Raw genomic sequence first — 72,089 nt, forward strand, 5'->3', positions numbered from 1 at the left:
GTGTGAAGCTGGCAGAGAAGGAACTATCATACCTGTTTTACAGAGGAGGAGACAGAGGCTAACAGAGTCAAGTGTCATCTGACTTCATGTTTTGGCCTTAAACCTATGTATCTGAATTTTGCATAAGAAAACCCATTGTTTCAGAGTAAAGTATAAAAGTTCAAATATAAAAGTTCAAATATAGAGCCCAGGTTAATACTGGGTGTTGTCTCAGTCTGCTTGGGCTACCATAACAAAATAGCACAGACTGGGTGGCTTAAACAACAGAAATTCTAGGGAATAATTAAACTCAAGGTGTGGTCTTGAGAGCTCAAGGTATTAGGAGACTAAGGTGGTTTATGTATGGTCTTCTGCAAAGTGCTCCAGAAAGAAGTGGTGACACAAGTGACTGAGTTTGAGGTGAATGTGTAGTGAGGTCAGAGTCAAGAATGACAATGAGAGACTAAAGGCAGTATTAAAATTTGGAAGTGGAAATGGTAGGATTCTGCACACAAGCGGACCTTGAAAATACAGCACAGCTTCTACCCCAGATGACTGCAGAAAAGTGGGAGCCTCTGCGAGAGTGGAGAGCGGAGTGTCCTTCTCTGCAAGGACAGCAGAGGACCTAGAGTGTGGGGAATATCTTTGAATAATAAAAGTGTTTGTTTACCATCAAACAAGGAATGACAGCCAACAGTAGGTCTTAAGAAGGAGGCGAATAGTGGGAACTTGGGCTTGAGGAGGAGAGTGGGGAAAGGGATGGATGATTAGAGGGTTTTGCAATGCTGATAATATCCAAGGATGGTAGTGGGGTGGCTGGAACTCGGATGCAAGTTGGGTTAACGTTGGTGCCGCGAACCTGGCTGTTCTCCATGCATAGGGCCCTTTGCAGTTCTTTGTCCTTCTGTGGGCAAAAGTAAAGTCGACGGGGACACAGGGAACTCTGGGACTTTTGTTCCCTCCTAAGGGAGTAATTTTCCACTCTAATCTAAAGAAGCAACTCTCCTGATAGGAATATCCACTGAGGGATTAAGTGTTAATCTGAAATTTTAATGCCATAAATACTTTAAACATTAAGCATTTCTCAACTGTTTGCCTTTGCTACACTCTATAAACTGAGGTCAGATAAAAATGTGCATCTGTGAAAATGGTTTTCTGAAGAGTGTTTATCAATTATAATTTAAATTTATATAATGAAACTTTTCCCCTGAAAATATACATATTGTGGTTTTGTAACAAGGAGGAAGAATTCTGTTGGTGTGAATAGAGGGCCTATTTGGTCTAAGTTGGCAAAGCAGAAAGGAACATTCTTCTTTGCTAAAGGATTAGGGAAGACTTAAAATAGTCATCAAAATTGTCAGATCAGGAATGTTTTTTGTTTTTGTTTTGCTTTTTTTGCGATACACGGGCCCCTCACTGCCGTGGCCTCTCCCGCCGTGGAGCACAGGCTCCTGGACGCACAGGCCCAGCAGCCACGGCCCATGGGCCCAGCCGCTCCGCGGCATGCAGGGTCCTCCCGGACCGGGGCTCAAACCCGCATCCCCCGCATCAGTAATTGGACTCTCAACCACTGCGCCACCAGGGAAGCCCCTGATCAGCAATGTTTTTCTGCAATATACAAAACATTCATTAGCTTACTCACCATGATTTTGACGTTGTCTTCTCTCTGTCATTCAGACCTACTCCTATATCACCAGGTGATGATGAGCAAGAAATTATTTGGGGAAAGCCCCAATTCTCTCACAACTGATAAGTGATTACTCTCCAGGGAAACAGAGCTGAGGGTTCTTGAGCTAATGATCAAACCCCTGAGTCCACATCTAGTTTGTTCATTCTGACCCCTGGGGGTCGGCTTCTGCAAATGCACCTACACGCTGGAACAGTATACACGTGACTACACTTCGGCCGGCACTGCCTTTAAAAAGAACTTTCATTGAACTGGAGCAAGGATGTGGAGCCATTTATTACCAAACTGAAGAGAAAACAGGTATTAAAAGGCACCTAAATGCAAAAGTGAGCTCATTGAAAAAATAAAACCAAACAAAGGACTCTGGAGTTTACTGGCAATTATGATTCCCCAGAAAAGGATGTATTAATTTATAGGGTGGTTAGGGAAGGCTCTATGATGAGGTGACTACGTCTCAGCTTTTCAAAACAGAAAAAAATGATAACCCAATGGCCAGTAAGGTGTTACCTGATTGGCCTAAGATGTCACCTGTCACTAGAGTATTTTATTCAATACTTGACACAAAGTGCATTGGGATAATCCATTTGCTCTCTACATGTGGCTGGAGAGCAGGCAGGCGGTGAATATGTGTGAGATGTAGAGGAGGATTCTTGGAGAAGACGGGCTTTGAGCTGAGCTTTAGGGAATGAGTAAGGTTTTGACAGAAAGACAAGGGAAAGAATGACATTCCAGGCTGAGGGAAAGACTTGAACAAAAGCCCAGAGGTACTGGAGTACTTACTGTGCTTATTGCAGTTAGGTACAACAGACTGTGTTAGCTTTTTATTACCGTAGGAAGAGGGAATAGGGCATCGTTCTCAGTCCGGAAAACACACAGCACCTGAGGTATCTCAAAAGGAGAAAATTTAATGCAGAAAATTGGTTCCATGGCCAATGGAAGAGCTAAGAGGTCTCACCACCTCTGTTGTCTCACCAACAGAGACAGCTCTAAGTTTATCAACAGCAGGAAGCTGCTACCTCCAATCGGGCTGGAGGGACAAAGAGTGATGTTATCAGAGCCTGGGATCTGGTACCATCTTGTGGGAGCAGCAACCAGAGTAGACCTCCCTACAGATGCTAGGTCCATGGAAGACCATGTCCCACGGCAGCTGGCGATACAGTCAGATGAAGATCTGAGCCGAGAGAGAGGGAGAGATACCCTGGCTTCTTCCCAGCTCCTGCCAGGACTCCTGCTGGCCAACTCAACCGGAAGCTGAAGGGCAAGGGAGCTTGGGAAATGTAGTTTCCTGTGACAGAGCAAAGGGAGAAGGGCGGGGAGTGGATCTGAGAGTGGACGGGCAAATTATCCCCAAGGGGGTGAGGGGAGCAAAAGAGGAAGGGCAAGGCAGTTCTGATTATAGGAGATTATAGGCTGAAAGGGAGGGGCGGATAAGAAACAAATCATGGCAGCCTTTGGTGGGCTAAGGAGTTCGGGCTTTATTTTTTTCTCCAAAAGGAGCCACAGCAGGATTAAAAAAATGAATTTCTTTGAGTTTTTAAAATTATAAAAATAATATACATTCATTATAAAAATATTCTAACAGCACAGGAATGTGTAATATAAGAGTAAAACGTAAAGGTTCTTGAGTTCCTTTCTGAGTGCCTTGCTTCCCACCCACCACCCCACTCCCCAGAGGTTAGGAGTTGGGGATACTACACAGACACTCTTGAGGTGTATACAAATACTACCGCCACACACACACCACTACTACTAGTACTACTGCTACTTATAGATATAGGCATAATGTGCCTCATTCATGTATTTTAATATGTATGTATTTTATGTACATATGAATACATAAATGGAGCATACTTATATTGCATATTTGTATGCAATATTATAATGCATGTTTATATTGATATTGAAATGCTTAAATGGACTCATATTCAACGTTCTCTTCTGTCATTTTGTTTTTTCCACTCAAAATAAATCTTGGGCGTTTTCTGTGTCAGTAAAGGCAATGTATACATCTACCCTTGGTTTTATTAATGACTGTATAGTATTCTACAGCATGGAATTTATTTAACCAGTGCCTTATTAACAGGCATTTAGACTGTTTCCAGTATTTTGTTCTTAAGAACAATGTTGCAATGAACATCTTTATACATACTCTTGTATTTTTCTCCAAGTCTGTAGAAATACAGTTGCTGGATAAAGGGGAAGGTACATTTCTAATTGAAAATATAAGATCAAATTACCCCCACTAGCAGTGAATCAAAGAGTTTCTCCCACCTTCTCAATGCTGATTGTTATAAATGAAGTCTTAGCTGATCTGATAACTTATGTTGATATTTAATTTTGTTTAAAATTTATATTTATTGAATTATAAAGAAATTAAATATTTTCCCTATATTTATTAGTCATTTGTATGCCCTTAGTGCATTTTTCTATTGAAAGGTCAACTCCTTTCTTACTGATTTTTAAGAGCTTTGTGTATTTTATAGAAATTAGGCCTTAGACTTTCACTTTTGTTGCAAATATTTCTATTTGTCTGTTGGCTTCATGATTTTTCCACCAAACATTTGCTTCTAACTTTCCCCCCATTTGCTTTTAATTATAGTCAGTAGTTTTTTAATGCCGTCAGAATTTTTTTTCATCCTAGAAAAGCATCTCCCAGTACTGTAAAAATATTCATCCATATTTCTTTCTATTACTTTCATTTTTTATATTTAAATTGCTGACCTATCTAGAATCTATTTTGATATAAGGGGTGAGTTACAGATTTTATTTTACTTTTTTCCACATAGCTGCTGAATTGTTCTAAAAATAGTTATTAATAATAACATTTTTTCCTAACTAATTTGAAATGCCACCTTTATCATACACTAAATTTCCATATATATTTGGGTCAATTTCAGGAAAAATTTTTCTCTGCCTCTTTCTACATGAATCCCATATTTTACTTAAAGTAGCTTTATTTTTTTTAAATTTTCGTATCTGGTAGGGCTAGTCATCCCTCATTCCTTTCATTTTTCAGCTTATTACACACGTATTGTTACATATGCGTTCTCATGCAAGGTTTTCTGAATAGAAGACAGCCATTCATGATGATGATGATGATGACAGTGCATTTATTGCATGCTTATTAAGTGCCAGGTCTTGTTCCAAGTGCTTTACTATTATTGATTAATCTCTGCTATGTTGTGAATACTAATATTATTATCATTTCCATTATGGACATGAGAAACCGAGAGGGTGAGGCCCTTATGCCCTCCTCAGTATTTCTTAGTTTAAAAATTTCAAGACAAGGATTCATCTTCATCAACTTTCTGTGCCAGGATACCTCGTGTGTCATTAGCCAAGCTATGGACTGGCTCATATTCAACCATCTTCGGGTGAGGTCACAGTCTCTTGGAGCAAAGCAGAGCTCCTTAGCTTGGACTGTGGTGGGACAGGCATCATGGCTGATATATTTGGTACATCCTCTGAATTACATCATTTGGGGAGTGCTTTCTCTTTTTGTTTGTTTTGATTTTATTTGTATTTTATTGTCTGCTCTTGGAAAAGAAATCCATGTCTACTTAGGGATTTTGAATATGAGCAAATAAACTTCAATAAAACTTCTTGGGGGCAGAATCAACCTGCCTTATAGGAGACATAGGTGAATTCATATGGGATCAGGGTGTTTTGCCATGAACCAACTATTTAACAGGTTCACTAGAACTGCTGGGCAGTCAAACTTATTAGCGAGCTTTATCTGGTTGGCCTATCCAAGACTAAACTCTCAGGTTTAATAGTGGATATGATATTAGGTTGCAGCATTAGTAGTTGAAGCATTAGAGGAAAATGAGAAAATATAATGGATATGACACATGCTACAAATAGATGGCATTCACACCCAGAGTATTAAGAGCCTTTATAACCATCGTCTAAAAGAAAAGGTTTTTCTATAATTCTGCCAGAGAGAAACCTCACTGTTTGCTTTGAGAGAACATTCCATTAATTCTGTGGTGCATAAAGGGAGTTGGAGTTTTGCGTTTGTGAAAGTCTCAAATATTTATGCATGACATTTGTGGATATTAAGGTGTTAGTATTACCTGTGTTTTTACGGAAGCTATCTAAAGAATGATCCAAGTGTTGAGGGAATCTAAAAACACCTGGATCTTTTAAGCTCACAGAGTTAAACAGTTTTCTACTAGAGTCTCTGGCTTACTTTTGAAAGCTTCCTCTGCTCTTCTGACTTATCGTGGTTTGTTCTTTTAGAGGATGAAAATCTCCCCATGAAAAGAGATCAAAGTGCTGGAGTATCAGAGGGCTTGAGTGTTGTTTTTAACCAGGACAGCAAACTGGAGAAAATGATGTATAATAGTGTGTAGAAGATCTCATATTGGAATGATTGTTTAATATTTGCATTTTATTCAAATTCTTAGCAGCTCCGGGAATTAAACACGGAAGGAAAGCTGTAGGAAAATCATCAACTGAATACCCATGCTGATGGCTGACACTTGTCATGCTCTGCCTTGTGTCCAAGTTATTTGTGCCCTTTATCCCCTCATTAGACTCTAAAAAGATCCTCGAGAGTTGTATCTAAGTCATCTTCTTAACCCCCCCAGCGACATAATGTATTCACTAATCATTGTGCTGAAATGGAATTTCATTTAAAGACAAAAGTTTCACAATTTTAAGGAAACTAGGATTCCATGAGCATAAGCATCTGAAAAAAAGCACAAATTAAGGACAACATTATCTGGAGAAAGGGCTATCTTTTTTTCATGTGGGATCTTCCCGGACCGGGGCACGAACCCGCGTTCCCTGCATCGGCAGGCAGACTCTCAACCACTGCACCATCAGGGAAGCCTGAGAAAGGGCTATCTTAGTGTGGCAAGCTCTTACTGCATTAAAATGAATTATAGTTATTCCATGATCAAACTTTTCTAGATGAGGAATGCCTCAGCCAAAACACTCTAGGACAGCTTTGGAGACAATGAATATGAAGTATAACCTGAGGGCAGGCTACCATCTAAATATGCTGGGTAGAAGGAAAACTGATAGAACCCCAAATTAAAAGTCTCATATTGCTTTTTATCCGCCACTCTTCTCTTTCTCTTTTCTAAATTCTTAGAGAACTCGCCTCCCGCAGGAAAAGTTATTTTTTCAGCCCCTTTCCTCACACTCGCTAGTCACTGGTTTCAGATTTTCGGAAGACTGTGGTGTCTTAAAACCTGCTGATACTAAAGGCATCTGGCAAAGAGAAGTTAATAACGTTAAATTAAGGCACTTAAAAGCACCCATGGAAAGAAGAAAAGGACCTTTTGAGTTTGGCAAAGCTGTAAAATAGTAATCAATATATCATTTTTTAAGATGACGCTGTTTCTAGTAGGTAATAATTTTCCTTTTGTTTGCAGTTCGTTTGCCACAGTATCCCTTGAAATTGATAGGGTCAGATCATCTCGTTTTAGAAATTACAACAGGGAGAAGTGAAAGCAGAGAGCAAGTAACTCATTGGTACAGCATCACTCTTGTCCTAAATTATCAATAAGATGTGAGACTTTTGCTCAGCCTTTGCAGTAAAGAACCAAGCCCAAGATGAGACCAACAGAACAGAAGCATAATATGTTAGTACCAGAGTCGTCGTTCTAGAATAGAAAGAGATTAATGTTAGTCTAAAATCTAATGTGAGGTTGGCCTTAGGGAAGACTCTGTTGGTTCCTGGAGTTGCTGTCAGAACTGGAGTGGTTTATTGAGGCACCTCGTGTGTGCTTTTTTTCTTAAGGGCCAGTAAACAGAACAGATTTTCATCTAGTGTCATTACACAGAGGTCACACCTGAAAACAAGATAGGTAAGCTGATTTAGTAAATTGTTGACTCTTCTGATCTTAAGTTTCAATGATAGGAGCATTGATTTTCCTGGTATTATCTCCAATTTGCATTTATCTATCTATCTATTTATTTTTATTGAAGTATAGTTGATTTCCAATGTTGTGCCGGTCTCTGCTGTACAGCAAAGTGTCTCAGTTATACACATACAAACATTCTCTTTGATTTACCATTTTTAAATATAAAAGTTTTATTGAGATATAATTCACATACCATACAATTCACCCATTTAAAGTATAGCAACAGAGTTGTGTAACCATCATTGCAACCAATTTTAGTACATTTTCATCGCCTCAAAAAGAAACCCCATAACCACGGATAGTCACTCCCCTACCACGCCCTGCCCCAGGCCTGGGTAACCACCAATCTACTTTCTGTCTCTATAGATTTGCCAAATCTGGACATTTAACATAAACAAAATCATACAATATGTGCCTTTTGTGACTGGCTTGTTTCACATAAACTTGGTATGATGTTTTCAAGGTTCATCCATGCTGTAGCATAAGAGTACTTTATTCTTTCCGTTGCTGAATAGTATTCAGTTGTACACCACGTTTTAATCCATTCATCAAGTGGTGAATTCTGTGTTTCTAATTTTTGCCTGTTATGAATAATGCTGTTATGAACATTTTGTACTAGTTTTTATGTGGACATAGTTTTCATTTCTCTTGATATATAACTAAGAGTGGAATTGCTGGGTCATATAGGAACTTGATGTTTAATCTTTTGAGGAACCATCAGACTGTTTTGCAAAGCAGCTGTGCCATTTTACATTCCCACCAGTAGTGTACGAGGGTTTCAATTCCTCCACATCCTCAGCAACGCTCATTATTCTCTTTTTTTTTGCGGTACGCGGGCCTCTCACTGTTGTGGCCTCTCCTGTTGCGGAGCACAGGCTCCGGACGCGCAGGCTCAGCGGCCATGGCTCACGGGCCCAGCCGCTCCGCGGCATGTGGGATCTTCCCGGACCGGGGCACTAACCGTGTCCCCTGCATCGGCAGGCGGACTCTCAACCACTGTGCCACCAGGGAAGCCCTCATTATTCTCTTTTTGATTAACTGTCCTAGTGGGTAGGAAATGGTATTTCATTGAGTGTTTGATTTACATTTCCCTGATGGCTAATGATGTTGAGCATCTTTTCATGTGCTTATTGACTATTTCATATTTTCTTTAGAGAGCTATCTATTCATATCCTTTGCTCATTCTTAAATTGGACTCTTAATTCTAGTCCGTTGATCTACGTGACTATTCTTATGTCAGTATCACATGGTATTGATTACCGTACCTCTGTAATTAAGTTTTGAAATTGAGAAATGTTAAGTCTTCCAGCCTTGTTTTTCTTTTGGAATTGTTTTAGCTATTCTGAATCCCTTGCATTTCCATAATTAGAATCAGCTTGTCAATTTCTACAACAGAGCCAGCTGGGATTTTCCTGAACATTGTCTTGATTCTGTAGAACAGTTTGGGGAGTATTGCCACCTTAACAATGTTATCTTCTGATCCATGAGCATGGATGCTTCTCCATTTATTTAGGTATTCTTTAATATCTTTTAATAATTTTTTTTTTTTTTTTGCGGTACGCGGGCCTCTCACTGTTGTGGCCTCTCCCGTTGCGGAGCACAGGCTCCGGACGCACAGGCTCAGTGGCCGTGGCTCACGGACCCAGCCGCTCCACGGCATGTGGGATCCTCCCGGACCGGGGCACGAACCCATGTCCCCTGCATCGGCAGGCAGACTCTCAATCACTGCGCCACCAGGGAAGCCCTTAATAATGTTTTTATAGTTTTCAGAGTATAAGTTTTGCACTACTTGTTAAATTTATTCCTAAGTGCTTATTCCTTTGGATGTTATTATAAATCAAATTTTTTCTTTATTTCTTTTTCAGGTTGTTTATTGCAAATGTATAGAAATACATTTGAATTTTGTACATTTAATTTACTTTTGCTGTAAGGTAAACTTATGCTGGTAGCACAAATAGCTGCAAGATTTATTTTTTGTTCTAAGTAGACTGTGCTAATGAAATAACACATTATAGCCCAAGTAGTGTCTTTGTTTTATCCTAACGACTGAAATATGTCATCAAAAAGCAGATGCACCATGCAGTCATTTAAACATATCGTATTCATCCCATAGATGGTTTCTGACGCTCAAGTACCCCTGGAATAGGTGAATGGCATCATCTATTTCTACAGGTACTTAATTTTCTCCAGCAACAGCTGATAATTAACTAAGGGCTGGCGTCCTAATTCTCTTACTTCAAGTCTTGACTCTGATGTTAATTCCCCACAAGGCCCTTCCTGACCCATCTATATATGGTTGTCCTGCTGCATTTACTTGGTAACAAATCACCTTGCTTATTTCCTTAATGACACATTACAATCTGTAATTACCTCATTTGTTTACTTTTTATCTCTACCATACGATGCAGGTCCATGAGAACAGGGACCTGCCCTGTATTTGTTCACTGCAGAATCCCCAATGACTAACTCATACTAATTTTTGTTGCACAAGTGAATAAATGGACTTTAAAAGCATAACACAGACAACTGTAAATGGACTGTAAAAGCATAACACAGACAACTACTAAACACACAAAGCAACAAACAAGTGACGCTACATCACACTTGTATACGCTTTTGATGGACACCCAAAAGGATTGTAGAGATGTGTAGAGATGTAGAGATGTGATGGGTCAGAAAGACTCGCTCATTAGCTGAATGCCTCGCCTCCTTATATGAGCCTCACAGCTTGGGTTCCAAGTTGCTTTCCTACAAAAAAAAAAATCAGTTAATACATACCATAGATCTTTAGAGTTACCCATCAGTAATTGAACTCATGGATGTTAGATCTGCTGGTGTCTGTGGTGTATTTTGTGGTTGTCTAAGGAAAGTTCATGAGATAATTTTTAAAAATCTGAATGCATTTAGATCGTAGTAATTCTAGTTGTCACAATATCAGCCGTTTGATTATTTAGTCCAATTAATTAGACATTCTGAAATCTTTGATTCTGTTCTGCAGTTTTTCTATCCAAAACTGTGTAAATTCAAAGTATTCTCGAGTCAATTGACATACTTGGTAAAAGCAAAATTTCCAAAAATTCAAAATATGCCCTACATATTTCACTGAGATAAATATAAAATTTTAAGAGAGTTCCAGGAAATCTGAGAAAAAGGGAATGCAGCTTTTAGTTATGAATCAATAGCATATTTCACTTGTGATTCGCAGAAACAGAGGATTGAACTTAGAGGGCAGGGCTGCTGAGAAAATGATGAGCCTTTATTGAATTTTGCAGGTGAGCTGATGGTGGCTCTTGCTTGCACAAATCCTATGTTAATTTGGGTTGCTGGCTCTATTTTCCTTCTAAGAAGAGCAAAGGCTGGGAAGGGTAACAATCATTCATCAGTGATAAACATTTGAAGAACTTGAGCTCTTGTGTTTTAGAATATTTGAAAAGCCAAGTTGCTGCAAGAAAGTTTTTCCTACATACTACTTTATCCAGATTCATTAGGCGATGTGATTTTTTTCCTAAATGTGAGCCAGGAAAAGATACAGGCAGGAGACCTAATTACTCTGTCTCTGAAGGAATTGTCTGTTATTAATTCTGAATTCTGAAGATTTTCCATGGATCCTGGCACATACGTGTTTGATAATCACGTTGACAGAGAAAGGACATTATCGTGAAAGTCAATTGGATACATTCAGGCTTGACCTCATGGCATCCTGAGTGGTGAGGATGACTTCAGGTGGAAATGGGGCTATTGTTTTGGAGGCCTTGCTTAATAAGGGGTCTGGAGTAAGTGCTGTTCTGGCTAACAATTCTTTCTCTTGTCTCTCCACAACTAGTCACTGTTATAGTTGTGCTCCTGACCTATTAGAGTCATGCTGTGTCTTCCATATCTTAGAATGATACCCTCTTTCCCTGTGTGATTTGCTTGCTTTTCATTTGTTCTGTTGATGTTGGACATGGGGGAGGACCCTGAAACCAAGATACTGAGCTGATGCCTTAAGATGTCAAGAGTTCCCAAAGAAGAAATAACATGGACCTCCCAAGATAAGCATCCCTAAATTAGAGGAAAAGGTTAAAGAGGCAGGCTGATTTCTTCCAGATAACAGCCCTGGTTGTTATGAAGGTGGGAAGGGGAGGAAACAGGAAGAGGACGGTGAAGTGCTACAGTGGGAGGAGTTACTTATGTAAGTCTCCTGGTTCACATTATATCCCTTCGAGCCAAGTAGGAATCGTCCTCAACCTTGCTCCTGTGGCACTTTGGGAATCAAGGTATCAATAATTTCCTAAAATTATGCAAGATCTGATAGGTTGGGTTTGTCTTTGTAACTCTACCCAAGAGCTCTATAAGATCATAGCTATTGAAAAAGGTCCTGGAACTGACACCAAATATGCATGGCTCTTTTCCAGGCCATTTTTATCTAATCTGAACATGAGAGCATTGGGAATTCGAATTCAAATAACTAATGATAATCAGTGAGCTATCTCCTCCTGTTGCCTGAGGAATCCCCACCGCCCATTCTGATATACACTATAGGACTTCTTCCACTTCCCTTTGGTAAGCCAGAACTGGCAAATGCTTCAAAAGATGCCAAAAGCTACCTGGGAGAATCTTTCTCATAGAACCAGCCAGTAAAGAAAGTCTTGATACTACATAACCTTAAGCAAATAAGCCCAGTCACTGCTCCTAGAGCTACAGCTGAGAAGCCCTGGACTTGACACTTTAATAGATGGCGTGGGCAAGGGGTCAGGGGGAGAATTCCCAGGCTGCAGCACCTGCTTCTTGAGAAGGTGCATGTGCAAGTTTCTTTAGAAAAGGTTTCCAGGGAAACAATATAACTTCCATTCTTTTTTTCTTAAATATACTGAGCACTAAACGTGCCTGCTGGTGCTTGGAGTTCTCGTTTGAAGTCAGAAGCTGCCGAAGAAGAGTGTTTGCATGAAACACACCCACATAGTCAGAAATCGTTCTTTATGCTTCCTTCACTAAATGTCAGCTGCATACTTAGCTGGAGAGAAGTAAATGACCTGGGTTCATCTGTGCGGTGAAAGATAGAGAAGATTAACTTGACTTGGTTGAATTGCCTTTCCTCCCTGTTATTGTGATGGCTACTAATTAATGATAGTGATGTTTGCATTCAGCAGTTGTGTCCTACCAGTTAGATCCTATATTAGGCTATGTAGAAAATGTGAATACAATAGAATGTCTTTATGTATGTTTTTTAATATGCAAAGATATATTCAAGCAAGAAAATCGGAAAACTTGACCAAAATGTTTCTATACCTACATATCTCCATTCATGGCCAAAGACTTTCAGAAACTTAGCCTGTTACCCTGCCCTTGTTTCCAGTGTAGTAGGGATAAATCTTGGCATCCACGTTTTCACCATGTCACCCCCACATCCCTAATCATAACTGATTGGCCCTGAGGTGGACACCTGACCAAAGCTGAGCCAGTCGTAACGTTTTTGTTTTTGTTTTTTGCGGTACGCGGGCCTCTCACTGTTGTGGCCTCTCCTGTTGCGGAGCACAGGTTCCAGATGCGCAGGCCCCGCGGCCATGGCCCACGGGCCCAGCCGCTCCGCGGCATGTGGGATCCTCCCGGACCGGGGCACGAACCCGTGTCCCCTGCATCGGCAGGCGGACTCTCAACCACTGCACCACCAGGGAAGCCCCAGTCGTAACCTTTAATGCAATTTAATTGGACCTCAAAGATGCTGGAGGTTTAAACTAGACCATCAAACCAGAGGAGAGCTGAGAGGCAGCCCTGCTTAGTTACTGCTCAACCAACCGGAGGAAAGCTGGTTTGCAGGGAGAGAGAGTTTTGTGGGTTTTTTTGGCTCTAGAGTGAACTTCAAAATCGGTCCAGAAAGTGAGCCTTCCTAAATTATATTTTATTAGGCAATATAGATAAATCTCAAAAGCATTATGCTATGTGGAAGAAGCCAGGCACAGAAGACCACATACTCTATGTTTCCATTTATATGAAATTCTAGAAAGACAAAACTAGTGATAGAAACATTTCAGTGGAGAGATGGGAGGTATTGACTACGAAGAAGCATGAGAGAACATTCGAATGATGGAACGGTTCTGTATTTTGATTGTGGTGGTAGATACATGGGTATATACATTTGTCAAAACTCATCAAATTGCACATTTAACGTGGTAAATTTTATTTTATGTAAATTAATCTTCAATAAAGCTGGTGGAAAAAGGTAAATAGGAATTAGTAGCCTTGCCAGTTGATTCCAGTTGGTCTGACTTGCTTTAGGCTCAGAAGAACCCAGGGACTAAGTTCCATTGATTAGAATAACTCATCAGAGAAAGATGCTATTTAGATTTCCTTGGTATCTGATGTTGGCATAGAATAGAAATTATTTCTCCTTTGAAGTCCTACTCGGAAGACACCATACTTAGAAAGTTGTTAAGATTTCCATCACTGTAAATACTCCTGAGGAGTATTTACTCCAAGGATGATGCCAATTGAACTTTTCATTTTGATTTCTCAAGATTCTTCAGCCTTCCTTGAAAAGGAGCAGAGAAAGGGCAGCTTTCATTTATTGAGCAATAACAGTAATGTAGAGCCAGACACTCTACTTAATGCTTCACTTTCATTATTTCATTTCATCTGCACAGTAATCCTGCAAATGAGGTACTGCTGTCCTCCCAGTTTACAGAGGAGAGGGCTGACATTTAGAGAGATTAGACAGTTTTTTCAAGTGACAATCAGTGCTTGAATTTGGAATGGTCTAATGCCAAAGCCACTTAACTACTCTCTTTACTGCCGCACCTACTCCAGACTTCCCCTGCAAAATCTGGCACAGACTCTTGAAAGGATTACCGCCAAGGTACTGGCTAATCGTCCAGTATTTCCACTAGGAGCTCTCAAGGCTCAGACTCCTTTCAGTCTCCATAGATTAAAGGAGTCAAAAACATCTACCCAATGAAACCTGCAGAATATTCTCTGTCACCGTGAAGAATGATTGCCTAGGGCTTCCCTGGTGGCGCAGTGGTTGGGAGTCGGCCTGCCGGTGCAGGGGACACGGGTTCGTGCCCCGGTCCGGGAGGATCCCACATGCCGCGGAGCAGCTGGGCCCGTGGGCCATGGCCGCTGAGTCTGCGCGTCCGGAGCCTGTGCTCCGCAACGGGAGAGGCCACAACGGTGAGAGGCCCGCGTACCGCAAAAAAAAAAAAAAAAAAAAAAGATTGTCTAAGCAATTGGAGGTGCTTCCAATAATTATCTTCTCTGGTTTCCAGAACCATGAGTTGGAGAGAGGTCAGGGGTTTGGCAGTGGTTTGTGGACATGGGATTTCCCCAGTGGAAGCCCTCAGTAGCCACAGGCCGGTTGTTTTGTAGCACAGGTGCTTGGTGATGATGCAAAGGCAAGCTGCTGGGTGGGAGGCCCGACTGGTCCCTAACAGCTGGTGTTATACATCTGGCGATGGGAGGTGCTGTTCAGCCACAGACCTTGCACGTGGCTGGAAACGGTGGAGGTGATGGTGGGTGCATCTCTGCAGACAGTAGGGACCGATTTTACCTCTTCAGTGTAATCAAAAGAATTCTGAGTTTCATTCTCTGAGTATAAAACTTCTCCGATGACTGGCCATCTGCTGTGAAACACAGAGGAGTGCTTCTGAGGTGCTGCAAGGGGATTTTATGTTCCTTGGCAGGTCCCCATCCCCATTACATCCTCCCAAGTTAGATCAACCCGTGCATGGTGAACTCAGACTCAGAGCCCAGCTCCCAGAAGAGAAAATTCTTACCAAAGCAGCAGGTAGTGAGATTTAAGCTGCACTAATAAGCAAACATGTAGGAAAAAAAAATCTGACATTCATGAGAAGTGAAAATGAGGCAGTTTGCACCTCCAAGGGGAGCCTTAACCATGAGCTAGAGAGCTCAGCATGGCCACACGGGCTGCACAGGTTTGAAGAGCTGAGAAGAACTGAGCCGGGCAAAGCATTGCTTAATGATTGAAGAGAGCAGCGCTGGAGGCCCCCCTCCAAAAGCACTGACAGCCTTAGCGTAAACAGATCACAATCAGGCAGGGTCCTGTAAGACAGGAGACTTCGCCATTGTCGTCTTGATGCCAAGAAATTCCAACAACAGCTTTGATGTCAGTGCTTGATAATTATTGACTTTACGTGATTATTTTCCCTCTGAGAAACAAAATTTTCTGAGCTTTTAATGAGGCTCCATGTAAGCTAAAGGATAAGATTATCATGCAGACTGCATTTTTTCCCCAAAACTGAAAGACTTAATTTTTTATCCCTTGTTAAGAAATTCAACTAATAGAAAGTCAAATTCCCCAAAATGCAAGAGAAAAAATGAATGCAAGGTAAAAAAAAAAAATCACTACTAACTGTTTGGTGTGAGTATATCCCCCAGCCTTTAATGCATGTGCAAACCTACATGTTAGCTTGAACGTAACTTTGATGTAACACTGTCCTGTAACCACCTTGTTTCACTCCTCAGCAGGTCATAGATGTACCTGGATGTCAATAGATTTTGATCTGCCTTTTCAAGGGCTTCACTGCAGTCCAGCATATGGATATGATTTAATCAGTGTGCTATTGAGGAGGGGCTTTTCAGTTGTTTCCAATTTTTGGTTATTACAAAGAGTGCAGGCAACTGTTTTTATCCATAAGTCTTTGCGTACTTGTCCAAGAATTTCTTTTTTTTTTTTTTTTTGCGGTACGTGGGCCTCTCACTGTTGTGGCCTCTCCCGTTGCGGAGCACAGGCTCCGGACGCGCAGGCTCAGCGGCCATGGCTCACGGGCCTAGCTGCTCCGTGGCATGTGGGATCTTCCTGGACCGGGGCACGAACCCACGTCCCCTGCATCGGCAGGCGGACTCTCAACCACTGCGCCACCAGGGAAGCCCTGTCCAAGAATTTCTGAAGGATAAATTCTTGGATGTGGACTTGCTGGCTCAGAGAATAGATACCTTCTTCATTTTCTAAATTTTGACAAAATACCAGGCATGAATTTACCAACATACTCTGCTTTCAACAGTGTGATAGACTGCTCTTTCAAAGTATCACGAACTCTGGGCATTACCAATATTTGCTTATCTAATGGGGAAGAGAAACCTAGGTTTTAATTTGCATTTGTTTAATCAACAGTGATTTGGGGTCTGCTGTCATACGCTTAATGGCCACAATGCATTTTCTGTGTGTGAATTGAATATTTTCCAATGAGGTATTTATCTTTTACTTACTGAATTATTATAAATTTTTAATATATTAAGAATATTAGCACTCTGTTATGTATTTTGCTCACAATTCAATCTTGTTGGTAACAGCAGAAAATATCAAACAGTTTTACTTACCTAAACTGTGTGATCCCCTAACCCCCAAAAAACCCCCACAAAAATTTTCATTATTGACACTGTGTTAGTTTTCTAGGGATACCATAACAAAGAATCACCAACTGAGTGGCTTAAAACAATAGATATGTATTCTCTCACAGCTCTGGAGGCTAGAAAGTTTGAAACCAAGGCATTGGCAGGGCCATGCTCCCTTGGAAGCTTCTAGGGGAGGAGGCTTCCTTTCCTATTCTACCTTCTGGTAGCCCCAGGAGTTCCTGGGGCTTGTAGACACATGATTATAATCTCTACCTCCGTCACAAGGCATTCTTCCTTCCCTTCTGTTAAGTATACCACTCATAATAGATTAGGGCCCACCTCATCTTTTTTTTATTTTCTTTGCAGTACACGGGCCTCTCACTGCTGTGGCCTCTGCCGTTGCGGAGCACGGACGCGCAGGCTCAGCGGCCATGGCTCACGGGCCCAGCCACTCTGCGGCATGTGGAATCTTCCCGAACTGGGGCACGAACCTGTGTCCCCTGCCTCGGCAGGCGGACTCACAACCACTGTGCCACCAGGGAAGCCCCCACCTCATCTTTTTTATTTTTATTTAAAAAATTTTTACATTCTTTTTTTTATATTCTTTTCCATTATGGTTTATCACAGGATACTGAATATAGTTCCCTGTGCTATACAGTAGGACCTTGTTGTTTATCCATTCTATATATAATAGTTTGCATCTGCTAATCCCAAATTTCCAGTCCACCCCTCCCCTGCCCCCCTCCCCCTTGGCAACCACAAGTCTGTTCTCTATGTCTGTGAGTCTTTTTCATAGGTAAGTTCATTTGTGTCATGTTTTAGGTCCCACATATAAGTGATATAATACAGTATTTGTCTTTCTCTGTCTGACTTACTTCGCTTAGTATGAGAATCTCTAGTTGCAGCCATGTTGCTGCAAATGGCCTTATCTTTTTTTGTGGCTGAGTAGTATTCCATTGTATACATGTGCCATATCTTTTTTATCCATTCATCTGTCGATGGACATTTAGGTTGTTTCCACGTTTTGGCTATTGTAAATAGTGCTGATATGGACATAGGGGTTCATGTATCTTTTTGAATTACAGTTTTGTCCAGGTATATGTAAGGCCCACTTCATCTTAATTTGATTACATCTGTAGACCTTATTTCCAAACAAGGTCACATTCACAGATACCAGGGGTTAGGACTTCAACATATGTTTTGGGGGGACGCAATGTAACCCACAGCAAACCCCATCATGAAGTGTCTACTCTCACCAGCAAATTATAAACTTTTTAAGGACTGGGACTGGGTTGGTCTACTATTGGATATCGTTGGTCATATCCAATACATCACACAGTGTCTAGTAAGTAGTGGGCACTCAGTAAAGATTCCTTGAAAGAAAATTTGAATTTTAGGAATATCTGAACCTTCAGACATTGAAAAATGTATGCAGAGAACACACAATATCAGATTCCTTCTTTTATTTAAATTTACATTTAACAATTTGCAATGAAAATATAAATGCAAGTGGGGAGGATGAGACTGTCCGGAAGAGGGAGTGGCTAGCTCTCTGGGCTCACTTAAGCTAAGGTGTGTGCTTTAGTTCCCCAGCATCTGTCCTGAAGATGAGTTTTTGGCAAATGCAGACAAGCACCCAGACTAGAACCAGATTTCATGACCGGAATTATTCGGTTGGATTAAACAGAAAATAACACAGCAGAAACTTTAAAAATCCAAATTTCTTTTTTCTTTACATAGTAAAATATAATTGACAATTTATCTCACAAGTCAAAGAGAGCCTCACTTACCACATAAAGGCCAGGATTTGCTGCAGAAACTTACTTTCTAAATTATATTTCAGACTCATTTCCAAAAATAACTAATTTCCATTTATATAGCACTAACAGCCTCCAAATTGTGCAGAATTCCGACATCTAACCTTTCTTTAAAAAATAATTTGACTCTTGTAAACGATCTATTTAACAAAGTTAATTTTTTAAAATTAAGAGTTTGCTCTAGGAGTTGATATATTTTATTGCAGTTTCCACTTCCCCCTACTCTCACCGAAGAATCACCAAAGCCAGTCAAAGGCAGTCATGTGGGACTAGGGCTACAGTATCCCCTTTGCTTTCCTTTAGTGGCCATAGTTCCAGTTCCAAAGCCATGGGCCTGCGTTTTAGGACTTCACGTACAGCCGTAGAGATGAGGTATTTCAATTAGAGCAGAAGCAACATTTTGATCTGGAACGTTAACCTGCACTCACACAGGCGTGGTCTAAATGTAAGCTGAGCACCAAAGCCATCGTTCACACGTGTCCAGTGTCAGCTCCATGGGCTTGTGAGCTGGGTAGTGACGCACGCTCAGAAGGTTTAGTGCTCTGCTGTTGCTGTCTTGAATTTTGTAATGATTTGTGAACCACGGCCCCTGTGTTTTCATTTTGCCCTGGGTTTGCAAATTATGTAACCCATCCTGGATACACATATAAGCTGCTTTGACCTGAACCATCTGACTTGTGATCTCTGTTTTCATCTGGCACTGAAGATAGAGTAGGCGCAGTTCCCCAACATCTCCTCCCGATAGCAAGATGACCCAGGTTCTAGCACATTTTCAAAGATACAGAAGTTGTGGGTCATTGGGGATGATGAAGGAAGCACACAAAGGGGATTTTTGTTTATTTGTATGTCTACAGAGTTAAAATTGTACCTTCACTGGAATAGGGAAGAATCAACCCCAATGTGACACATATATATACAAAACAGCGTAACAAAAGAACTTGTTCTTTGGAAGAGCAAATTTGTACACACATGCACCAATAGGTTAAATATAAATACAATCCTCTGTCATTCTTCTGTCATTGAGATGATTTCTTGAGCAACTCAAATAACAAGTGGAATTCGTGCAAGGTCTGAGCTTGACTGTGCTATATAAGAACAAAGAAACATCCTCTTCTGAATGAGAAAGCATCATTCCTTTTGTTCTTCAAAAGAATGGTGGGGGGCTTCCCTGGTGGCACAGTGGTTGAGAGTCTGCCTGCCGATGCAGGGGACACGGGTTCGTGCCCCGGTCCGGGAAGATCCCATATGCCGTGGAGCGGCTGGGCCCGTGAGCCATGGCCGCTGAGCCTGCGCGTCCGGAGCCTGTGCTCCGCAACAGGAGAGGCCACAACAGTGAGAGGCCCAGTGTACCGCAAAAAAAAAAAAAAAAAAAAAAAAAGAATGGTGGGGAATAGTTGGTTTAAAAATGCTACAAAATGTCTATTCTCCATTAACACAGAGGAATAAATATTTCATTACAGGCATGGTCCTCTGTACAGAGTGGTAAGTGTGATTTTAAAAGGATGAGTTGTCAAGGAAGAGGAGCTTTTTCTGGATACCTTAGGAGCTGGGAAAAGGATCAGTAGAAAAGGAAGCAGTGTCACCTGCACCTTCAAGGGTCGTGCAGGGCTTTTGAACCCTGCTTGCATATTAGAATCGCCTGGAGTACTTAGGCAAACACTGATGTCTGGGCCTCATCCCAAACTAATGGATTACAAGCCGAGGTGGGTGCTCAGGCAGGGTACATTTTTAAAGTAACCCTGGTGATTCTGATTTGCAGCCAGAGTTAAGAACCACTGGGCTTTTGCATACTCAAAAGGCAAGGTTTGGGCTACACCAAAGTCCAACAGGTATCTATTTAGAAAACTTAAAAATTAAATATATATTTATATCTCATTAAACTTAAAACATAGACACCATTAACAGAGTTATTTCTAGGTCAAGTATGAACTATAGGTCATTTTAAGATATTTTATAAATAATTTAATGATCTTTCTCTGTTAACACTTCCAATAAATAGAAAATATTTAAGAGATGAAAATAGATTTTAAAGAAGACATTTGAATTACTTTTAGAAAATGTGAAGAATGTGTTGGAGTGTAGAAGTCCTTTAAACTGCAAGATGCTTAGGGCAAGTAGTGTTCTTCCTAACTTGGAGAACTGTTCTAGGTATTAAATATCTTCTTCCATTAAAAAAGAAAGAAAAAACTGCTGAGACCAAAATTTGAAATGAAGGCATTTGGAAACATCCATAATTTCAGGAATGTCTCCTTTAATAATGTACTTTTTAAAAACTCCAGCAAACATCTTTACAAATAAGTACCTAAAATTCTAGTATCCCTAGAGGAGAAATTCTTTTCAACTAATTTTGAGTTCTAGGGTAAAGGTATTCTTGAAGCTTTCACAACTCTGCATAAAGAGCTGTGAGAATGTGGAAAGTGAAGAAGAAGAGAGGCAGTGTGGGGGGGAAATATAAAGGCCCCAAATGAGTCCCTTTAGTTATTTCCTGTTTCTATGCTAAGAAGGCTATCATAATTGCACTTGAAAGTTTGGTCTGTGGGCAGAGTTGAGACAAATTTTGCTCTTCTTAACCCTGGAACCAGACCAGCGGAGAAGGGCCAGGGCACAAAGGTTCAGATGTTCCATTTTGTGTTTGTGAGTCTCAGTGGTAAGAGAACCTAACTACAAAAGACCCTGAAGAGACTAGCTCGCTTTGCTTACTTTTAGCACATCGCTAACATCTGCAGCCATGGAGGGGCTCTTCGGAAGTGTCATTTACGGAATGAGACAAAGGTTACAATGATCATATTTTTTTCTTCTGAAAAGAGTTTGAGAAACACAAGGATAACCCAAATTGAGAAGAAGCCCAGATGAAAAGAGATGTTACCAATTACTCTAAAGAATTTCCAGAAGTACTCAATAGTATGATAGTCAAAACATCAGCCACAATGAGGAAGGAATTAGGCTGTTTAAACTTAGAATGTTCTCCAACATCATGGAGACAAATGAGAAAAAAACAAACCTGCAAATAAGGCTGAAATTGAACATCACCTAAACAGTCAGACGTGCCAATATTTTTCTCCAGTGAAGAGTTCAGCTAGAGAAAGAGCTATATTTCTCAAGTGGCAGCTTTCATAATGTCCTAGGACATTTTAAATCAAGTTTGATGACCGCCGTACAGATCTAAAGCTTTTAAATTCTAGCCCAAAGTATTAGGCAGAATGTTTCTCCCCTTGTTTGATGCCAAGAACAAGATGTAGGAACCAGTTAAACTGCACAGTCCATCCTTTGTCTCTGCAAACTTCAATCTGATCTAGAAAATACTTTTTAGCATCCTCCTCGCTCTTCCCCACTGTCAGGGCGTCCCGAATGTATTCGATATCTTCTTTGCTGGTTAACTGGGGCATTCCTGTCATCAACATCATGGAGAAGAGGATGATGAGTAGGTTTGTGTGATGACGAAGGGCTAGGTAAGCCTTGACGCAGACATCCTGGATAAAGGGAAAGAAAACGCTGTTAACTGTTGTTATGGCATCGAAGTAGGCTGAAGACCAGCAGGCTGTTTTGCAATTTACATGACATTATCCTGTCCCTGCGAGGAAATCATCACAAGCAAGGCAGGTCCCCTGCCTCAGATGAAAAACTTGAGAACACAGACTGCTTTTATAATCTCTGAAGAAATGTAGTTTGGTTGCATACACCCAGGGTGTGCTCAAGGAAAACTAACTGATACAGTAAGTTTCATCTTATTTCTTACTCTTTTTACTTCCATCTCTTTTCTAGGCAAATGAGGGTGGAAATTTCTGTAGTCCCTGAAGAGGAATGAGTCAGTTTTTGAACACCAGCCAGGCATCACATAACTTTATGTAAGCATAAATAATGTTTGCCAAGAGCTAACGGAATCCAAAGAAGGGATGGAAATGTGGTGTTTGAGATTTAGGTAGTTTTCATCTTTATTTTCCAATGTGTCCTATACTAAGAAAACAGATGAATTAGTTTTTCATTGTCTGACTCTCAAAATTGTTGAATGACCTTTGGGAATTTAAAATAAATTCTGAATAGTGAGTGAGAGAGGGCTTTCAACAATGCTATGGCTGGTGCCTTCTCTAAAAGCCTTGGAGTAGGTGACAGGTGAGTTAAGCCCACTTCTGAAGCAACAGGCATGCTCATGCCAATTAAATTGTTCCAACATGAAGAAAAAGTTGCAAGGTTCCCAATTTTACAAAATCAGAATAGTCCAACCTTAATATCATAATTTGGCAAAGATGGCATATTAAAGAAAACTGAAATGAATGATTACAGGTTTAAATATTTCAAATAAAATACTGAGTAAGATGTTAAGAGAATAACACTCCATAGGCAACTAGGGTTTATCAGAAACTTGCAAGAGTAGCTCATCATAAGGTACTGGATAAAAACACACTTTTGATTTTTATAAAAGTAACATGTAGTTTAACATGTGACAAAAATGAAATGACGTGAAGAATGATCTGAAATTACCAGTCACAATCATTCTGAATAATGAGTCTGGGAAAAAGAAATGTATAAGATCAGAAAAGTGAAGGTAAAATCATTAGTATTTACAAATAACCATTGTCTTCTAGGAACACTGAAGGGGAAGAAAATTAAAATACTATTGTAACTAGTTTTTATTAAACTAGCTTTTTATAAAATTAATAAATAGAATGCTATAAGTAGGAGCCACCAGTTAGAAAGTAAAAAGAAGGATGCTGTGAATAACGGTAACAAAACCCCCATGATTCCTGAGATAAACACCTGAGATACATAAATTCCTGAGATACACAAAACATGCAGAACCCATTTTTTAAAAACTGTAAACATTTACTGAAGTAAGTAAAAGAAAACTTGAACATGTTGAGTGACATGGCATGTTCCTCAGTGATAAAACTATTATAAAGATAAAAATTTTTCTCAGATTAATCTATAAATATAATGAAATTGAATAAAAATTCCTATTGGATATTTAAACCCAGATATGTTTTTAAGTTCATCTGGGATAAGTAGGGCCTGAGAGAACATTCTGAAAAAATATAGTAACGAAAAACAGTGCTTGCCATCCTAGATATTAAAGCACATTATAAAACTATAATATTTAAAACTGTGTGATATAGTACCTATTCTTCTCCAAAAAAGATAAGAAATTTTGTGGAACACAATGGAAAGTTCAGAGACATATCTAAGTACATATTAAATATATAATAAAGGTGACTCAGATTAGTGGGGGAAAAGATTATTTGATCACCAGGGGTGGTACAACTGGCTCATAATTTGGGCGGAAAATAAAGTTTCTCCCATGTGATATACCAAAATAAATTCCAAAAGAATTAAACATTTAAATGGAAGAAGGGAAAATATTTAAATAATCATGGAATGAGAAAGGAAGGACTTTCTGAAGCTGATTTCCAAGGTGGAATCCATAAGGAAAAGATAGATTACGGAAACTTCAAATTTTTGAGAAAAAAAAGCTATAAACAATATTAAAAGAGGCAAATGACAACAGAAAACATTTGCAACATGACAGATCACTTCTTCATCCCTAGCCCCCGATAGCTCTTACAAAGCAATAAGAAAGAGATAAACAGTGGGCTAGAAATGTAGGCCAAAGATATAGTATATCATACTATAAGACATAAAACCAGATAGCAAACATATGAAAAAATATGCAACCTCATTAGTAATCAAATAAATGTAACTGAACATGAGATGGAAACATTCACATACCAAATTGGAAAATCTTTTTTTTTTTTTTTAAATGTTTAAGGATAATCTCTAATGTTCACCTTTCATAGCCTGATGGTAGATGGGACTAGATGGTAGATGGTATACTTTTCCTAGCAGACGACTGACAACATGCATCAAGAGCTTTAAAATACTTATAAATGTTATATAACTTAATTGTGGTGGTGGTTACATAACTTTGTCAAAATTCAAAGCACTGCACACCTGAAAAGGCTGAATTCCGTTCTCTCTGAATTATGCTTCAATAAACTTGACTTAAAAAACGTCAGAATCCTTTTACCCAGCAATTTCCAGGCTAGGGATTTACCTTTAAAAAATTTAGATAATTTTGCAGTGATTTATCTACAAGAATGCTCATTAGAACATTGTTTAACATTGTGGAACCTTGAAAGCAACTTAAATATCCTACACGCGGAGATCGATAAAACGGGTTTATGAAAGTACCTACATAGCTCTGTAACTACTAGAATTATCCTGTAGAAGAGTATTTAATAAGCATGTAAAAGCGAGTTTTAAAAAGCGGGTATGAAACACCACATGCAGTACAATCCCATTTTGGTAAATGGACACAAAATACTTACATAGGAATAAAGAATATAAGTTTACCGGTCAAAAATTTAATAGTGATTTTGCGTTTAGATGATCTTGTCTGTGTCACCTGCACGTGGCAGGGTAACCCCAATGATAGTGGGGGTCAGGCCTGTGTCATTCTGTATGTCAAGACTGGATTGTGTACGCATCACCCTGTCCAGGTACAAAAACCCATGGACTATTCTGGCATTTTTTAAGTCAAACAATATATATATAAAATGCTCAACATAGAGGGTGGTACATAAGGAGCATTCAGTAAATGTTAGTCCTCTCCCTTCCCTACCTGGAGGGGAGGTGAACTCTGCATCTCCTCCCTGCTTACTTACCACAGAGCAGGAGACTCAGCACTCTTTGGGCTGTTCCTGCCTTGGTCCAGGCAACTCTTGCGCCCTGGAAGCGGCTGTGGTGCATTAGCGCCCTTGCATTCTTAATGATTCCACTTACGTCCGGAAATCATTTTCTTTTGCTCATCCCTAGGACCCACTGAGGTCTCTCTCATTTCTTGGCAATTACACAGGCTAGGGGCAGACTTCACCCCAGGCAACAGTCTCATTAATTGGCCAACTCGCACAATTTTCACAAGGGCAGATATGGGGATGCCTTTCGATTTTGAATTAGAGGACATTCTGATTTTTAATTATTTTCTAGCCTTCTGTCCACTGGGGGCTCCGGGCAGATCCCCTGCTGTCTGAGCCCACTGTGTGGTCAAACTCTTTAACAAGAACATTTTGAGGAGGAAAATTAATCTGGGGTCAAGTCATTATAACACCAATCCATGGGTGCTCAGTAAATATTTTAAGTGGCAATGCACCGATTCACCAATCGCTGTAGCCACAGAGAGACGTGTGAAAGGGAAGAAACTGTCCTGTTGTTCTCCAAGGCCACCTCTCCTAGATAAAGAATTTCTGCTGGCTTGAATTTATTCAGTTAATTCTAATTTTCACACCCAAGGGTCACTTCTGTGAGAACGAAATTTCACCTTCAAATTTAACCATACGCTCCATCCTGGTCAGACACACTGTGTAAATTCTGTTCGGCGGTGCAGACTTAGAGACGTGGTACAGACTTAATTATCTTTTGCTTAAAGGCGTGTGGAGCAGGGGTTAAAAGCACACAGTCACACCTCACTGCCTGGACTCAACTCGTGGCTTTATTATCGACAAGCTGTTTGTCGTCAGAGAAGTTACTTAACCTCTCTGGACCTTGGTTTCCTCATCTTAGAATCAGAATAATAATAACAGCAGTACCCGTGTCACGGGATTGTGGTGAGATTCAAGTGCTATGTAAAGGGTTGGCTATTATTATTGACAGTGTAAGAAGTCACACACTTCTCATCACTGAGGAGGTCACCTTGCCATCTAGACCACCTGTCCAAAAAGTCCCCTCAGACAGCAGAGACCTAGGGGTGGGCTGGGCCAGGGCAGGACGGAGATGAGCCCCACTCCCACCAGAGTCAATGGAGGGGGTGTCTTGACGCTGGCCCCAGGAGGTGAGGGGGATGGTGGAAGCATATAGCACACTGGCTACATAGCAGATGGTTCTCTCGCTAGGAGGGGCCCAGGTGGGCCCTTGCTCTGCCTGCTCAAGCCCCAGGGGTTTCATTTCTGCCCTTGGACTCAGCCATAGGGTCTGTCTGAGCTTCCTGACTGTGCTGCCTCAGCAGAGGCCTGTGGTTTGAGGGGCTGTGGGGATATGGCTTGGGGAGCTCGGGGGGAAGCACAGAACACAGAAGTTACTGGCTGTAGCAACAGAATTTTCCCTTCTGCCGGGGCTGCCGGCCACTGACCACATGCAACCTCATCCTGTCCTTCTCAGCTGCCGGTTGCGGCTCTGTACTATGGAGCAGAGAAGAAGGGGGAAAGGAAGAACCTGATGTCCAGGACTTGGTTTAAGATACTTGTTAACTAGTGTGAATGTGGGGAACAGTGTAACATTGTTACTGTCATTGGCTGGACCACTACCCATTAGTAGCTAATAAGTAGATTGAGCCTATATAGTAGGCAATCTGCTCTTTATTTCAGAGTTGATTCAAATGCCTTAATTGCAGCAACCAGTACCAAAGGAAAGGTTGCTTTTTACAGAGCTACCCCTCTCCTAAGTCTTAAGAACAAAGGAAACTATTACCATTTCAGGGTCAACACTTTGACTTGATTCGTTCACTGTCCCAACTTATCAGTTTACTATACTGAAAACAAAGTCCTCTCTATGCATAGTCTATTAATTTTTTAACCACCAATGAACTGTGGCTGCTTTAGACAGTCCAAGGTCATGTGGAATAGTCCTACTTTTTCTTAAAACCAAACGCCTCCATTCTCATCTAGAAACAAAGTGGAAGTGAAATATTAGTGTACACAGCTACAAAAATAAGGAAGTAACCTCAGGGCCATAAAACAGAAAGTCCAGAAAAAGAATCCAGGCTGAGAGGAGGGAGAGACAACACTCACATACACTCATCAATGAGAAGAAATGTCCTCAGCCACCTACTTTTCCTAAATAATAATGCAGCCTCTGTCTGCCACATTACTATTACTATTAGTTTTTCTCCCCTGTCTCCTTCCTCAGAGACAGGGGAGAAAAAATAAGATTTATCAAAGAGAATTTCATTTTTTTAATAAAAATCAATGAGTTGGCTAAGCAATGCCTTTAGAAGTTATTTTGGCAAAACAGAGAAGGTCAATGGTTAGGACCTAGTAATGCTGGAATCTGGTAAATCTGAAAGAAGAGTGTGTCCGACGCTTGGACTTGCATTTGTGGAGTTTGACTTAGGATTGCCATCTTTAAGGACTTAGAAATGATTCCCAGACTAGCTCTGTCTACCAGGGGGAAGGGCTGTACTGCCATCTTCTCAAGTGTTTAGCTAGAAGCTCATTAGAAACCTAAGGGTACAATTAAACGGTTCTACTTTAGTCAACTGTTCTAAACAGACTGTATGTATGTGTGTGTGTTTATTTGTGCCTTGTTCCAAAAAGGGTTGAAGGTGCAATATTTGGATACACAAAAGTCACAGTAACAGGGCTTCCCTGGTGGCGCAGTGGTTGAGAGTCCGCCTGCCGATGCAGGGGACACAGATTCGTGCCCCGGTCCGGGAAGATCCCACATGCCACGGAGCGGCTGGGCCCGTGAGCCATGGCCGCTGAGCCTGTGCATCTGGAGGCTGTGCTCCGCAACGGGAGAGGCCACAACAGTGAGAGGCCCGCGTACCGGAAAAAAAAAAAAAAAAAAAGTCACAGTAACATTAATTAGAAGTGGGTAGAAAAAGTAAAGGGATCCACAATGGGTTTGGAAAAGAGACTAAAGCTATACATCACACATCCTATATTCTTGCTAAGGGTGGCCTTCAAATGTATCTTCATCCAAAAGGGAAATCGAATCAGTTACTTCATCCAATGTTCAGAAGATTTAAAAAATCTATTTGTTTAGGAGAAGCACAACTTTTCTAAGACCTGATAGAACTTTTGCAAGAGGATCTTTATAAAAAGTACACTTTGTAACGTGGTGAATAATGTCCTCGATAATATTCTGTTACAAGACAAAACAATTCTCTAAGAGAAACTAAACACTGTGAGAAGGATGCCAGTTAGAAGGTTAATCTCGATAAATGTTTAAAAGTAACAGGGGTCTAATCTTAGGAACCGAGTGACACCGCATGCTGGTGGATTAAGGCACAAATCCAGTCCAAGGCCACGTTTCCAGTCTTGTGCTCATATGTTTTCCAGAAAAGTGATAAAATTTGGCAAGCTTATCTAAGTCCTAACAATTCTACAAGCCCACGCAAGTCTGCAGCTGGCAGAGAAATCACGCTGACATATGCAGGCTTCTACCCATGGCTGATGCGGACACTTCTCTGAAGGCATCTTCTGATGGAGAGTGTGGAGAGAGGAGGAAGTACTGGAGCCTTCAGTACTGGAATACAGGAGGCTGAGCTCGACCTCGTTAGTGGGCCAGGATGTAAATCCCAAGAGGATGCAAATCCTTTAACAACTCAATATATTAGGAACAATTCAACAAACTCATCTCCCTGTTGACTTATAATAGGCCTTCATTACATTAATTTGTGATTAATCATTTGAGCTCCAAGTGACTTTTTTGCTTGGCTCTCTACCCCCTAATGCAGCCCATGCACTGCTTCAAATTGGATCCAAATTTCCCTTCTCGCCTCAAATTCCACTCCACACGCCCACGTATACCTAGGTTCCATCCATTCTGGACGACTGTACTCTTTGTTCCTAAAATACTGATACTAAATCCTAACGTCATGCCCTCGCTCATGTTCTCCTTTCTGACTTCCTGCATCTGCCAGGAAAAATGAAGATGAACTCGGACCTTAAGGCCCCGGATAAAAACATTCCCTTCACTCCACGGCCCTATTCTACCTTCCAGGACAGGAATCACTGCTCCCTCCGCAAACCGTTGGTGAAATCCGCACTACAGAGCTATGTGCGCATCTCTTTGGCTGAGCTCTGGGGCCACGCCCCTGCTCGCGTCACCTGGGCCCAGCAGTGTGTCTGCCACACCATAGATAATCCGCAAATGCAGGACGAATGAATGCTTCATGTGCCGAAGTCAAGGTCAATGTGGGGCAAGATTCATTGCTTTAAAATCGGTGAAGGGCTTCCGTGGTGGTGCAGTGGTTGGGAGTCCGCCTGCCGATGCGGGGGACACGGGTTCGTGCCCCGGTCTGGGAGGATCCCACATGCCGCGGAGCGGCTGGGCCCGTGAGCCATGGCCGATGAGCCTGTGCGTCCGGAGCCTGTGCATCCGGAGCCTGTGCTCCGCAGCGGGAGAGGCCACAGCAGTGAGAGGCCCGCGTGCCTCAAGAAAAAAAAAAAAAATCAGGGTGAATTAGGGAACAGTCATATCTGAAGGGAATTCAACTGTAAAGACATGAGACTTCCCTGGGCTCATGTCGACTACCTCTGAGGTAGTCGTGTGTTGAATTGGCTGTGCCGTGTTGGATAGGGACAAACAGGGTCTGGTGACTCAAACAGGATGGGGCAGGAGGCTGAGAAAGCCCAGCCAGGCAGGCGCCAGGTACAGGCAGTTGGAGGTATATACACGTGCAGGCGAGTAAGGGCAGTCAGAGCCTAGGACTGGGGAGTACCACAGAAGAGTGTCAGAGGTAAAGTCTCCGTGGCCCCCCGGTCCCCGTGTCTGGGTTAGGGAGAGCACGGGAGTCTCCAGCAAGGCGAACGGCAGGAGGCAGCAGGGCCTCAGGCCTAGGGGCAGGTTAACAGGCAGGGTTAATAGGTTAATAGGAGGAACTGAGGCAGAAGTAGTTACAACAGCCTGGCATCTGAGGTGAGAGCGAGACCACTGCAGAGATGGACTCTGAATGTAGGTTCGTCGGAACCCGAGCCAGGACTCTGTGTAGAGACTGGGGGCAGGGCTGAGCCTGCTGGATGAGGGGCCTGGGGACGTCCTGGCTTGGGGACAACCCTGCCCATGGTGGTGACCCGGCTGGGGCTGATGAAACTGGCCTCCTAGATTAAAGCAACACCGTGTAGGGGCTCCAGACTTCTATCAAACCCTTCTTAAGAGTGACATCACTGATGAACATAGATGCAAAAATCCTCGACAAAATACTAGCAAACAGAATCCAGCAGCACATTAAAAGGATCATACACCATGATCAAGTGGGGTTCATTCCCGGAATGCAAGGATTCTTCAATACACGCAAATCAATCAATGTGATACACCATATTAACAAATTGAAGGACAAAAATCATATGATCATCTCAATAGATGCAGAGAAAGCTTTTGACAAAATTCAACACCCATTTATGATAAAAACTCTGCAGAAAGTAGGCATAGAGGGAACTTTCCTCAACATAATAAAGGCCATATATGACAAACCCACAGCCAACATCGTCCTCAGTGGTGAAAAACTGAAAGCATTTCCACTAAGATCAGGAACAAGACAAGGTTGCCCACTCTCACCACTCTTACTCAACATAGTTTTGGAAGTTTTAACCACAGCAATCAGAGAAGAAAAGGAAATAAAAGGAATCCAAATCAGAAAAGAAGAAGTAAAACTGTCACTGTTTGCAGATGACATATACAGATATACATATACAGATGCATATACATATGCAGATACTATACATACAGAATCCTAAAGATGCTACCAGAAAACTAGAGCTAATCAATGAATCTGGTAAAGTAGCAGGATACAAAATTAATGCACAGAAATCTCTGGCATTCCTATACACTAATGATGAAAAATCTGAAAGTGAAATCAAGAAAACACTCCCATTTACCATTGCAACGAAAAGCATAAAATATCTAGGAATAAACCTACCTAAGGAGACAAAAGACCTGTATGCAGAAAATTATAAGACACTGACGAAAGAAATTAAAGATGATACAAATAGATGGAGAGATATACCATGTTCTTGGATTGGAAGAATCAACATTGTGAAAATGACTCTACTACCCAATCTACAGATTCAATGCAATCCCTATCAAATTACCACTGGCATTTTTCACAGAACTAGAACAAAAAATTTCACAATTTGTATGGAAACACAAAAGACCCCGAATAGCCAAAGCAATCTTGAGAACGAAAAACGGAGCTGGAGGAATCAGGCTCCCTGACTTCAGACTATACAACAAAGGTACAGTAATCAAGACAGTATGGTACTGGCACAAAAACAGAAAGATAGATCAATGGAACAGTATAGAAAGCCCAGAGATAAACCCACGCACATATGGTCACCTTATCTTTGATAAAGGAGGCAGGAATGTAAAGTGGAGAAAGGACAGCCTCTTCAATAAGTAGTGCTGGGAAAACTGGACAGCTACATGTAAAATTATGAGATTAGAACACTCCCTAACACCATACACAAAAATAAACTCAAAATGGATTAAAGACCTAAATGTAAGGCCAGACACTATCAAACTCTTAGAGGAAAACATAGGCAGAACACTCTATGACATAAATCACAGCAAGATCCTTTTTGACCCACCTCCTAGAGAAATGGAAATAAAAACAAAAATAAACAAATGGGACATAATGAAACTTCAAAGCTTTTGCACAGCAAAGGAAACCGAAAGGCCAAAAGACAGCCCTCAGAATGTGAGAAAATATTTGCAAATGAAGCAACTAACAAAGGATTAATCTCCAAAATTTATAAGAAGCTCATGCAGCTTAATAACAAAATAACAAACAACCCAATCCAAAAATGGGCAGAAGACCTAAATAGACATTTCTCCAAAGAAGATATACAGACTGCCAACAAACACATGAAAAAATGCTCAACATCATTAATCATTAGAGAAATGCAAATCAAAACTACAATGAGATATCATCTCACACCAGTCAGAATGGCCATCATCAAAAAATCTAGAAACAATAAATGCTGGAGAGGGTGTGGAGAAAAGGGAACACTCTTGCACTGCTGGTGGGAATGTGAATTGGTACAGCCACTATGGAGAACAGTATGGAGGTTCCTTAAAAAACTACAAATAGAACTACCATATGACCCAGCAATCCCACTACTGGGTATATACCCTGAGAAAACCATAATTCAAAAAGCATCATGTACCAAAATGTTCATTGCAGCTCTATTTACAATAGCCAGGAGATGGAAGCAACCTAAGTGTCCATCATCAGATAAATGGATAAAGAAGATGTGGCACATATATACAATGGAATATTACTCAGCCATAAAAAGAAACGAAATTGAGCTATTTGTAATGAGGTGGATAGACCTAGAGTCTGTCATACAGAGTGAAGTAAGTCAGAAGGAGAAAGACAAATACTGTATGCTAACACATATATATGGAATTTAAGGAAAAACATGTCATGAAGAACCTTGGGGTAAGACAGGAATAAAGACACAGACCTACTAGAGAACGGACTTGAGGATATGCGGAGGGGGAAAGGTAAGCTGTGACAAAGTGAGAGAGAGGCATGGAAATATATACATTACCAAACGTAAGGTAGATAGCTAGTGGGAAGCAGCCGCACGGCACAGGGAGATCAGCTTGGTGCTTTGTGACCACCTAGAGGGGTGAGATAGGGAGGGTGGAGGGGAGGGAGATGCAAGCGGGAAGAGATATGGGGACATATGTATATGTATAACTGATTCATTTTGTTGTGAAGCAGAAACTAACGCACCATTGTAAAGCAATTATACTCCAATAAAGATGTAAAAAAAAAATTAATAGAAACCCAAAAAACTGAAAGACTACCAAAAAAAAAAAAGAGTGACATCTAGGGGCAAGTGCCTTTTAAATACGCTCATCGCCGCCTACTGTGCAGAGCTGTGCATGCGAAGAGGTTACTTGACTCCCCTGATTTCTTCAGCTCCATCCGACAACACACATTTGCTTAGTTCCTACTGTGTGCAAAGAACATCTTCAAAATGCTTGCTTGCTTCTACAAGGCCAAGTTTCACACTCCTTGCAAACTGTCCTATGTTGAATGTACACTATAGGTTTATCCTGAATGCCCCATCGGCATGACTACTGCTCTGACTGGGGAAAAACAAGTAATGTTTATGTCACTAAGGAAATCGCCACACAAATATGACTAGGCACCAGGTGACACAGGTCTGTATTATTTACCAAAACATTAGATTTCATAATTAGACTTACTTCCTCTCTGGATGTGTGGCATTTAACCGCATCTTGAAGGCTTATTAACTAACAGCCATGCAATGGCAGCTTGTCAATCTGTGTGTGAGTTACCACTTCATAAACTCACAGAATACGATGTATTGTGGGGAAGGAAGAAACCAGAGGGGCTCTCTAGTCTCATTCATCTCCTCCCCGGGGCAGGAATTGCTCCTCTACCGACTGGTACCTACTGAGGGCATCCTAGGTCTCAGGACCCATGTGCGGGATGCAGGTCAGACATGGCCCTGCTGCCCAGAGCTGCCTCTGGGAAGGGAGAGACAAGCGGCAGATGGTGCCGAGAACTACCTGCTGTGACGGATGCTCTGAAGGCAACACGCGGCGCGCTGTGGCCAGGATAACATGAGGGGCCTCATCTAGAAGAGGGCTCTGAGGGATGACATTTGGGCAGAGGGCAGTGAAGGGCGTTCCAGGGAGGAGGCCCGGACTGGGGGCAGGTGCAGAGGAAGGCCGCCCTGACCCAGTGAGAGAAGGAAGGCTGGTGCCATGGGGAGAGGCTAGAGGGGGCAGGGGCTTGTAGGGTGAGCTTAGATGTTCAGATATGATTCAAAACGAGATGAGAAGCCACTAAATGGTTTAAAGTAAGGGAGTAACATTGTGTCTGCTGTTTAAGTTCAGTTTTTAACCAAATTCTGATTAATTTGGTCTTTAAGGTGATAGTGGTTGAAATGGGATTAGAAGTCAGATTCAAACTCAAATTCAGAGTTTTTCCAATTATGATGTCCCCTCTTCATTCCTTTCCTAATCAAAACAAGTAAGAAGTACAGAGTTTGAACATTTAAAGCTACAGTGATACCACTGATGAAAGAGCTTATTTAGGTAAAAGACCAGATATTTACAGAATGAAGGAAAACCACTAAAATGTTGACCGTGTTATTTTTGGAAGTTGGGATAGTGGGTATTTTATATCCTGATAGTTTTAATATTTTGCTGGCTTTGTTTTTTAAAGGAAGCATTTGCTACTTTTAAAATTGAGGGAAAAAAACCCCCACGTTCTTACATAAAAGTAAATGAGAAGCCAAATTTCATTTGCCAATGATATCAATGTATTTGCATGTGAGTGTGTTCTATAATTGGTCAGGGACATTTCAAATAAAGTGGTTCTAAAATACATGACCAGTGGGAAAACCATTGTTTAATTTTTTCTCTCTTTAGTAAGGGAGAGATTTTTTTTCTATAGAGAATTGATTTATCAAAATCATCATCATTGCGATATGTCTGTTTAGCACCCTGTGTGCGGGATGCTGTTCCAAAGGCAAACAGATAATCTTGGGTTCAAATAGTAGGCTTTGCTTTTATGTCTTGTTGTCTTATCATGGCTTGTTTGTGAACTCTGCCCTCTTTAGAAATAGCTCATGAATCTGGTCCTAGGCTAACCGAGCTACCTTGGAAAGAAGAGGGAGGCGGGACAGAGTCACACTTTCCTGTTTCAGTTCCCCTGACGCTATCCTCTTACCACGAGCTGGGTAGGTTTTTAAGTCTTTGTGGAGAAGGCTCCCCTCATGCTCAACAAAAAGTGGGCTGTCTCTTCTCCACCCTTCCCAACAGGTGATTCAAATATGCTGCGTGCATTCATGAACCTTATCAATGCAAAATTAGCGTTGCTGGAAACGAGGATACCTTTCATTCAAACAACATCTTCCAGCCTACCTAGAAATGGCAGCTTTGTTATACAAGATACTGGGATGCTATTTAGGGAGTTGAGAGACGCGCTCCCTGACCTTGAAGGACTTCATCTCAAAAAGAGAGCACAAGACGAAGAAACAGAATATCTTCTGGAAGACTTAGTAGTATGTAAAAAAAAAAACACAAAAAACAAAAAACTGTCAGCAGATCTGAGTCAAAAGATGAAAAAACTCGCTGCTCATCTTTGTCAAGCTAGAAACTTTAGAAATTCTGCAGATGTAGCATTGTACACATATATGTATATGTGTTCAGCCTTTTTCCTGATGTGACTGAGGAGGGTGGGAAAGGCTTGGAGACCAGCAGATAAGGGGGCAGGTGGGGGAGAAAGAGCCTGAACCCCTCACTTGCTCTTCCACGGGAACAATGCTACTTCGTTGTGTTTTATGTATTACAGACCTGCTTGAGGTCTCATTTCATAGAGGGCTTCTCAACCTAAAGGTTTTCAAAGTCTGAGGACCCCCTGTGATGGATATGACGATGGAAGCTCCGTTGATAGAGTTCCTGCTGTGGACTAGGCACTAGGCCAAGCTTTCTACATATTTCACATAAAAAATCCCTAAAAAAACCCCCACATGCAGTGGGCCTTAGAATTCCCACCGCACAGATGAGGAAACCAAGGTTCTGAAAGGATAAGCAATTTGCATCACATCCATAGCGATTAAGCAGCAGAACCAGGATTCAAGCTCAAGCTGATCTGCTCTGAAGCCCATCCTTTCAACTACAGTGCCGGGCTGATCTGTGTTTAAGGCTAAAGTCCGTACATTCAATCAAAGCGTATGCCAACACTGCAAAGCATAGACATATATAAGTACAATAAAATTTACCAAGGGGTGTTTTTGGCAGTACACATGCTGCCTAGATGTTGCTTTAGTGAAAGAGGTTCTAAATGCTAAAGAAACAAGCTTTGGTCACAAAAAGGATGGAGAAATGCTCCCAGACGGAGAGGACAGACTCCCTGCAAAGAGTTGTTGCTTTGGGCGGAAGCTGCCCAGATGGGGAGGCAACCTCTGGGGGGCCTCCCCAAACCCCAATCTTTTCATTAAAGAATATTTTGAAACTTAAAATGACAACAAAAAAGACTACAGAAGTACTGCTGGGATTTTAGGAGTGACACGGGTACTATAGGGTCTATGGGAATGTTGTCAACAACAGGACAGATGGGCAGTCGTTCTGGAGAAAACCACTGGCCAAAAAGACCTCGTGTCTGCCTGAATGTTCAAATGGCACTATTGCTGCTGTGTTTGTTCAAAGGAGATGAACCCCACCTCCATGAGAGGAGAATTTAGTATTTCCCACCTCCCCTTTAAATGGTAAAACTCTTCCAGGTGTGTGTGTGTGTGTGTGTGTGTGTGTGTGTAACCATTTTTCTCTTCCAGGAAATTGTCACAATGTGTGACTTTTAACCTTAAAGAAACACAGGACTGAAACGTGTCAAATCCCTGGAAATAGTCTGAAACCCAGTTGAGTTTACTCAGAAAAACACACTAAAAATCCTAAGACCATCTGGCCACAGAGATCTCAGTTTCTCTGACAACCACCCCTGGAGCTGTGAGAGGGGAAGTGTGGTAACCACCACATCGAAAATCAGCCAGGAGAACAAACAAGCACAGATAGGTTTCAAAACAATACATCCCAGTTCCTGTTCCACTGAAGGTCAAGGCGCATGTCATCTCTCAAGGCTAACATGGTCCTCAAGTAGACACGCAGGAGGAAGAGTCAGTCCTGAAATGCTGGTACAAATCAAACCATGTTTCAGAGGCGCTAAGGGAGGGGGCTATTTAAAGGGAGCCCGAGACAAATGTGCACGTAAAGTAATCCCTTGTTGCCTCGACTGATCTGTTTTGTGTTCATATGGCTCTAAAATAGGTATATTGCGGTAGCAATGGCGACTTTTCCGAGTTACGTTCATTCACAGTTAGTAAATTTGCAACAGTGAACATTTTACTCCTTGGGTATTTGAAATACCATTTGATAGTCAAAAGTGAACGCAGACCAGGAAGGAATAGAAAGAGAAAGCCGAATGTGGACGCCCCCCACCCAGGGAGCTGGGAGACCAGTGGAGGAGCTGGTGGACAGGTGAGGTGGGACAAGCCAGGGCTCTCAGGACAACCTGTAGTTGAGCTGAGGAGGTTTCAAATGAGAGAAGGGACCCTCCTCTACAAAAAGAGACAAGCAAGCATTTCCTGTGTCAGTAACTGATAAATACACACCTGGAGCAAAAATCAAGAGAAGCTCACCATCATTGGCGAGTCCTGAAAAATATATGTAAAATTTGCATCTTCTAGGCAACGTCTTGATTAGGTAAATATTCAAAGGCTAAACCTGCCTGCCAGGAGCTCTTCCTTAAAGCCCTGTCCTTCAGGGCTGTGTCATCCTGCTGTTCTATATTTGCCAGTCTCACTGATTATGGAATTCTTCTATTTGCTGTCTGGTTTTAGGAGAGGGGCTTACTGAGAAGCATCATTTTGCACTTGGGGAAGGAACAGAGGCGACTGGGGGGAGGGGGTGGGTCACACCCGAAGCGGGTGGGCAGAGTTGAGGGCTGCAGGCACCATCTGGTTGATGTTCCCAGTAGGTGGTCGTGAGGGAGGCCAATTACCTGAAATTTCTGGAAGTGTCGACTCGTCTTCTTTCCAGAAGTCCCCATCACAAACAGGAAGTCTGGAGTTAGCACAAATGGTACTCTCTCTTTATTAATGCCCAGGAAACTTTTGTAATTCCCAAGAATGTGCCCAAAGTCGATATGAAACAGATTTCCTTAAGAGAAGAAAATGTCTGACGTCATTATACTGGCCTCAGCACTTGCAAACAACACCCTGGTTTGTTCACTTCTTGAAATATTTTGAAGTTGCCTGAAAATGAGCTATCTTGGGTGGGAGAGCTATTTTTACTCTTTGCTTGTGATGTATTTTGTCTTAGCAGGTGTGTGTAGTAGTGGCCACAAAGCACTCTTCGAAACAAGCGTAGTTTTGATATCCTTCTGGTGTTCTTTCAATGACAGCCAAACACCATTAAAAAAATTCTTGTCTCAGAATTATTCTTACAAATATAAACCAAAACTCTCTGGCTTATATGTCATCATTATGCCCAAGACTCTGTTAGGCTCTTTCTGTAACTCAGGAGAGACTGATGTTTTGCTCTGTTTGGGGGAGGGGCAGTCACCTTTTATTTTTGAGTAGCAGGCTAGAAATACATCATTTTGAATCTCCTTTGGGTCAATTTCTACCACTGTCACCATCACCACCACAATTCCCTTCCTCTCTTCTCATTTACAGAGCTCTCTATCGTATGTATGTTCCATAAATGCATTATCTCTTGATTCCCACAGAGAGTTAGCGATTTACCCCGATATGGTGTTTTTTCCAGACTCTACTCTTAAATTGGTCCAGATTTCTTAGAGGAAAATGTCATGGTATGCAGCCAGTACTGACCACTGTCAGAATGGACAGTGACCCAGTGAGGAAGGCACGGCATTTCAGATTGGAGGGTATCAAGAAAAGGTGACTCTGTTTGTTGCTTCTCTGCACCCTCTGGCACTGTTGATCACGCCCACCTTCCTAGCTTTCTAGCTCCTGTCTGGCTTGTCCTTCTTAATTCTCCTTTGCTGCATCTTCTTCTGTTACTCACTCCTGGGTCCTCCGTAGGGTGGTCACAGCCTCTGTGTCCCTATACAATAATGACCTCTAGATCTTTGCTCCAACCTTGAGCTCCATTTAAAAATTACTCTGTGCTGGGGAAGGCAGGGATGGGGGGTTAGTGTTTAGTGGGTACAGAGGTCCCATTGGGGAAGATGAAAAAGTTCTGAAGATGGATGGTGGTGACGGTTGTACAACAATGTGAGTGCAGTTAATGCCACTAGAGTACACACTTAAAACTGGTTAAAATGGTAACTTTTATGTTATGCATATCTTACCACAATCAAAAAACATTACTCTATAAAAAACAAACTCACCTGTCTCTGAGATCATAATATTGTCATTGTGTCTGTCACCTATTCCAAGAACAAAGGTTGCCACACAGTAGCCAGCACAGGAATAAACGAATCTCTCCACCGCTGCCTGAAACTAGTTAAAATGCAACCAAATATTAGTTGTGTCCCAACTACAAAGAGCAGCATGAATCTGTTACAAAGGACTCCCAAAAAGACACTGTTGTGGGAATCATTTTCAGAGAGCAAGTTAGTGGTACCTCATATCATTAATGTTCTATCAATTAGGAGCCAACTTTCTCATTGCTCTACTTACATGTTAGGTGAAGATACAATGAATCACAGTAGCATGAGGAGGAAACGACAGTCAAAGGACAACAGTACTTTAATCAAAGGGTTCACTGCCTTTCCATGCATCATTTGCCAACGCCAATACAGAACCTGTAATGATTCCTCCTTCCTTGGTGAACATATGTTTTGCTTGTGACCACTTAAAAGTACGCATGGGTTCACAAATCCACATTTTAACAGACTAATAAATGCTACTAATTATATTTCCTCCCCGAAAGACTGCTACCCACGCAAATGAGAAGTGCTAATCCTCTACAACAGAATTTTAACCAGCAGCTGAACAGCTTGTGAAGGACTCAGCGGATGTACTTCCGAGGAATGGAAGTGACATTTTGAGCATCCGTAATTTACCATTTAAATTAGGGTGCAGTGGTAAATTATAAATTACTTTTTAGGGTCTGTAGTGTTTCCAGGTAGTAAAGAGTTTATCTGTGGTAACTAAATTTTTCTGCTGAACGACAGAAATAGATGGTCATAAAAAATGCTAACGAGTTATTTCCCAGAACCAAATTTTATGCAAAGCAGGCCTGATAATCAAAGGAGAAGCAAATGTTCAGCGAGGTCTGAGTGAGCACCTCTGTTTTGCACAGATCTGCTGTGTCACCAGGGGAAATTGCTTAAACCCCAAGGAGCTCAGGAGGAAGGTGCTTCACCAGTGAGTCAGGAGGCATGGCACTGGTAGACCCCTTAAAAACATGTCATTATTCAGCTGTATCATGATAACTTGTCAGGAGCCTTCAGAGTAGGGAGAAGCAGGAGCCCACCTTTTCTTCAATAGGGCATTTCTCTTTGAGCCAGTGATTCAGCACTTCATCTTTAAAGGCGCCCGTGTTGCCCACTGTGCTTTGCTGAATTTTGGCGATCGTCGTGGCGTCTTTCACGATCTCGATCATTCCTGCGGGAACATGCACAGAGTCTGATGTGAACTGGGGCTGAGTGCCTGACCCAGAGGAGGAATGGCTGTGTCTTTGTTGAGTGGAGGGCAGAGAGCTTTCTTAACCACAGGGTTATTTTCCACGTTTGTGCTGGTGGTTTTCTTAGGAGGAAGAGAAAGAAAAGGAGGCGGATAGGGAAGTTGTGTGGGACCTGCTTTCACTATCCCTGGATGAAAAGAGGAAAGGGTTGGTTTTGAATAAGCAAAAGCATTAATGTGCCAAACACATCCTTCTTCCCTTGGCAACCTTTGCCTTTTCCTTTTTTACATTTCAGGGTCAAATGGGAATGATGTTCTCTACTTCTCAAATTGGAAACTTGACTAAAAATCGGTTTGACTGAAATTAAAATGTGAAATGCACCTAAGAGGAGAGTATGTAATAGCTTTGATAATGTAAAGTCTGGGATGGTGAAACAAGTGACAGATCTTTCCATCTACTTTTAAATGTTATTTGTGAGAGAGAAGTTTACTGTGCAATGAAACGAGTGAAAATTTAGCGGTGGAGAAGTAAAGAGGAAGGAACAAGTTCTCACTAAAATCACCTCCATGTACAGTCAGTCACAAGGAGTTGAATCAGGCATTCATATATTTTCAACATGTCCGTATTAAACTGAGTCACACGCACCAGCCTTGGAACATCTTCTTCCTTTTTATATGTATTATGATTGTAAATTTTCTGTTATTAAATGCCAACACTGAAGGGATGATGGCCGCTTGGCATGCGGGATCTTAGTTCCTCAACCAGGGATCGAACCTGTGCCCCCTGCAGTGGAAGTGCAAAGTCTTAACCACTGGACTGCCAGGGAAGTCCCATGGGATGGCGGTCTTTTAAAATGAGACGAGCAGTATATTCATCTTCTGAGGTCCCCACGTACCTATTTTGTCGCCAGTTGAAATGCAACCATATGGCAGGAGGCACAGATCCAAAGATTCAGTCTCCCAAATGGACTCCATGATTCGTAGAATCTGGGCATCAAAACACAAAAACGTTTCCATTATAAATATGTATTATTCTTCTCTGTTAAAAACAACAACAGTCTTCTCTGGTAACACAAAATATTGAAGTGAACATAAAATATGTAAGTAACAAATGTACTTTTATTTATCAACCTGGTACTCTAATGTTTCCCTTCCTCGGGAGCCTGTTAATTTTGGTCCCTGAGAGGCACCTTGGGGAAGAGAATAGTTGGATTTTTCTGGGCGTAGGTTTTAGCCATGATTTATCTATTATTCAAATGTTCCTAGTTATGTGTATTTTACCACAATAGAAAAAGCTCCACTCTAACATCTTTACACATTTTTATCCATAAGGCACTCTTGGGCTACAACCAAGGCAACAGTAACGGCGATGATAATGGTAGCTGACATTCACCGAGGACTGTTTTATGTTGATCCTTTTTATTAACCCCCTAGTGTGGGTATGATTACTTTTCCCGTTCTTTTTCAGATTCTTTTCCATTATAGGTTATTACAAGATATTGAGTAGAATTCCCTGTGCTGTACAGTAGGTCCTTGTTGTTAATCTATTTTATATATAGTCGTGTGTATCTGTTAATCCCAAACTCCTCATTTATCCCCCCTACCCTTTCCCCTGTGGTAACCGTAAGTTTGTTCTCTATGTCTGTGAGTTTATCTCTGTTTTGTAAATAAGTTCATTTGTATCATATTCTAGATTCCATGGTTTGCCTGTTTTAAATAAATCACATGAAATATTAGAAATGGTGTTACTTCTACAGTATTAAACTAGGGTATAGAGAATATTACTTTACAAATCTGCAAAGCTAAAGTTTATGTTAGATAATATGAAAATGATCAGCATTGATACCTTCACCATCCATCTTCTGTTCTAGTAATCTGTTCACTCTTGTTACGTAACTGCATAAATTCTGCAGTCACCTACGTGTTCACCTTCTCCCTCCTTCCTATCACATCATTCACTTCAGTTTGTGTATGTGGATGTGTACCAAAGGTGATGTATCTAAGGAGAGCATCTGAGAGTGTGTGGCTATGTCTGTGGATATGCATAAAGTGGATACTTGGGGGTAAAATAGGTTTCTATTCCATGTTGCCACACTAGGAATGCGTTGTATAAGAAAGAGGTTAGGGCAGGGAAGTGCATCTGGCTATTTGGGAATGCTGGGTATGCATCTCCTCAGGAATGGACAGAACTGTGAGGCTCACTAGATTTCGTATCTAATGGTCCATGGCTATATTCCCCCAGTGAAAACTCTATTATGTCACCTTTGATCACTGTTCATCATACAAAATAGGAGAATGGAACAGGGTCAGTAGAAGGCACTTTTTTAGATCTAGTACAGAATTCTTGTTTCAGATAGCTGAAAAAAAAATTCCTTAACAGCAGCACACCTGTAAAATCAGCATGTCCTGGCGCAGATCGTCGCCGTGTTTAAAGATAATTCCAATTGTTTCATTTGACAGAGCTGTAGGGTCGGCACATTTAAACTCAAGCCACAGGGGCTTTTTCTTGGAGGCCATCACTTTACATTTTTCAATCTGTAAGAAGACAGCCACATGTTTCCCACACACAATTGAAGACACATTGTGGAGATGCACACCCTCTTGCAAAGCATCTCTGTAAACATCTAGGACAAAGTCCCAGTTGGAAAAGGATTTTCAATGATTTGGGTAAAAATGCAGAAGGCATTTTCACCAAATCCAAAAATGCTAGTGAGAGCAAGTTACAACACTTAAACCAGTGGTTCTCAAAGTGTGTTGCAAGGAACTCTAAGCATCTGTGGGGGTGCCTAAGAGGTGTGGCATATCCCATCCTCTGTATACCCCCCTCCCGTAGGACTCTTGTCCCCTCTAACAAAGAGCAATTGTGCTGTTATTTGTCTATACATATCTGGCCTCCCTCTAAGAATTAGTTTGAAAAAAAAAAAAAAGAGTTCTATTGCTACCATAGTGTCTAAAAATGGTTGTCAAAAATCAGATGCAGTCTAATTCCAGGCCAAATGTAACAAGATGAAATTTAACAGCAATAGATGAGACTCTAGCACTCCGGCACAATGCCTGTCCCCTCCCCCAAACCCCCATACGTCGAAATAAATTCAAGGTGGGAGAAAGGTGGTTTAGCAGCCACTCATTCAAAAAGAGAAAATCTTAGGAGTTTTAGCCGAAAGTGAATTCACCAAGGATCAAAAATGTGACGTGGTCTTTAAAAAAAAAAAAAACAAACACAATTTGAAGCTGTATTAATATATCATTATTCCTACTAATTTCTGACTTCAAAAGGACAGTGGATAGTGTGTGCTTTTGCTAGAGAGCGAGTTTACTGCTAATTGTATATAAAATTAAACATGGATCAAAGACTTAAATGTGAGATTAAAACTTCTAGGAAAAAATATTTGCTACATTGAATTAGGCAGTGTTTCTCAACTTTGGCACTGCTGACATTTGGGGCTGGATAATTGTTTGTTGCAGCGGGGACTGTCCTGTGTATCGTAGGATATTTAGCAGCACCCCTGGGCTCTACCCACTGGATGCTAGTAGCATTCTCCCAGTTGTAACAATCAAAAATGTCTCTCGGGCTTCCCTGGTGGCGCAGTGGTTGAGAGTCCGCCTGCCGATGCAGGGGACACGGGTTCGTGCCCCGGTCTGGGAGGATCCCACATGCCGCGGAGCGGCTGGGCCCGTGAGCCATGGCCGCTGAGCCTGCGCGTCCGGAGCCTGTGCTCCGCAACGGGAGAGGCCGCAACAGTGAGAGGCCCGCGTACCGCCAACAACAAAAACAAAAACAAAAAATGTCTCTGGACGTTACCAAATACCCCTTGGTGGAGGAGGTGGAGGTCCCCCCCTGGTTACTGGATGAAGCAAATATTTCTTAGGCCACGAAATTCATGAAGCATAAAAGAAAAAGTGATAAATTGGACTTAATCAGAATTAAAACCTTCTGCCGCAGACTGGGAGAAAATATTTGTAAACTATATGCCTGATAAAGGATTTGTATCCAGAATATATAAATAACTCGTAAATAAGAAGAAGGTGGTAACCTAAATTAAAAGTGAATGGAAGATATGAATAGAAACTTCTCAAAAGAAGATGGAAACTTATCAAAAGCACATGAAAAGATGCTCAGCATCACTAGGGAAATGCAAATAAAAACAACAGTGAAGTACCACTTCATACCCATTTGAGTGGCTAAAATTAAGAAGACTGATGATAACAAGTGTTCTCTAGGATGTGGAACAATCAGAACTTGCACACATTGTGGTGGGAAGATAAAATGGCACGGTTGCCATTATAAAATGGAAAACCAGTTTGGCAGTATCTTATAAACACACACGTCCCTTCTGACCCAACGATCTCACTGTTAAATATTTACTCAAAAGGTGAATGGAAAACAAATTGTGGTATAACCATATAAGGGAATATTACTCAGTCATAAAAAGGGACAGATCACTGAGACACACAGCAACATGGATGGATCTTCAGAGCATTATGCTAAGTAAAAGAATCCATATACGAAAACTACATACTGTATGATTCCACTTCATGACATTCTAGAAAGGGCAAAATTACACGATAGAAGACAGATCCGTCATCCGGGATGGAGGATGGAAGGAGGAAGGGACTAACTGCAAAGGGATATGAAAGGATTTTTTCTATAAATTTCTATGGAAATATTCTATATCTTCATTGTGGTGATATGGTTGTATACGTTTGGCAAAACTCCTTGAACTGTACACTTGCAATGGATACATTTTATTGTATACAAATGTTTTCTCAAGAAAGCTGATTTAAAACAAAATGGATGGAAGATTGCCTGGTGTTGAGGTTTTTAGTATCTAGCAATTAGGGAAGGGCTTGATGGAAGCCCATCTGGGGACTTTCCACCTTCCCTGTCTCTCTATAAACGTCAGCTTTTATCCACTAGGCCCAGGAAAGCAGGCAGAGCCATCGTCAAGACATAAAGACCAGGGAGAGACATCAACGCGATACCTACCACCAGGGCTCCTGCTTTCAGTCCAGGGTCATATGGAACTCTGAAGCTTTGGGGGAGATTCAAATGCTGTAGGATTTCAAGCTTTTGCTTAAGTTGGGAAATAACTGTAATTGTCAAATGCACACAAGAGTTACATGAGTTCAAGAAATCACCAGTATCATCTCTAACATTTCCTGAGGCCGCAGGTATTGACAACATTCTATATATTTGGTAGGGTGAGGAACAGAAGAAGAGGCGGTAGGTTTCTGTCTTTGAGGAACTAACCATTGAGGGTGGCAGGGTAAGTCAGGCTTCCTGGGAGCAACAGAGCCACGTACACACATTACAACAGGGGACAGAAATATCTGAATATATATGGGATACCCAGACAGTCAGAGGGAGAAGGATGCTTTATGGATAATGGTAAGGAATTACTGTAGTTTTCTTTCCAACGTGTGAAGCTTTAAACTGCCATCTGATTTGGGAAACAGGTATCGGAAGACCATATTAAATGGAATTCGGTTAGGGTTTGGGAAATTCTTTTCAGAAGAGGAAGTTAGGTTGTGTGGAGGCAATATGATAGTCTCAAAATTGTGAAGGCAAAATACATAAATTAAAAATTACTGCCTATTCCCAATAAAGATGTTAAAAAAGAATAAAATTACTGCCTGGGTACCAGACAGACTGGAGGCTGGTACAAATGTTGCTCTTTCTTTCTTACAATAAAAATAAAAGCAAGATTATTATTACCATTATTATTTTTAGAAGAGACCATTATTGGTTTATTGGAAAAGATTCAAAGGCAAAAATGGCAAGTCAAAATATTCAGAAGTTTAAAATACTCGCTGAGTATGTTTGTGAGTGTCCATTATGAGCCATAGTGGTGGATCGAGATATACAAACGTGAATAAGAGATAATTCCTAGCTTCAAGGCTCATACAGTTTAACAGACCAGAAAGATGTGTTAATGAGTTTAATTTAATGCAGTAACAACCAAAACCTATGGGAATACAGATAAAGAGTGATTAACTTTCCTAAAGCAGGGGCTGAGGGACAGGATTTCTTAGGGATAAGAAGACAACATTGGAACACAGAGGAGGTGATATATATGTTTTTATAGAAAGTACATATATATAAAAAATATATGTACATATAGCTATATATGATGTATATGTATACATATACACAAAAAATTTAAAATAACCTCTCAATAATTCATTACTTTAAAAGACTGAGGACTTGAAAATTAGACGCATGTATTGAAAGATGGGGAAGAAAAGATATTTGGAAATAACTAATCTTTTTTGTGTGTGTGCATAGTTGCTCTTAAAAAATACATCGTACATCTGCATAATGCTGTTTTAAGTTTTCAAAGAGTTTAACATCTATTATCATACGTACATCATTAAAATATATATGTAGTTTTAAAAAATATTAACTTGTAAAGGGGGAACTTTAAATTTGCTGACTCCGTGAAGACAGAAGATTAAAAAATGTATCCTTGGCTACCTTGAGGAAGGTGCGACTTGCGTTCCAGAAGGAAGAAGGATCACAGGAACGATGGCATTTGGAGACAAAGGCATTTGGAAAGAGAACCAAGAGAACAGAGCCACCGTACCTTGGGAACTGACGTCATACTTTTCTGCAGAGAGCGATTTAATATCCATGGTGACCTTTTGTAACATGTCAATTACTTGGACTTGCTGGGTGAAGTCGTGCAGCATGGCCGTGCCGCAGCCCCTCAGATAGGCTTCCAGGATCACTGCAAACCTCTGCTGATAGTGTCTGGACTGGGCGATCTCACTTCTCAAGAACCAAAATAAGAAGTGACCAATTCGTTTGTTCTGAGGATGAAACCAAGAAGGTTGCCATTATTACGACTAACGCTCTAGATCTATCAGCCAATTCTCTGTAACTTTTTAAACGTCACACTCTTATCAAAATGGAAGTACTTACTCTTAAACCACGCTTCAGCAGAAATCTGGCAAGGGCACTGTCATGGTATGGTTCAAATTTCACAGCCTAAAGGAAGAACACATTGGCATTTGTGGGATTGCATTCTCCATTGATTAATCGGGAAACAGGAAAGGGAGAAAAACTGGTGCTCTGCCTTAGTGGGTTTGTATGGATAGGGCGACGAGAATCTGAGCAGTCACTTAAGTTCAATCCTTTCTTTTCAAGGACAGTTTGGGCCAGGGTGAACCACTTGCGGAAGGACCAGGATTGGAAGCCAGAACTCCTGACTCACAATCACGTGCTTTTGATGACTTCAGAGGTGAAGAGGTGAGGGCTTTTGTTCCCATGAAGGCTTACCTGATTTGTTGGAAAGATAGAAGGGAAAGATGGAGATGGCTATAACACATCTATAAAGGTGGAAGGGAAGAAAGGTTGTTGGAAAGAAAATAGACAGTGGGGATATTGTACATGCAGGGAGAGAAATGTTTGTTAGATGTGGAGATCCTAAAAATCCTATAGCTTCTCTTCTCAAGTTGTGTGGTTGGCCTCTCACTGGCAAGTCACTGTGCTGCCTCCCAGGTTCTTACTGCAACTGGTCATTACTCCCTGCCATGACGCAGTGCATACAGGGCTATTGGTCTGAAAATCTCTTGTTTTATCTGGTTCCTCAGGTTCAGCAGTGTGTAGTAGTTTTCACATCACTTGGCTAATAACAGAGATAGTCACATAGGTGGCAGCTCTGTGACTGAGGAAAAAGAACCAATGACAAGTGAAAAATAGGGGCTGGACCGAGAACAGGGCCCAGGTGGGTGGCTGTCCCCAGCTCGCCCCCCACCCCCACCCCCGCCCGCTGCAGCCTAGCCAATTAAAAATAAAAAAGAATTAAATCCTGGTGGGTGCATGGGTATTTGTTACACCGTTCTCTACTTTTCTGCAAGTCTGCAATAGTTCATCATTTTAAAAGCAGTAAGACTCGCAAAAATTGATTATTAGACATGCACATGTAAAATTATAGGGTAGATGTCATGTATAAGCATAAAGAGAGGTTTAAAATTAAATATCTCAGAGTATCTCCTGTATAAATAGATACGGTCTATCCTGTTTTCCTAAGAAATAAGAGATATTCCCATTCCACTTTATGTTTTAGGGCCTGGGGGCGTTTGGGTATGATTTCCAATCCTTACTCTGGTTTTTCAGTTTGGAAATGATCAGAACAATCCTAACTGGATAATATTTCAGTTATCCCCATGCTTTCAAAGGTGAGGTGTGCTCTCATTGGTGCCACGGTAGCTGCAGCTAAGCTCTTCATTCTGAGCCTGTGGCTAGTTAGCCACCAGTAGTCACTTCAGAAATGTTAAGTTTCTAACCCAAACATGAGTCTTTCTGACATTCTTTGTGTTTCACTTCTGTAAAGATGATGAAGATCTCAACCAGGAGACCATTTTAATTAGGAATGAATGAGTCATTTGGCCATATCTGCAGTGTCTCAAATAGTTTTACAAATGACTACTTCTTCAAATTTAGGACCACAGATTCAATGTTAATATTACTTATTGACCTCTTTCATTTAAACATTTCCAAGAAGAACACTATTCATTTTCCAACTCTGCAAAGTTTACTTGTGAAAATGACAATGGAAAATAATTCATGATCGCCTTGGGACTTGGAACAGATCTCGTGCAAATTTGTTTCACGTTCTTTTTGTTATGGAGAGCTAGAAAACTGAGGAGACTTTGATTTTTCTAAAATTTTCAGTAGCGTTTATGCCAGCCTCTGAACTCATGGAAGATAAAAATATCGGTTCTATTCGATAGATGAAAGCAAAGGCCAAATATAACGTTTCAAGTATCTGCCTAAGGGGAAGGTGAAGATTCAAAGTTGAGAGTATCCAAAATTCGCATCAGAAAACTTCAGAAACTTCCTATAAATATAGATAATGATTAGACAGTTTGGTGTCCACCAGTCAGCCTGGCTAATCCTAACCATCTCAGATCAAACATCACCTACTCAGAACTGTCCCTGGCTTCCTCAGTCTCAATCATGTGTCCCCAGAACCCCTGACTCTTTTCTCATAACACTCTGTAGCTTTTCCCCAAAGTGTCTGTCACAACGTGTTACTCAATATCTGCCCGTATGTGTACTCATTTGGTGTCGGTCTTCATGCACCACAAGCTACACTAGGGCAGAGTCCAGCCCTGTTTTGATCACTGCTCTATATCCAGCAACCAGAACTGAGGAAGCATTCAGTCTGTGCTGTTGAATTCATGAATGAACACTTCTGCTCTCTAAAGTTGAATTCCCTTCCAAGTCCTTTCCTTCCTCCTGTCAAGCAGCACAATATGATTTGAGAATGGCTATCGTGAGCAAGAGAACTCTTCCTCCTTTCTTTAACGTCCTAAGGAAACCCTTGATAATTTAGTCGAGGGTTTAGCAAATGATTTAGTCTCTCTGGACCCCAAGGAAAGGCATGTGGAGAGCAGTGGACACACAGTACCAGACCTATCTAAAGAGAGCGGCTTTCAAGGTCCCATGCAGATATGAGATGTTACTCTATGAATTGTGATAAAGACAATCAGAGAGTATGACGTTTTTCCTCTAGGACACACTATCCTGACACTGCTGGGTTGATGCCAGATATTGGGACGCAGTGAAAAGAGCAGGGCCAGGAGTCAGACCTCCTGGGTTTGAATTTGACTTTCAAAGTATGTGACCTTGGGCACATTACTTAGCCTCTCTGTGCCTCAGTTTCCTGATATATAAAATGCAAATATTAACTTGACCTCTATCATCGTTGTTGGGAGAGTTAAATGTGATAATACACGAAAAGCATGTAGATCCCCTGCAGCCTTGGCACAAGGGAGCATTCGATAAGTCAAGTCTATCATTGATACAGTAAATGAGAACAAAGTATTCCCACAGGAACGGTTCTCCTAAAAAGCAGAAATATTAATGTCATCAAAATGCTTGTCAACAAGCCCTCAAAGACAGTAAAAAAGTAAGTGGAACAGTTTACTACTTTTTGAGGTAGTTTCATTAGATCTCCTTTGACTGGTCGTGACTCTCTAGACAAGGGGCATTGGAAGACAGCTGAATGGGGCACCTGTGCATATGCAGATAAACCCCTTGAGATGAGTGCATCCCCCTACCTGGACCAGCTGCAGCAGGTAATGTAGCACGTCATCGTCTTCCAAGCTCTCCAGTTTCTGAACTGCAATGGCTCTTACGTTTTCATCCGAAAAGTTGCAGTCCAGGAGTTGCATTGTTAATCCAACATCCAAAGCACTTTGATCCCAGACCTCCCTTCTGGCTAACAGTTGATATGTTTTGGCCACAATTTCTTGCTGTCCCCATTTCACTGAGCTAAAGAGCTTAGGATACGCTTTGGGATCCTTCAGACTTTCATATCTGAAATGCCAGAGCAACTCTTTGTCTTCGGCTGTGAGAGGGTTAAGGGGATCAGTGGCTATGATCGCCTCTAGTTGCTTCCGAAGCTGATTGGGCATTTCTGCTCGAACCCGGTCCCCTTCCGGGTCAGGGGTGGGCCGATGCTTAGGCAAGGCTATGGGGTGACAGTAATTGTCCAGAAGAATGGAGATGGACATTGAGTTCTCCTTGTCCGGGTTGGTGGCAGACGTGAGCTTGTCAGCATTGATGCTGCCATGGTCTTCCGCCTTCCCGGATAGCTGCCACATGTGGAGTACGTACTCCCCGTGGCGCAGGAGGAACCGGTGGTCTATGAGCAGCAGGTTCACGTAATACAGAAGCTGAGCTTTGCCTCTGGACTCGGGACTGGGAGTCTCCGCAGAGGCCTTACCAGATAGAGCTGGAGCTTTGCCGCAGTAGATCTGGAGGTTCAGCAGAGCCCCTTTGGGCAAGTCTTTGATCTTGATACTGAACTCAAGCCACACATTCCACAGCACCTCCTCCGTGAAGGGTTTGGGGCTGGTTCTCCTTTGGCAAAGGACTTGCTGCCCATACTGGATGTTTGCCTCCACAAAAACCGTGAGGTCCGCGTTCCGGGGCAGGACGGGGATATCAATGCCTCTGATTTTTACCCTGAACTTGCGGTCACAGTCCCACAGGGACACGGTGAACACGCTCTCGTGGTCCTTCCCGTGGATGGTCAGCTGCTCATGGTAGCCGGTGACTCCCGTGCAGTCGTCCACCAGCGGCCACTCTTCCTTCCTCACCTCGTCCAGGGCTGGGTCCGGCGGAGTGTCAAGCACCAGGTGAATCTCTTCCCCGTTCTTGAGGCACTGCCTCACCCACTGGAAGTTTCTGATGGGCGTCTCACCCACCAGGTACTCATCCCGGCCACAGACGCGCAGCACAAAGTCCTGTTCGTTCTGGCTTTCAGGGATATCCATCAGGGACTTCTTCTTGGCCATCTTGGTAAAGAAGCTCTGGAGGATGGTGCCCGGGGTGTCATCGGCTGAGACCTTGATGGTCTGGCTGGTGGTGCTGCGATGAATGACAATGAAGATGTAGTTGTTGGTGATCTTCTTCAGCAGGTACTCGGGGAGGGGCTTGGACGTCACCCAGGGGTGCATGGCGTAGAGCTTGGTGTCGCGGCCGGCCACCTCGGCCATGCGCGGGGTCACCAGGCGGCGGCGTGTGAACTCCAGCTCGTCGTCGTGCACGTTGCTGACGTCGGTGACGTCGTAGCCAATGAGGGCCGTGAGCTGGCGCTGGAAGGCCAGTGTCTCCTCCGAGGGCGCGAGCCTCTGCACCACGTGGATCTGCCCGGGGCTCCGGTGCAGCACCTTCCAGTAGCACAGGCAGTCCAGGGTCTGCACCACCTGGTACTTGTCGTAGATCTCGTACCACTGCCCCTTCTTCTGGTAGAGCAGGAGGAAGTGGTCGGGGCTGAGCCGGTGGTAGAAGTCGGCGGCCACGCTGGTCTCCAGCGCGCGCAGCCACACCTGGGCCTTCATCTGCTCCACGTTGCCGTGGCCAGCCACGTGCAGCAGCGCCGTTTCGGGGGTCTTGGTGTTGCGCTGGCTGGTGGGCAGCACAAACTCAATGGGGATGAGCTCCATGGAGGACAGGCTGGCCGCCGCGCTGCGTGGCTTCATCCTCCGGCGCCTGCGGCGGTTGTCCTCTCTCAGCACCACGTGCTGTTCATGGTTCTCCAGCTCCATGCCCTCTGCGACCTGGGAGCAGAGAAACAGAGGGCTCGGTCACAGGGCAGGTACTTGCCCTTCGTGGTCTCCCGCGAGCTGGCAGAAGGAGAAGGTGTAGACGAATGACAAGGACGTGCGCACGAGGATACCGGGGCTTTGGAATCGGGGCCCAGGAATCCTGGTCCCCAACACTTAGAATCTGGGGGATGGGCCCTTTAAATAATCTCTGAGCCTGTTTCCTGTCTGTCAAATGGGGTTAGCAGTGCCTCAGAGGGGTGAGTAAGGTGACAGTTAAATGAGGTAATATACTTGTTGAGTATGGGCCATGGGTCGATGGGGATTCATTAATCATTCTCTCTGCTTTCATTTCGTTTGAAAATTGAATTTTAAAAGAGAGAGGTAAAGCACTGATCTAGCACTGTGTCTGACCTGCTGTAGTAGTTCTAAGTGGTCATTTTTGTTAAGCATACTGAATTGCATGGATGAGTCAGATTATCCAGTTAAAGGATCATGTCCTGGTTTATAAGGTGCAATGTGAGGTGCTGAAAACCCCCCTCTGAAAAGAGGCCTTTGACTTATTTCCTCTTCGTTTAGTCTCATTTGTCTCCTAGGGGACCCAGACACCTTACCCAACTGGCCTGTCAGTCCCTTTTCAAACTTTCTGGATCAGGTGTCTGCTCCCTAGTCAACTTCCTGTTTTTGTTTTCTTTTCATTTTTTTCTTTCTTGTTAGGAGAGGTAGTCATTTCATTGATAAAACTCAGAAAGATCAGAATTGGTGAAGTTGCGCTCAAGAACATTTGCAGATATTTAAAACTGTGAATCATGAAATGTGTAAGCATCGTGGCTGTCACTGCTCCGTTAGGGCAGTATCTTAGGGGAGTCCCCAGGGCTGTACTTTCCAAATATGAACATTCAGATAATTTTAACTTTGTAACCAGTTCATCCCATCTGCCTCTGGAGAAACCACAGGATGGAAGGAAGGACCTGCTTTTGGGCCCCAATCGATTATTTAACTTCTTTTTGCTCTAATATTTTCATCTCTATAACGAGAATTCACCAATTTATTCTCAACAATTTATCCACTGTACCTTCACAAAGCATTTAAGTATAAATGTGACTTATTGCAGTAAGAAACTCTCCAAATAAGGATTGACATGCTAAACATCTTAAAATTGAGATATGAGTAAGGTATTTTGACTTTACTATTTAGTATCCTTTAACATTTTGTAAGATGTTCTAAATAAGAATCAACTAGTGAAACAAAAATTAATGTTTCAGAAAATATTATTTACTTCTTAAAGGACTAATGTTAGTGACACTCATATATACTTATTTCCTTAAGAAATAGTGGAGCATTTGACACATACCAGAAAGGAGAGTTTGATTAAAGGGTAAGAAAGGCAGGTTTCATTAGATCCAAACTTCTGTACTCGGCTTAAACTTACTTTTAAAGTCAGTAGTCCCTCTCTTAAAATATTATGAAGTTACACTTAGTAAATACATGAAATCAACTGTCCCAAAGGACTGTCTCTTACAGCTTAAGACCTTCACTATTTGCTCTTTTGCTACTTTACATAATAACAAAGAAGAGAACTGTAAGTTATGTGAATATTGGCACTAACTTGAAATAAAATAGGTCCAAATTTAGGCAACATGCAAATACACAGCAATCACTTCTGCCTCCATGAGATCAAGTAGACTTACAAGATACGAGGTGCAGAAGAAAACTGGCTGACTCAATACTCACTGCTTTCCTTCATGGTTGAGGCTGTGAAGCTTTCTCCTTTTACGAGAAGATGTTAGAAACACTGTTCAGTACACTAATCGCGAAGAGTGCACTTTTAAGAACGTGAAGGCTGCTGACACAGCCCCCCGTGCCCTCCCTCTTCCTCCCAAACAAAAACAAAAAAGGACCGATGCACCTGCAAAGCTATTGCCGGAACCTTGTGGATATCCACACACAAGGGTTGGACTAGACAATGAAACAGACATTCAGTGGCAGTATCGTCAGATGAACGACAACAGTTCCAGATACAAATCTTCTGGCTGAGAAGGAAGTGTCACTATGCCGAGTCAGACCCAACAAAGGGCAAAAAATAGAAGGAAGCAATACCTGATAAAGCAGCGGAGGTGATGATGTTGAAGGATCATTTGTTTAATTTCTGAAAACAAAACAAATTCAAACCTACCCAGTGTGCTTCTAAACTCTTCCGCTTTTCTGGGTCTCCCTTCATATCCAGATGCAGAGGAAGTGTTGCAGTTACCAGGAAGGAAGTTTTAACCAAGTTGATTATACGTGTGATTGCTCATTTAAAAAGTGTCAGAAATGCACTTCCTGTTGAAGCACACACAGCCCAGCACGAACGTGAGCTAAGTTGACTATATATTTTTTACTCCTTGAACTAATTTTGTAAAAAGTGTGAGAGTGGAAATGAATTAAAATGATGTAGAGCTAAATCAAAAATACATTCATGAGACACAAACACACAAAATGTCTTTCTGGCTGGTTCACAGTAGAAGGAAAGGCCTCATAGCCACAATATTAGAGAAACAGCCCGGTGGGAAGATTTTTACTTATATTTTTATTTTTTTAAAACATCTCTATTGGAGTATAATTGCTTTACAATGTTGTGTTAGTCTCTGCTGTATAACAAAGTCAATCAGCTATATGCATACGTATATCCCCATATCCCCTCCCTCTTGCATCTCCTTCCCACCCTCCCTAACCCACGCCTCTAGGTGCTCACAAAGCACCGAGCTGATTCCCCGTGTGATGCAGCTGCTTCCCACTAGCTATCTATTTTACATTTGGTAGTGTATATATGTCCATGCCACTCTCTCACTTCATCCCAGCTTACCCTTCCCCACCCCGTGACCTCAAGTCCATTCTCTACGTCTGCATCTTTATTCCTGTCCTGCCCCAGGTTCATCAAAACCTTTTTTTTTTTTTAACATTCCATATATGTGTTAGCGTACGGTATTTCTTTTCCTCTTTCTGACTTACTTCACTCTGTATGACAGACTCTAGGTCCATCCACCTCACCACAAATAACTCAATTTCGTTTCTTTTTATGGCTGAGTAATATTCCATTGTATATATGTGCCACATCTTCTTTATCCATTCGTCTGTCGATGGACACTTAGGTTGCTTCCATGCCCTGGCTATTGTAAATAGTGCTGCAATGAACACTGTGGCACATGACTCTTTTTGAATTATGGTTTTCTCAGGATATATGCCCAGTAGTGGGATTGCTGCGTCTTATTTTTAGTCTTTTAAGGAACCTCCATACTGTTCTCCATAGTGGCTGTATCAATTTACATTCCCACCAACAGTGCAAGAGGGTTCCCTTTTCCCCACACCCTCTCCAGCATTTATTGTTTCTAGATTTTTTGCTGATGGCCATTCTGACCGGTGTGAGGTGATACCTCTTTGTAGTTTTGATTTGCATTTCTCTAATGATTAGTGATGTTGAGCATCCTTTCATGTGTTTGTTGGCAATCTGTATATCTTCTTTGGAGAAATGTCTATTTAGGTCTTCTGCCCAAACTTGTATTGGTTGGTTTGTTTGTTTGTTTGATATTGAGCTGCACGAGCTGCTTGTATATTTTGGAGATGAATCCTTTGTCAGTTGCTTCGTCTGCAACTGTTTTCTCCCATTCTGAGGGTTGTCTTTACGTCTTCTTTATGGTTTCCTTTGCTGTGCAAAAGCTTTTACATTTCATTAGGTCCCATTTGTTTGTTTTTATTTCCATTTCTGTAGGAGGTGGGTCAAAAAGGATCCTGCTGTGATGTATGTCATAGAGTTTTCTGCCTATGTTTTCCTCTAAGAGTTTGATAGTGTCTGGCCTTACTTTTAGGTCTCTAATCCATTTTGAGTTTATTTTTGTGTATAGTGTTAGGGAGTGTTGTAATTTCATTCTTTTACATGTAGCTGTCCAGTTTTCCCAGCACCACTTATTGAAGAGGCTGTCTTTTCTCCATTGTATATTCTTGCCTCCTTTATCAAAGATAAGGTGACCTGACGCACGGCTCGGTGGGGCTCATCATGGTGGTGGAGAACCAGCACCCCAAGTCTTACCTGCACGTGCAATGCTACTGCTCAGACAGCTTCAACGTGGTGTCCACGCGTGGCAGCCTGTGCACCCAGGACAGTGTGCCGGCTTCTCCATCACCCACCGCCTGGTGCACTGCAAGGCGGCCCAGGTCTCCCTCAGTGACTGGACGGCCTCCGAGGGCAGCCACAGCCCCCCATTCACGCCCAAGGTCACTGGCCTCCATGGGCCCTGGCCGCTGTGACCACCCTGCCTGCCCCCATACACACTTTACGAGGGAGACCCCAACACAGGATGCTTGAACCAGAATCTCAGGATCCCCACCCCGGGAGTGCCAGTGGCATGGTGCAGCTTCTCCTGGGCCTTCCTTCCGGCCCTCCCTCCTACCCAGGGCCTCGTAGCCACCAAGCAGAATACCTCGAAGCGGCCTCTAGCTCGAGGGAGCTGTGTGCCAGCTCCTCTGACCAGCCCACCTTGAGGTCTGGCTCAGACTGCCAGGGCCAAGGTAAGACTGCCCCTTCCCATGGCCTGGGGCCTCCTGCCTGGGTGAGGCAGCCAAGAGCTCCATTCACAAAACCAAATTTGGGGGGTCAGAGGCCAGGACCCTGAGGTGAGCAGGGACCACCCCCGCACCTTGTGGGGTCAGGCCAGGACCCCAGGTGAGAACAGGGACAATCCCTTTTTTGGGGGGTCAGAGGCCAGGACCCCAGGATGAGAGCAAGGACCACCCTCTTGGGAAGGTCAGAGGCCAGAACTCCAGGTGAGAACAGGGACCACCCCCTTTGTGGGGCACGAGGTCAGGAGCCTTTTCTCCCCAGTTTGCCCCTAGGTCCCATCTCCCCCCAAGCCCTCATGAGGAAAGCAGGGGTTCCTGGAGTCCCAGCAGTGTCCCAGGAGGCAGGTGCCTGGTGACCGTGGGCTCAAGCAGGGGTGGGGAGGGACACTCTGCTATTCCTGGAGCGCCAGCCAGGATCGAAGCCATGCCCCAGGCTGGGGTTGTGGCAGGGGGTCAGGTGGACCTGAGCCTGGGCCCAGCCCTGTGCTTGGTGAGGGGGTTTGTCCTCAGCATCACCTGACCTCTGCTGGGAGGAACAGAGTCCAGGAGAACTCCTTGGCCAGCCCTGTCCAGGCACATGCAGGGTGTAGCCCCTCCCAGCCCCGCCCCACCTCAGAAGCCCAACGTCCTCCCTGTGGCTGCTCGGCCCTGAGTTCTGTGTCTGCCCCAGGATGACTGAGGCCGGCTTCCTGGACCACCTGGCCTCACTGCCCTGCAGCCCCTAGGCAGCAGGTGGCCAAGTCTATGGCCTCTTGCTTCCCATGGGGCTTGCGGGGGGGTGGGTTTACACCTGGAGAAGCACCCAAGAGCACTAGACTCCCCTTTGGGCCTTCTTTATATTCCTCCTTCTACTCTGAGCTGTGGGTATTTTTAACCCTGTACATATGGCAGCTCTTCTGACACAGAGGCTATTTTATCAATTGTCAGTACCATCCCTGTAGGATGATTCTCCATGGGTGTTTCCAGACTCAGGCTCCAATGGACCAGATAAAAATGTTTTGTTTTGTTTAAAAAAAAAAAAAAAAGGTGACCGAATGTGCGTGGGTTTATCTCTTCGCTTTCTATCTTGTTCCATTGACTGTATTTCTGTTTTTGTGCCAGTACCATACTGTCTTGATTACTGTAGCTTTGTAGTATAGTCTGAAGTCAGGGAGCCTGATTCTTCCAGCTCCGTTTTTCTTTCTCAAGATTGCTTTGGCTATTTGGGATCTTTTGTGTTTCTATAAAAATTGTGAAATTTTTTGTTCTACTTCTGTGAAAAATGCCAGTGGTAGTTTGATAGGGATTGCATTGAATCTGTAGATTGCTTTAGGTAGTATAATCATTTTCATAATGTTGATTCTTCCAATCCAAGAACATGGTATATCTCTCCATCTGTTTGTATCATCTTTAATTTCTTTCATCAGTGTCCTACAGTTTTCTGCATACAGATCGTTTGTCTCCTTAGGTAGGTTTATTCCTAGGTATTTTATTCGTTTAGTTACAGTGGTAAATGGGAGTGTTTCCTTAACTTCTCTTTCAGATTTTTCATCGTTAGTGTTTAGGAATGCAAGAGATTTCTGTGAATTAGTTTTGTATCCTGCTACTTTACCAAATTCATTGATTAGTCCTAGTAGTTTTCTGGTAGCCTCTTTAGGCTTCTCTGCGTATAGTATCATGTCATCTGCAAACAGTGACAGTTTTACTTCTTCTTTTCCGATTTGGATTCCTTTTATTTCCTTTTCTTCTCTGATTGCGGTGACTAAAACTTCCAAAACTATGTTGAATAATAGTTCTGAGAGTGGAGAACCTTGTCTTGTTCCTGATCTTAGAGGAAATGGTTTCAGTTTTTCACCATTGAGAACGATGTTGGCTGTAGGTTTGTCATATATGGCCTTTATTATGTTGAGGAAATTTCCCTGTATGCCTACTTTCTGGAGGGTTTTTATCATAAATGGGTGTTGAATTTTGTCGAAAGCTTTCTCTGCATCTATTGAGATGATCATATGGTTTTTCTCCTTCAGTTTGTTAATATGGTGTATCATGTTGATTGATTTGCGTGTATTGAAGAATCCTTGCATTCCTGGGATAAACCCCACTTGATCATGGTGTATGATCCTTTTAATGTGCTCTTAGATTCTGTTTGCTGCTGTTTTGTTGAGAATTTTTGCATCTATGTTCATCAGTGATATTGGCCTGTAGTTCTCTTTCTTTGTGACATCTTGGTCTGGTTTTGGTATCAGGGTGATGGTGGCCTCTTAGAATAAGTTTGGGAGTGTTGCTCCTTCTGCTGTATTTTGGAAGAGTTTGAGAAGGATAGGTGTTAACTCTTCTCTAGATGTTTGATAGAGTTCACCTGTGAAGCCATCTGGTCCTTGGCTTTTGTTTGTTGGAAGATTTTTAATCACAGTCTCGACGTCAGTGCTTGTGATTGGTCTGTTCCTATTTTCTCTTTCTTCCTGGTTCAGTCTCAGAAGGTTGTGCTTTTCTAAGAATTTGTCCATTTCTTCCAGGTTGTCCATTTTATTGGCATATAGTTGCTTGTAGTAATCTCTCATGATGCCTTGTATTTCTGCAGTGTCAGTTGTTACTTCTCCTTTTTCATTTCTAATTCTGGTGATTTGAGTCTTCTCCCTTTTTTTCTTGATGAGTCAAGAAAATCAATTTTGTTTATCTTCTCAGAGAACCAGCTTTTATTTTTATTGATCTTTGCTCTTGTTTCCTTCATTTTGTTTTCATTTATTTCTGATCTCATCTTTATGATTTCTTTCCTTCTGCTAACATTGGGGTTTTTTTTTTTGTTGTTGTTCTTTCTCTAATTGCTTTAGGGGTAAGGTTAGGTTGTTTGAGAGTTTTCTTGTTTCTTGAGGTAGGATTGTATTGCTGTAAACTTCCCTCTTAGAACTGTTTTTGGTGCATCCCATAGGTTTTGGGTCATTGTGTTTTCTTTGTCATTTGTTTCTAGGTATTTTTTTATTTCCTCTTTGATTTCTTCAGTGATCTCTTGGTTATTAAGTAGTGTATTGTTTAGCCTCCATGTGTTTGTATTTTTTACAGTTTTTTTTTTCCTGTAATTGATATCTAGTCTCATAGAGTGTAGTTGGAAAAGATACTTGATACGACTTCAATATTCTTAAATTTACTGAGGCTTGATTTGTGACCCAAGATATGATCTACTCTGGAGAATGTTCCTTGAGCACTTGAGAAGAAAGTGTATTCTGTTGTTTTTGGATGGAATGTCCTATAAATATCAGTTAAGTTCATCTTGTTTAATTTGTCATTTAAAGCTTGTGTTTCCTTATTTATTTTCATTTTGTATGATCTGTCCATTGGCAAAAGTGGGGTGTTAAAGTCCCTTACTATTATTGTGTTTCTGTCGATTTGCCATTTTATGGCTGTTAGCATTTGCCTTATATATTGAAGTGCTCGTATGTTGGGTGCATAAATATTTACCATTGTTATATCTTCTTCTTGGATTGATCCCTTGATCATTATGTAGTGTCCTTCTTTGTCTCTTGTAACAATCTTTGTTTTAAAGTCTATTTTGTCTGATATGAGAATTGCTACTCCAGCTTTCTTTTGATTTCCATTTTCATGGACTATCTTTTTCCATCCCCTCACTTTCAGTCTGTATGTGTCCCTACGTCTGAAGTGGGTCTCTTGTAGACAGCGTATATATGGGTCTTGGTTTGTATCCATTGAGCCAGTCTATGTCTTTTGGATGGAGCATTTAATCCATTTACATTTAAGGTAGTTATTGATATATCGTTCCTATTACCATTCTCTTTATCGTTTGAGGTTTGTTTTTGTAGATCTTTTCCTTCTCTTGTTTCCTGCCTAGAGAAGTTCCTTTAGCATTTGTTGTAAAACTGGTTTGGTGGTGCTGAATTCTCTTCACTTTTGCTTGTCTGTAAAGATTTTAATTTCTCCGTTGAATCTGAATGAGATCCTTGCTGGGTACGGTGATCTTGGTTGTAGGTTTTTTCCTTTCATCAGTTTAAATATGTCATGCCACTCCCTTCTGGCTTGCAGAGTTTTTGCTGAAAGATCAGCTGTTATCCTTATGGGGAGGGTGTGGGAAGATTTTTAAAGAGCCAAATTAAACCCATTAGTCCTGCAAAGCCCATCAATTAATTTTCCCTCATGGGAGTGCACGTGACTCCTTATTCATCCCTGTAACAGAGGGATAAGGGAAGAGAAACCTAGTGATCCAGGGGATTGAGTTATGAAGCTGAACGTTTTCAAATACAAAGTCTGGAAGTTCACTTCCTTAGGCTGGTGAGACAGTTCTCTATTTTTTCAAAGCATTTGGTCTCCAAAATATCACTGGCTCAGACTGAAAGTACAGTGTGCATGTGTTTGTGTGTCTGCCAGGGGTGGAGACTTACTGAGAGCAATGATTGACTGCAGACAAAATAGAAGGAGGTTTCTTGGTGTCCCGGGGATTGGGGGCTGAGCACTGCCCCACTGTCAGCCAGAGGGTCACTGGGAGATGGGATCCTGATTCCCAGGCGAGTAAAGAATCCATAGAAAAGCCATCCTCCATCACTTTTACAGCAGCTCTGTATCTCCCAGGTGACCTCTGTTCCTTCTGGATCCTGAACCAGTATCCCCTCTCCTCCATCCCAGGATTTCCTATACTAGAGTTCATCCTCCAACCTAGGCTCTTATGAACTCCGGCTGAGGCCCAGGGACAACAGGGAGAATGGCCTTGGCCTCACTGTTTCTTGGAGATGGATAATTAAGAGTTCCTCTCAGTTATTCTGACATCAAGATAAATGATTGTCTCATCTGATCTATTTCCTTTCACAGTAGTCCTCTTGGATTTTAGCCTTCTACAAACAGCGCTGTAATAGTTGACATCAGCAGGCAAACTATTTAACTCAAAGGCTGCGTCCCTCCCAAATATTTAGAGGGATCTTACCAGTTTCCCAAAGTATATAGGAATACACGCTTAGGAAACTGGCGGCTTTAGAAGCCTCAGAGTTGGCATTCTTGGTTGATTCAAGGGAGGGACTAGGGAGCCACACCTTAGAAGTTTGCCAAGCTGTACTTCACCCAGAATGGGAGGGATAGGTGGGCTGGGTGGGAGTTTGGGGCTGGTAGGGCTGACCACAGGACCATGAGCTTGGCCAGCTCTGTTCCACAGATCATTCAACAGATTCCTTCCCTGCCCTGGCTCTGTCACACCCAGGAGGCCAAGTCCCAACCAGACACCACATACACACACACACTAATTATTTCAGAAATGCTAGACTCCAGCTCTTGGGTCTCCTTGCCTCTGTAGGAACTACTTAGCTAAGTCCAATTATGCAAAGATTGTCTGTTCTATGACTAAGCTTGCAGATACTTCATGCTTTTTTGGTGGTTTGAGATTAAGTACCCTGCTCTTCCCCAAATCCTAATATAGCCACTAAAATTTGACTATATGTAGTAAATGTTTCAGGGGAGAAATAATGGCCAGATTCTCATTCCTGTATGTGGATGTTTCCTCCATGCAGAAGAATTCTTTACTAGTTGGGGCCTCTTGTATCCCCAGATTTTTCAGGTTAGAAAACCCCTCAGCCTTATCACTATCTTGTTTTATTACTGTGTTTTTCTCTTTTCTTCTTTTTTTCTCTTCTGGGAATCTCCATACATCCAGCACCATGTTTTCCATGTAGTAGACATACACAACATTTTGACTGAAAATAATGCAATCAAATAGCCTGACCATCTTTATCACATCCAACCATCATGGGAACAATGAGATCAAACAGATTAGAAAATAAGAACAGAGTAAGAGGTGACAACAGTCTAGAAACAGATGAAGAATGAATTATTTGCTATGAGGAAGTCTGCTTTGTGACAGCCTTCAGAGAAAGTATTTGTGGTCTAGTTAGAGAGACAACATATGCAGATGAAAACAATAATGTACAATGTGATAGTATGTATAGGCCTAGTGGTTTTGAAAGTGTATTATGTAACGGTCCTTACATAATACAATAGTTTACTGGAGGAGGTCACTTGGGGTGGGATTTCAAGCATTTTAAATATGCAAGGGGAGGTCCAGGATTTAAGGCAAGAGGAATCAGCGGGGAAAGTCTTCAAGCCAAAAAGTATTTGAGGGACAGTGAACTGATCAGTTCCCTGAACTGGAGGGTTTTTGAAAGACAGCATTGGGAGATATGGGAAAGACATAGGAAGGCAGGCCTGTGTTCTCAAACTTATTTCATGTCTTGGCACATGTAAATAGTAACAACATTTGTGTGGTACACTGGGTGCAGTGGATTAAATGTTTGTGTCCCCCCAACTCCCAATTTGTATGCTGAAATCCTAACCCCGCAATGTGGTGCTATTAGGAGGGGGGGGCCTTTGGGAGGTGATTAGGTCATGAGGGTTGTGCCCTTATAAAAGGGTCCCCAAAGAGCTCTCTTGCTGTGTTTCTGCCCTGTGAGGACACAAGGAGAATATAGCAGTCTGCAACCCAGAAGAGGACCCTCACTAGAACCCAGCCATTTTGGTGCCCTCATCTCAGATTCTTAGCCTTCAGGACTGTGAGAAATAAATTTGTTGTTTATAGCCACTCAGTCTATGGGACTTTGTTATAGCAGCCAGAACTGACTGTGACACTGGGATAAAGTGAAGAGGTTTCTCAAAGCATGAGACAATGCCTGTATCTCCAAGGGCCTGGGTTGCCTTTGAGGCACACTTGTTGGGAAGCTGTTATTGGTTATTGTTCCTGGGTAGAGTAGCTATCTGACTCAGACATGTGGGTATCTCGCAGCTTGACAAAGGATTGGAATCCATCTTTTCATATTTTTTAGTTCAGCCTCAGATGTTTGAAATGAAGGAAATGATAGCAAAGATCAATAAAACTAAAAGATGATTCTTTGAGAAGATAAACAAAACTGATAAACCGTTAGCCAGGCTCATCAAGAAAAAAAGGGAGAAGACAAATCAACAGAATTAGAAATGAAAAAGGAGAAGTAACAACTGACACTGCAGAAATACAAAGGATCCTGAGAGATTACTACAAGCAACTATATGCCAATAAAATGGACAACCTGGAAGAAATGGACAAATTCTTAGAAAAGCACAACCTTCTGAGACTGAACCAGGAAGAAAGAGAAAATAGGAACAGACCAATCACAAGCACTGAAATTGAGACTGTGATTAAAAATCATAGTAAAAGTTTAGAGGAAAGAAGCCACAGGAAATCAGTCACAGTCAGTGCAACCCCAGGGATCTACAGTCAGATCCCGGTGTTTGTTGGGACATTCCATTCTTATTATCAGAAATCAACCACTGAGGGCACTTTTCTCGGTTTCCTTGTTCAGCTCAACTTGGCTGATAAAGTTTAGTAAGCGCTTGACAAATTTCCAGAAAAGATTTTTCTGTAAATTGATTTTTAGAAGCCCACATTCCTTGGCGTGATGCATCAGACCCTTTATGATCCATCCCTTAGAGTCTATCGACTGTTCTACGCCATTTTCTCTAAGGGACTTGAGCATCCCTGGAGTGCGGTATCTGCTGGGGTCCTGGAACCAGTGCCCTGAGGATACCGACAGACCACTGTATGCAGTTTGCATAACCTCCCCTGGGAGGGCTTTCTAGATTAGGGTTAGGAAAGCTTTCCTCCATTTCTGATCACCACAGAAGTAACAGTAACATCAACACTACCAAGAACAAACTCTTCCGTAGCTCTTTCCACGTGTCTTATATTATTCTAAGCACTTTAATATTAATTCATTTAATTCTCACAACATTCCAAGGAAAAGGGCGTTACTATGACGCCCACGGGCAGATGTTGAAAGTAAGGCACAGGGGAGTTCAGTGGCTTGCCCCAGGTCCCACAGCTGCTAAGAGGTCATTGTCATAGCGCTTCTCCGGGGTGACAGCTGTTTACCGGGCTGCCTCCTCCACGAGGTTGTGAGTTCTTGGGGGCTGTGAGCGCTCTGTTCACCACGGAATTCCCCAGGCCTAACATAGTGCTTGGCACATGCAAAGTGATGGCCTCAGTAACTATTTGTGGATTAGATAATCTGCACAGAATATCTCTTCTTGGAAAATCAGTGGATTCCCTTGAATTTACAGGAAGAAACAGGGATATTGGATGATACCCCTGAAGCCTCCCAGATCAGCAGAAACCCAGGCATCCCCTCCCTCCCATGGAAACTCCTAACCCAAAGCCCTGTAATCTACCTGCTCTTAAAACCTCAGCACAGAAAACTTGCGAGGATAATGGTGTGTAGAGTATGGAACTTGGGAAGGACCCCAGTTTGACTAATGTTAATTATAAGGAACTGTTCAATACAATGCTTGAGAAATATTCCCTTTATAGCCCCTTTGCCTGATCCAGTTTATTAGTTCTCTTTGTTGTTCCCTTATTAATTGTGACAGAAATATAAGACTGAAAACTGCCTGTACCACATCCTTGTGAGCAAGAAATCCTCCCATATAATGGATACCCAGACCCATCCCTGGGACTCTGCCTTCTGAATTACCAGCAGACTGTCTATAATTTTAATCTGTCTGCCTACACACCTGTCCAATCACCTACCTCTTCTCTATCTACCTCTTAGACACGTCCCATGATCCTGACAGAGACAAAGCTGTTTGCAATAAACAGGGAGTGAAGTTTCTAAGCCAGGGACGGTTCCTTCATTCCTGGGATTTTTCCTGTTCAAGGGCAGAGCACAGAGTCCTAGGAGAGGGGAAGACTTAGTAGACTGGCTTGGATGGAGCCTGCTCTCAAAGCCCTGGTCCTGAGGCTCCAGAGGTGACCAACTATCAATAGAAGCTGCTTCTCTGGCCATTATACAGGATGTTGTTCCTTCCAAAGCCCTGGATCCTGGCATAGAGTCTGGCAGGGGTCACATCCCGCTGGAAGGAAGCACAGAGGGTGCCCTGCCTCTCCAGGTTTAGAGAAAGGGTGCAGGGGCACGGACTGGGGGTGGGAAGGGTTTGGGGGCGTGGGTCCCGAGCCAGCTTCTTCCTGGCTAGGGACACGGTGGCACGCGTTCCGTTGCTCTGTACCTGGGAGGAATCCTCTTCCTTCCAAAGCTCAGCCAGCTTTTGCTGCAGTTACCCATGTTGTGGGTATGTTTAATGCCACGACAGTTTTCAGCAGATTGGGAGAAGCCCTGATGGGTGTATCTCAGTGAGGCCGTGAGTCCCCCCCCCCCCCCCCGAGCGTCCCCTAGGCTCCCCGCCTGCCCGCCGCAGCATTTCTCCTTTTCTTTTAAAGTGGATGCCTGGCCACCCCTCCCCTCTCTCCTTCCTTCCTTCCTTCCTTTTCTTTTAAAATAGTATTTACTGACTCGAGGGGGAGGGGCTTCTGTGCTGCTGATAATGGTCTGTTTCTTGATGAGGTGCTGGATGCATGGTGTGACCAATTTGTGAACTGTCCCCAAGCTGGTCACTTCTCTGTATGTGTGTTATACATCAGTAAAAGTTCAAAAATTAGTACTTACCAAAATTATTTTTACTTAAAAATGTATAAAGTTTAAGTGACTTCTCCTGTTTTCTTAATTACTGGGGGTTTATTTCCTTCTTTTTTCTCCACATTCTTGCAGACTCCTCTCTATCTGAATCTTGATATTTCAGCTGGAGGCCGGTGCTGGACCATCGTGTCTGCCTCTCAAAGCAGTGACCTCTGCCCAAACACTCCATCTTTTTATATAGTGGAGGGCCCTCGGGCGGGGCAGAATGTCATAAAGGAAACATGGTCCCATATGGACTCATTTGGAGGGAAAGGGGTCTCTGATCCAAGCTGCTGTGTGGAATTCCACTTAATTATTCATTGACTTGTGCGTTCATTGCCATTTGTTCATGCGTTCATTCAACATTTATTATCGAATGTTAACCAAATGCTGGCACATGGATTTCTGTCTGCAAGGAGCTTGCAACCTAGCAGGCAGACAGGATGTCCACCTGTCATCATCCTGCAGCGGGGAACATGAGCTGGACCCTCAGAGCTGCACAGGAAAAGGGTAATAGCAGTTGGCAGCAGGAGCCTGTCTTTTCCAACCAAGCCTTCCAAAGGGAAGGCCTCATTCGGGGTGGTAGGCAGAATGGGTAGAGCTCACAGGCAGAGGTGGGGGGTGAGAGCCGTCCGGCAGAAGGAATAATATATGGCTGTCAAAGCTCAGAAGAATGACATTTCTTCAAGTAGTCCAGAATGGGAGAAGAGGCCAAGAGAGGGTGAGTTGTGGCCAAGTCATGGTACTCTTGCCCTGGCCCTGGCAAGAAACATTCTGGAGAAGGTGTTAAAACAATTGGGAAGAGCCATATTTAACAGGGTCGGGGGAGGGGCAGGGTTAGAGTACATCTTTAGGGGCCCCTGGTCTTTCTTCTTTCGATTAACAGCTTTATTGAGGATTACTTGATTACACAGCATCCCGTTCAGTTTTAACCTTTCCCATGGTTCTCTGATGCAAATGCAGCAGTCCTGATGTATCCATGTGGGTATGATAACTGTGCTAGTCGCTATAACAAAATCTCAGTGGTTTCTTTCTTTCTCACATCATAGCCCCAAGCTGGCTGGGTGGGGCAGGTGCTATTCTAAGTATTCGTTCAGGACCCAGCTCCTTCCAGCTCATGGCTGTGCTCTCGCCTTGGGTCTTGAGTCCTCCACTGGGTCTGAGAATGGCCCGCATCTCTTGTGCCCACGTTCCATGGGCCAGCACTCTGTCATGTGAGCCACCTAACATGAAGGGTGGCTGGGACATACAGCCTATCCGTGTGCCCGGGGGGAAAGAAAGTAGGTTTGGCCAAGCCATAGCACTATGTTTGCCACAATATATTAGAGATGATAGGGCTTTGATGAGCATGATAAAATTTAAGTGCTATCGTATATCTAATTTCATGCATTATGAATGATTTCTATCATGAGACACTTAGGATATGACCCATCAGCCTTAGGCAGTCATTGATGTTGTGATTATATCTTGTTTCTATGTTGAGTGGTTAGTGATAACTAAAGGCTTTTACAGAACCAGAAACTGGCAGTTCTCTCTCTTGCTGTCTCCAAATTCCTCTATAATAATTCAGTTCCTTCTTCACTCGCTGGGAAATTCTCTTCTAATCAGACAGGGCAGTAATCCAGAGGATACACAGAGGTGACTGGGGAGAGATTAGTAGAAAGCTAAGGAATTATATTAGCTGACTTTGTCATTGTCAAGGCCAACCAAAAAATTCACATTTTTGGAGTAGCGTTTTGTCCATTTATCCTACTACCCCATCACTATTAGAGTTTACTTCTCATAATAAAAGTTCATTTTCATAAACTTGAAAAAGAAAACTATTATTAATAAAAAGTTTATATGTATCATCAACAGGGTGGGTGATTGGTGGAAGGTCTGGGTCGTGTAGTCATTTGAAGACCAGGCTGAAGGCTCTGCCATCTCCAACATGGGGCTTTCTAGGTTGCCTCAAGCATCAACATCCAGCCAGAAGATGAGAGCAGTGGATGGGGCATGTTTATGGGTTGGACCTGAAAGTGGTAAATGGCATTTCCATCTCCATTTCATTGGTCAGAACTCAGTCATGTAACCCCACCTATTGCAAGGGTCTGAGAAATACAGGCCCTGTTGCAACTCAGCAACTCTATCCTATGTGGTGGAGGGAGGGTCATCAGTCTTTGGTGAACAAGTCACCTCTGCCACAGTGGGGCTACCAGCTTCTCTTTCTTTAAACTTACACGCAGCACCCTTGCCCTGACAAAATGAGCTGTACTAAGGATGGTGGTTTCAAGAAACAGCAGAGACCTTGCTTGAATACTGTGGTTCTAAAAGAATGCAATGTTCTGTTGTCGTTGGATTGACAATATAAATTTGTTGGATTGATAATATGGGTCCCAAACAGGGGGATAGATAGTGTAGATTGTTATGCGGCACAGAGGTCCAAAGGAGGTAAAAGGCAAAAGCAGATGTGATAGTCAGTCGGGCTGGTGACAAACGCTCCAGTCTCCTAGGAGGCGGCCGGTAAGATGATATTCCCCACCCCCTTTGAAGTTAGGATGATCACTGATTTGCTTTGACCAATGGAATGTGGGCAGAAGTGTGTCACAGGTTGCCATGTTTCCTTCCCTGTGCTGTGGAGAACTTGGAAGCACATGTCGAGATGGAACCTTGTCAACCCGGCCCCTGAAAGACTGGGATCAGCAGAACTCTCCAGTTCACTCGTGGTGAGTCAAGCTGCTGAAATCTCGGAGTGGTTTGTAACTGTAGTCCAACCTAGTATGTTCTGACTGTTACATCAGGTAAAGGCTCTTCTTGAAAAAATAGGCTGACATAAGATTTTGCATCAGATTTTAAAAGGTTAAACATCACTCTATGGGGTTTGAAATCTAAACTTGCTTTGGGTGGAAGACTTTGTTGATATCAACATTAAGTGGTATGAACCAGTCCTATTCATTAAAATACAATATTTAATTTTAAAATGTTTCAAAAGTGATGCTATAAACTTCATTTTTTAGTTTTTATTTATTTTCCTTATTTTTTTGGCTGTGTTGGGTCTTAGTTGCGGCACACGGGATCTTCTTTGAGGCATGCAGAATCTTTTGTTATGGCACACGGGCTTCAGAGCGCGTGGGCTGTGTATTTTGCGGCACGTGTGGGCTGTCTCGTTGAGGCACACGAGCTCGATAGTTGTGGAGCAGGGGCTTAGTTGCCCCGCGGCATGTGGCATCTTAGTTCCCCGACCAGGGATCGAACCCACGTGCCCTACATTGGAAGGAGATTCTTTACCACTGCACCACCAGGGAAGTCCCCAAACTTTTTTTTTTTAATTAACTAATTTATTTATTTTTGGCTGCGTTAGGTCCTTGTTGCTGCGCATGGGCTTTCTCTAGTTGCGGCGAGCGAGGGCTACTCTTTGTTGCAGTGCACGGGCTTCTCAGTGAAGTGGCTTTTCTTGTTGCGGGGCGTGGGATCTAGGTGTGCAGGCTTCAGCAGTTGTGGCACGCGGACTCAGTAGTTGTGGGTCACAGGCTCTAGAGCGTGGGCTCAGTAGTTGTGGGACACGGGCTTAGCTGCTCCGCAGCATGTGGGATCTTCCCGGACCAGGGCTCGAACCCGTGTCCCCTGCATTGGCAGGAGGATTCTTAACCACTGCGCCACCAGGGAGGTCCCCCTAAACTTCTTTATTATATAAAATATCAGAGAAAGAGCAAACATTTTATCTAATGTTTAAGCTACACAGTTATAGACAAAAAGTAGCTGATTTCTATTTCTAGCTGTTTTAAAATAAGATATAATCATCAGAGGTTTCAATGTAGATTTTAGTAAAAGTAGATTTCATATAATTCTGTCTTTTTTTAAGCTACTGTTCCTCTTTCTCCTGAGAGATTTTGTGTGGCTTTTCTTAGAACCTCCTCCTTCTTAATGGTATTGAAATAACTGGAATTCATACCAGAGGCTCTTCTTCTTTTGTTTCCTCAATTCTACTTTAAAAATTCTATGATTACCATATTTAAATTGCAATATCAGTCTATTAGCCACCAGTGCCAAGATTCACCATGGATGCCTTGTATCCTCTGCTCCAAAATGCCTCACGATAGCAGAGATGATGACAATACTAAACCATTTGCATCCACCTTAGTGTGAGGCAGTAGGTTATGAGACCTTCCTATTCTACAGGACAGCAGGAAGTTCAAAACTTGGCAGGAAACAGGGCTATGCTAGTGTTTTCCAAGGGTCAGAAAACATCAGAACCCTCTGGGAGACTTGTTCAAAATGTGGGTTCTTAGTTTCACTCCAGTCTCCGTGAACCAAAACTTCCAGAGAAAGGACCTGGGAATGTGCATTTCTAACAATCTCTCCAGTTGATTCTGGTGGACAGCTGGGTCCATCTCAGCAAAGGCCAGAGGGGACCCCAGAGGCCAGCACAGGGCAGCATGCCCTCCCTGCCCTTCCTCTGTGGTGAGGATAAGGGCACTTCCATGTGCCCATAAACCATTTGGGATGTGAGAGATGGTGAGACTCTTCAAGAGGAGAGACTCTCTGATAGGGAGTTTGAGCTTCGAGTTAACTAAATATTTACCCAAAGGAGACTTTTTACAATTGATAAGACTGAGGGACTTTAATTGGCAAGTTAGTTTTTCCCTGTTGGTGGAAGTAGACGCTCAAAGGCAAAATAATTCAGTTATAGGAACGAGATACCTTTTTTTCTTTGCACAACAGAATCATGGTCTATAAATATATTCCCGTACCTTGTAAACAACCCAGAATTTCCAAAATATATTTGACATTAAAATGTTTTTTCAAGTAAAATTTATTAAAATTCTGCAGAAACTACTGTTCTCGGCAGTACATTTTGGGAAATGTTGCCCCACATTATTTTGCATCTTCCTGTTGTTGACTCAAACTTGGGTCCACTTGCCCACGCACAATAAAGCCAATCTACTGATACCAGGTTGGGATGAAGGAAAGTACAGCATTTATTGCAAGGCGTCCAAACTGGGGCCAAAAGGAGAACGGGCAGCTTATGCTCAAAGGAGCAGAACTCTCTGATGGCTTTCGGGTAAGAGTTTTCAGCACAGTGTGAGGGAGAGGGTCACAGGGTGCCTGATGAGCTCGTGGACATTCCTCTGATTGATTGGTATGAGGTAACAGGGTGATGTTTAGCAAATCTCAATTATCAGTTTTCTGGCTCAAACCAGTCTGGGGTCTACATGCTTGTGGGCAGCTAACTTCTTCCACCTGGTGGGGGCTTCAGTACCTGCCAAACAGCTCAAAGAACGTGGCTCAGAATATTATCTATAGTCCTTGAGGAGGAACTAAAGGTCCTTGACTTTTTTGCTTTTTTTTTTTGCGATACGCGGGCCTCTCACTGTTGTGGCCTCTCCCGTTGCGGAGCACAGGCTCCGGACGGGCAGGCTCAGCAGCCACGGCTCACGGGCCCCGCCGCTCTGCGGCATGTGGGATCTTCCCGGACCGGG

General features: G+C 42.4%; 1 protein-coding gene across 2 annotated transcripts; it reads right to left on the reverse strand.

Moving 5' to 3' along the window:
- Positions 1–18,317: 18,317 nt before the first annotated feature.
- Positions 18,318–54,784, reverse strand: PIK3CG (phosphatidylinositol-4,5-bisphosphate 3-kinase catalytic subunit gamma). 2 transcript variants are annotated; one of them, XM_067745955.1, is made up of 11 exons: positions 54,692–54,784; positions 50,600–52,606; positions 47,454–47,519; positions 47,116–47,341; positions 45,519–45,622; positions 42,920–43,066; positions 41,428–41,518; positions 40,383–40,513; positions 39,292–39,403; positions 37,939–38,096; positions 18,318–22,156 (listed from the first exon to the last, which is right to left on the reverse strand). In XM_067745955.1, the coding sequence occupies exons 2-11, from the start codon at positions 52,592–52,594 to the stop codon at positions 21,878–21,880; spliced, it is 3,309 nt and encodes a 1,102-aa protein (XP_067602056.1). In that variant the 5' UTR covers positions 52,595–52,606; positions 54,692–54,784; the 3' UTR covers positions 18,318–21,877. The 2 variants fall into 2 exon arrangements, with proteins under 2 accessions (XP_067602056.1, XP_067602055.1); XM_067745954.1 differs by lacking the exon at positions 54,692–54,784 and adding an exon at positions 54,326–54,461.
- Positions 54,785–72,089: the final 17,305 nt, after the last annotated feature.

This window comes from Pseudorca crassidens, chromosome 8 (assembly GCF_039906515.1).
Source record: "Pseudorca crassidens isolate mPseCra1 chromosome 8, mPseCra1.hap1, whole genome shotgun sequence".
NCBI lineage: Eukaryota > Metazoa > Chordata > Mammalia > Artiodactyla > Delphinidae > Pseudorca > Pseudorca crassidens.

Excerpts from the sequence above, each read along its gene's own strand:
- PIK3CG (XM_067745955.1), bottom strand. The coding sequence starts at position 52,594 with ATGGAGCTGGAGAACCATGAACAGCACGTGGTGCTGAGAGAGGACAAC. Across the intron at positions 47,520-50,599 it reads ACCTGCTGCAGCTGGTCCAG|GCTGTGAAATTTGAACCATA; the intron begins GTAGGGGGATGC and ends TTCTTCCTTTAG. Across the intron at positions 40,514-41,427 it reads TTCAACTGGCGACAAAATAG|GAATGATCGAGATCGTGAAA; the intron begins GTACGTGGGGAC and ends ATGTTCCCGCAG.